We start from the raw sequence: 72,089 nt of genomic DNA, 5'->3' as shown, positions 1-72,089 counted from the left end.
ATCTCTCTCAAAGATCAATTGTAGAGCTCTTAACTTGCTTTCCGGTCTTTCTGGAGTTGCACCTTCGCAGGGGAGATGAAGCAACTCACTCAAACTTTCTTCCGAGACCCTAACCCTTACTCCTCGGACTTCAGACACAAGCCCTCCCGGTCCAACCTTTAGGAAGGCGTAGAACTCACGAACCAAGCCCGGGTAGGTCACCAAATCTAGGGAGCAAAGATACTCCCATCCTTGCCTTCGGATCCAATCCCCCAAACGGAACCCTTCTTAATCCAAAAATTCGAAGTGGATCCTTCTCCCCATGATAACCGATCTCCCCGCATATTTTGCAAGTTGAACTGAAGGGGAGGGAGAAGGAGGAGGCTCTACACGTGTCTCACCTTGTGGAGGCACTGTAGAAGACTCTCTAGCATGTCTATCTACAAGGATTGTCCGTGAAACTCTCCCGAAACTCTTAGCAACAGCTCGCTTGGGTCCCATTTTCACCAAATGCCTACTTAGGTCTTCATCCAACGGTTTGGGAAAGCAATCTTCTACTGTTTGGAGATGATTGGAAGAGATTGGAAAGTGGAAAATAGGATTTTAGAAAGAGGACAAGATGAAATAGTGCCCTAACAATAGCTCACATGTTCCTTTTAAAAACAGGATCCCGCCATTGGGTCGACCCCAGTTTCTGCTAGGGTCGACTCAACGTGGGGTCGACCCCATTATGGCTCGGGTCGACCCCAGTTCAGCCCAAACAAATTTTTTTTTTTTAAATTCTTCCTTTCTTCCGATCCTTGCCAAATTTTTGTGGGACATTGATATGTGAGTAAGGAATCTAGAAATGAATAATTTTACTCATGGTTCATGGGATTTTCAAAATAAGACAGGAGTATCATGAGGCAACTCATTCCTTCCATTTTCTCTCAATCAAAGAGATCACATATGCCTAATTCCCTCTAAACATGCAAAATCTATCTTCACTTAAAGATTTTGTGAATATGTTAGCTAATTGTTTCTCAGTACATACATGCTCAATACATATGTTTCCATTTTGCACATGATCTCTAATGAAATGATACCTTATTTCAATGTGCTTGGCTTTAGAGTGCTGAACTGGATTTTTGGTAAGGTTAATGGCACTAGTGTTATCACACTTTATAGGAATGCTGTCTAATTTAATTCTATAGTCCTCTAGTTGTTGCTTGAGCCATAGTACTTGAGCAAAGCAACTTCCGGCAGCTATATACTCGGCCTCAGCCGTTGACAAACCTACTGAATTCTGTTTTTTGCTGAACCATGATATTAAGTTATTCCCTAAAAATTGACATGTTCCACTGGTGCTCTTCCTATCTAATATGCATCCAGCAAAATCAGCATCAGAATATGCAAGCAAATCAATACAAGAATCTCTAGAGTACCATAATCCTATGCTTGTGGTTCCTCTCAAATATCTAAGGATTCTTTTGACAGCACTTAAATGTGATTTTTTAGGATTTGATTGGTATCTAGCACATATTCCTACACTAAATACTATGTCTGGCCTACTGGCAGTTAGATAAAGCAATGATCCAATTAATCCTCTATAGAGCTTCATATCAATACTTTTTCCTTGTTCATCTTTGTCTAGTTTACTAATGGGGTTCATAGGAGTGCCCATCCTCTTGTGATTTTCATTTCCAAACTTCTTTAATATTTCCTTTGTATACTTAGTTTGATGAATAAAGATAACTTCCTTAGTTTGCTTGATTTGTAATCCAAGAAAGAAATTTAGTTCTCCCATCATACTCATCTCGAATTCTCCTTGCATTAATTTATCAAACTCTTTGCAAAGATTATCATTAGTGGCACCAAAGATTATGTCATCTACATATATTTGTACTACTAGCAAATTTTTGTCTTTTCTTTTGAGAAAAAATGTTTTATCTACATTTTCTCTACTGAAATCATTATTTAGTAGAAATTTGCTTAATCGATCATACCAAGCCCTAGGTGCTTGTTTCAATCCATATAATGCCTTATGTAATCTAAACACATGATTTGGCAATTCATGATTCTCAAAACCAGGAGGTTGCTCTACATATACTTCTTCCTCTATATACCCATTTAAGAAGACACTTTTTATATCCATTTGATACAATTTGAAATCCATGAAGCATGCAAAAGCTAGAAGTAATCTAATAGCTTCTAATCTGGCTACGGGAGCAAATATTTTCTCAAAATCTATCCCTTCTTGATTGTATCCCTTAGCTACAAGTCTAGCTTTATTTCTTATAACTGCCCCATTTTCATCTAATTTATTTTTAAAGACCCATTTTGTTCCAATTATAGAATTATGCTTTGGTCTCTCAGTTAATGTCCATACATTGCTTCTTTTGAATTGATTTAATTCTTCTTGCATTGTATTTATCCAATTGACGTCTTTTTTAGCTTCTTCATAATTCTTAGGTTCTATTTGTGAAACAAAAGCAAAATAGTCATTTATATTTCTAAGAGAGGATCGAGTTCTTACCCCTTGAGATGGATCATCAATGATTAAATCTTTAAGATGCCCATGTGCGTACCTCCATCCCTTTTGCAAGTCTTGAGAGTGTTGTGGTACATGATCGTCCTCTTTATCTTGATTTGGTACGTCATTAAGATTCAATTTTTTCAAATCAAGAATTTCTGCATCATCATCAGAAGTATTTTCTCTCCTAGGAGACTCGCTATCAGACTCATCAAAAATGATATGAATTGACTCTTCAACTACAAGTGTTCTTTTGTTGAATACTCTGTATGTCCTGCTAGATGTAGAGTATCCTAAAAAGATACCTTCATCTGACTTGGCATCAAATTTACTTAGATCTTCCTTGCCATTTTAAAATGAAACATTTACATCCAAATACTCTAAGATATTTAGCAGTTGGCTTCCTATTCTTCCAAAGTTCATAAGGAGTTTTTTTGGTTATAAGTCTTATTAAAACATGATTTAAAATATGGCAAGCAGGACTTACAGCTTCAGCCTAAAAGTACTTTGGAAGATTTTGACTCACACAACATCGTACGTGCCATTTCTACCAAGGTCCTATTTTTTCTTTCAACAACCCCATTTTGTTGAGGCGTTCTAGGTGCTGAAAATTGATGGGAGATACCATTTTCATTACAAAATTCTTCAAAGTGTTGATTTTCAAATTCAGTTCCATGATCACTTCGAATTGCAATTAAGGTGAGCTTCTTTTCAGTTATGATATTTTTATAATATTTTAAGAATGCTGAAAATGCTTCACTCTTATGTGCAAGAAATGAAACCCATGTGCATCTTGAGAAATCATCTACTATGACTAGTCCATACTTTTTTCCTCCTAGACTTGCAGTTCTAGTAGGCCCAAATACATCCATGTGTATGAGTTCAAAGGGCCTAGTGGTTGATACTATATTCTTTGATTTGAAAGATGATTTTGTTTGATTTTCCAATGAGCATGGTCCACAGATTTTGTCTTTTTCAAAGATTAATTTCGGCACATCTTTTATCAGATCCTTCTTGACTAGTTTTGATATTAAGTCCATACTAGCATGTCCTAGTCTATGGTGCCAAAGCCAACTTGTTTCACTTTTCCTTTCTTCATTAGTAATTAAGCATAATCCATTTTTCTTGCCTAAATTATGAAGATCTACCATATAAATATTTCCATGCCTATGTCCCATAAGTACAATGCTATTATCTTTTGGATTTATAATTATGCATACTGAAACTTCAAATGTGACTTTAAGACCTTTATCACAAAATTGACTTATGCTAAGCAAGTTATGTTTCAGACCATCAACTAATAAAACATTTTCTATAAATGTGGATGGAGTAATATAGATTTTACCCTTTCCAATAATAAGTCCTTTTTCATTGTCTCCATAGGTTACCACTTCACCCTCCTTAGATTCTAATTTGACAAATTGTTCTATGTCACCTGTCATGTGTCTTGAACAGCCGCTATCTAGATACCATCGTTTATCCCTCTTATTAGCTGTAAGACACTCCTACAATCAAAGTCAAGAATGTGCTTTAGGTACCCAAACCATGTTGGGTCCTTTAAGGTTAGTACTTGATGTTCCTTTTGGAACCCAAATTTTTTTGGACTTTAGCTTACTTTTATCACTCAATTTGTTATAGCTAGGCTTTCTAAAATTGCATTCATATGCTTTGTGTCCTACTTTATTGCAGCAATGACAAGTTATATTTTTAGTTTTGGTTTTCACAAATATGTTCTTTAAGTATTTTTGTTTTCTATTAGTTTTATATCCCAAACCAGCCTTATCATATACCGCTTTTTGACTATCAAGAATCATATTTAATTTAGTTAAACTAAGTGTAAACTTGTCCACTAAGGATTTGTATTTTTCTGCATCTTCTTTTAGTTTGATATTTTCAACAATTAGATTCTTGATTTCATTTGTGAACCTCCTACTTAATGTTTCATAGTTATGAGATAGTTTCAGCTTATCTTTGATAAGAGATTGGTTTTCATCTTTTAGAACTTTATTTTTATGAATTAGCTTCTTGTGTTCTTCCATTAGTTCTAAAAATGCATCATGTAACTCTTCTACCGAAAAATCACATTCAAGTTCAGAATCTACCTCATCGTTATTGGCCATGTAGCAGATTTGAGCCGTCTCTTGTTGATCTTCCTTTTCCGAACTTGACTCTTCGCTTTCACTCCATTCAGCCATGAGGTTCCTCTTTTTAAGTTTTTTTGCCATCCATTTCAATTCCGGACAATCTATCTTGAAGTGCCCGGGCTTGTTACACTCATAGCATATTGGCACTTCTTTTTCTTTTTCTTTTTCTTTTTCTTTTTTCCGGCTTGAGCTACCTCTTACGAAAGGTTTTCTTTTATGGAATTTCTTTTTACCTTTCATGAATTTTCTGAATTTTCTTGCAAGCATTGCCATTCCTTCTTCATCATATTCCTCCTCATCGGACTCCTCTGATGCAGTTTCCTGCTTGGAGCTGTAGATTTCAAGGCAATGGTCTTCCTTTTCTTAATATCCTCTTCTGAGTTTGGTTTCATAGTCAGCTCATAGGTCATGAGTGATCCTAAAAGTTCTTCGAATTGTAGTGTATTGAGATCCTTTGCTTCTTGTATTGCAGTTACTTTGGCCTCTCAAACTCTTGGTAGAGACCTGAGAATTTTTCGCACTAGTTCAGAGTTAGCATAAGACTTTTCCAAACTCTTTAGTCCATTTATGATTTCAGTGAATCGAGTGAACATTTCAGTAGACTCAGTGGATTCCATTTTAAACAATTCATACTTATGTACTAATATATTTATTTTTGACTCTTTGACTTGATTAGTTCCTTCATGTGTGACCTCTAGTTTATCTCAAATTTCTTTAGTGGAGATGCATGTGGATATTCTATTAAATTCACTTATATCTAGTGAGCAGTAAAGTACATTAATTGCTTCAGCATTTAATTGTGCAAGTCTTCTATCATTCTCATTCCAATCCATTTCAGGCTTAGGAATGATTGTGCCCTCTATACTAACTGTGGGTGTGTGGCTCCCTAGTTACGATGTTCCACATGTCATAGTCTAGTGCTTGAATGAATATCCTCATCCTAGCTTTCCAATAAGTATAATTAGTGCCATTAAACAAGGGTGGTCTATTTGTGGATTGTCCCTCGCTAATAGAACATCCTACTTGTGTTGTCATGATCTTTGATCGTAAGATCAACAAATACTATGAGAGCACCTCGCTCTGATACCACTTGTTGTCCAAGGTGACAAGCCAAGAGGGGGGGTGAATTAGTTTTTCTTGATTTTCGATTCCTTAATCTTGCTAATTGATGAGTGAGTGATTTGGTTAATATAGATTAACTACAAATAGTGAACTTAGAACAATACACAATACAAACAACAAGAAGTATAGTGGCTCGGTGCTCTCCTATGCACCTACGTCCACTCCCCAAGCGACCCCTTGGGAATGCACTATAATCCCGTGGATTACAGTTGGATTGTTTTCCGGGCTCACAATGCAAAAATCTTTACACTTGATTTTTCGGGATCACCAAAAACCTATGTTGGTTTTACGGGCTCACCAACTAACCTTCACCGTTAGTTTTACGGGTTCACCAACAAACCTACACCGTTGGTTTTACGGGCTCACCAACAAACCTTACAAGATTGTTAAAAAGAGAAAAAAGAAGGTTTAAACTCCTATATGAGCAGATATAACAAATATAAGCTACAAAGAAGAGTTAGAATATAGTTATCGCTTTGATATGGCTCTTCTCTTCTTTGTCAAGAAATGCTTCACGCTTCAAGGGTTGGTGGAGCTCTTAATGCCTCTTTTTGATCTGCTCAACCACTTCCTTTTGACTCTTGAATGAAGCACCTCGATGAAGAAAATTAGGGCTTTTGTCTTTCTTGGGTAAGCTTTGATATTTTGCAAAATGATACTTTGCTCTGATGAATAGTGTCATTATAAATACTTTCCCACATGTTTAGGTTACTTCCCATTGGTTAGATTTGAAAAACTATCCGTTACTAGCCGTTGGGAGGTCAAAAAGTACTTCTGCAGAACTAGCCGTTATGCTTCTGCCTGTGCTGGGGTCGACCCAAACTTTCCTGGGGTCGACTCAAACCACTGTTCATCAAACTTGGGGTTGACTCAACTTCCAGTAGGGTCGACCCAACTTTCACTGGGGTCAACTGAACATGAGTCGACCCCACTGTAGCTTGAGTCGACCCTAGTGAAAGTTGGGTCGACCCCTACTACAGTGGGGTCGACCCTCTCAGGGATCACAGAACCTTGTATTTCAGCTGTTTTTCACTGGAGTCGACTCAACTCTTTTTGGGGTTGACTCAAGCTACAGTGGGGTCGACTCAAGTTCCATTGGGGTCGACCCTCTCAGGGATTCCAAAGACAGTTTTGAACGACATAGCCTTGGGGTCGACTCATGTTCAGTTGTGGTCGACTCAAGTATTCCTGGGGTCGGCTCCATCTGGGGTCGGCTCAAGGAAGGTTGCGGTCGACCCTCTCAGTAAATTCCAGAGACTTGTTTTTTTGAGGCTTGAAGCTGGGGTCGACTCAACCATACTTGGGTCGACTCCACTACTGTTCATCCGTGCCATTTTCGCAGAGGTGTGCTTGATGTGCCAGGGTTGACTCCACCTTTGTTGAGGTCGACTCATTCCACGCTTTGCTGCATCTTAAGGTTAGACTTATCCATACAATCAATGAAATATACTTCAAACAATTTTGAATGTATGCCATGGTAGTGCTACATACTCTTAACAATGAAAATTACTATTGTGCCCTTAAGAGGCGTTTCACTTGAAACTTTGCTGAATTAGAATTTAGAATTCACTATCCCTTTTCTATCGCAAATTTTATCTCATTATTAATCATTGAAAGATATCTTGATCTCATTCTTCTAATGTATCGAGAGTGTCGAATTCAGTAAGATGTGTCATATTAACTTGTAGTATTTGATTAGATATTTCCTCAATGGTTGTGTTAATCATCAAAATAATACTATCATCCTCACTTAGTACTTCTTACCGCTACGGGTTGGCATGCAATGACGACACTATGGATGATGATGTGAGATGCAATGTCAATAATAAAATCCTAGATATGCAGGACAACCTACCTATGCAACCTAATATGACTTTCGAGTTCAGCAAGCTTTCACAGAAGTAACTTAAAATCTAGATGTTGCTGATTTTTACTTCAGTTATTTGGAGTTAAGGTATGAAATCAATCAAGATAAGAAAATAGACTGCAAACAAGTTTTACAGTTGTTCTAATCCTAAAATAAATTGTTAGTTGAACGTTGAGAAAGTCCTGTTGCTAGGGTGTGCGAGTTTAATAAACAAAAGATTTAATGGTTGATAGGACAGGTTCGAAAGTGAGAGGTTCTATGTTTTGAATTTTGACAGTAACGCAAGTTTGCAAGAATATGGCTATAATGCAAGAGAGCTAGAACATAATTAAATGAACAAGCCAAGAGAAGTAGAAATCTTATTGCCTATCATGAAGCAGACGACCAGAATTGCTTGTTTGTGGGCTGGGGCGACGATCAGGGGCACGGTTGCAGCAAGTAGGCTCGGCAAGGGTCCCGAACTCGGGCTCGATCACTGCAATTCGGCGGGCCCGGTCAAGTTGGATCAGATCACAGCAATTTGTGGTCTGATTGGCCTGTGAGCTAAAGAGGAGGGGTGTTGTATGGGTCGGTGTAAAAGGGCCTGCTAGGCTTGAAGAGGGAGAAGGAAGCTGTGGGAAAGGGGGGCCTAATGGGCCAAAGTAGAGGTGGGCCCTGAGAGGGCTGATGGGGGGTCAAGGCACGTGGGCCTGGGCTTGTGGGCCGGCTGGATGGAGTGGGGGGAGGCAGGCCTGAGAAACAAATCAGGCCTATGAGAAAGGTGGGGGGAAAGGGCTGCGAGTCGTGGAGGAAAGAGGAGGGGGGTAAGGGCGAAGAGGCATTGAGAGGTGGAGCTGCGAGGGGGGCGGCCGGCAAGGGTGTGAAGAGGTCTGTGGGGGGGTGGGGTTGCGGCAAGCGCTGTGGTGGTGCGGGAGGGAGGAGCAAAGAGGTGGGGCAGCGGCTTTGGTGAGATGGCCAGAGGTTAAAGGGGTTCGAGGTGAGACGGCGCGAAGGCGGCGATTGGTGGGGACAAAGTGCGATAGAAGGGGTGGACAATGAGAGGTGGCGGCGGCGGAAGATGGTGAGGCGGAAAGCGGCAACGGTGATGCGGCGCGGGCGGGGGCAGATCTGCACGGGAGAAGGCGGTGGTCTTCCGATGGTGGCTCGGCTGGTGAAGCTCCGGCGGCGACGAGGCACCGAGGCGAAAGCAAGGAGGCCTCGATAGCGCGGTGAAGACGGTAGCGGCAGGGCAGTCGCAGAGAGGAAGATGAACAGGTAGGGTTTTCTTTTTCTTTTAACTCAGATCTGTTAGGATTCGGATTATCGGGTTTGACCAGCTCCGATACCCATTACGGTCCGTCATATGCAAGTCACGTGCGTCTCCTTTTTTTTTCTTTTTTTAACTCGAATCCGTTAGGATTTGGGTTATCGAGTTTGACCCGCTCCGACACCCATTACGATCTGTCAAGTCACGTGCGTCTCCTTTTTTTTTCAACCCGACTAGATTCAGATTCCTTCTAGGGCTTTTGTGGGGGGAAGGATCACCTGCTGGCGGCCGGAGTTTGCGGCGACGAAGAGGGGCGTGCTCAGAGAGGGACGTGGTGGAGCTTCTTGGTAGCAGGGAAGGTTTTTTTTTTTGCTGTTTCCCTGAGATGCTTGATCCCCGGAGATGGCTACGGGCTCAACTGCTGGGAGAGGGATTCCAAGGAGAGGCAGGATGTGGAAGAGCCGCCGGTGGCCTGGCAGCGGGTGGTAGTGGTGGCCGCGGGTGCGACGACGGGTGGGACGAACTGATGAAGGGGATTTCCGCCCCTTTTTTTTGGTGAAGACAGAGAGAGAAAAGGGAAATCATATTTTCCTTTCTCTTTGTAGTGCGCGTTGCGTGACGGCCCTTTACACGATCCAAAGTCCGCAATGTGATGGTTCTAGCAAGAATCTCGTGCGGCAGACAGGGAAAAGGGATTGGGGGTGGTCCGTCCATACACTGGATCCCAGGACTTTAGCAAAAGAGGCAAAGCCAGGCATGCTCTGATACCAAGCTAATGGAGGACCACTGCAGGGAAGAGAGGGAAGGAAGAGGAAGAAGAAAAGAGGAGGAAGAAGAAAGAGGAGGAAGAAGAAGAAGAAAGGGAGGCTAATTTTATTCAATTCTTCAATGCCCTAATTCTTGAGAGGGATGGCCTTTATATAGGCCTTACATCAAATCAATTACTCAATTACATATCAAATTAAACCTTACTAACATTGAACCATTAAACCAATTGTTCACACCCAAAATTGAACTTTTATAATTAGGTCTTACATTGATCAATTGATCCAATCACTTGACTCAATAACTAACCAAATTGACTCAAGCAACTAATAATGCAATAAAGTAGAAATAATGCAAACTCGATTAGACCCAATCCGGGGCCCGACTCAGGCCGGTGGCTCAAGATCATCCCCCAGCCACAATGATGTCAATCCCTGGTGCGACGCGAGCGAGTGGTTTTGATGGCGCGATCATCTGAATGAATGGCTCTGATGTCCCCATCAAAAGTCATCATAAAAGATTCTAGATTCTGGCAGTATCATGGCCACCTATTAAGAAATCATGTCTTAAATAGTTATATACATTGTGAACATGCAGTTGATGTAACTACTAGTGAGCATAAAGAGTCCAAGCACTCCATATGGAATGAGTGCACCCTGGTAGATGCATTACTTGCTTGAGGATGATAGTGTTATTTTGATGATTAACAAGCAATTATCTAGAGTATGTTATAAGTTAAATCGATACTACATTCTTAAGTTTGTTACTCTCAGTATATTTGTTTAAATTAATATAGATACATTTCATTGTTCATTTGAATGAATCTAACCTTGAGATGCAGCAAAGTGTGGATTGAGTCGACCCAAAGGATGATTGGGTCGACCCCGGCACATCAAGAAAACATTTGGCACACTTCTGCAAAAATGGCAAAGATGAACAGTGAGTTGGGTCGACCCAAGGATCAAGATCCTCAAAACAAGACAGAAAAATGGTTCTCTGGATTTACTGAGAGGGTCGACCCAAGAAGTAGTTGAGTCGACCCAAGCTTGAGTCGACCCAAACCCTGAGAGGGTCGACCCAAAGGCAAGACAGAAAAGAAGACAGAAAAGGTTCTCTGGAAACCCTGTTAGGGTCGACCCAAGAAGAAGTTGAGTCGACCCAAGTGAACTTTGAGTCGACCCAAAAGGGTCGACCCAAGAAGAAGTTGAGTCGACCCAAGTGAACTTTGAGTCGACCCAAAGAAAGGTTGGGTCGACCCAAGTGAAGGAAGGCTGAATTATAAAGTTTCTGTATTTCTGAGAGGGTCGACCCAAGGAATGTTTGAGTCGACCCAAGTGAAAGTTGGGTCGACCCAAGGACAGGTTGAGCCGACCCAAGCACGGGCAGAAGCATAACGGCTAGTTGTGCAGAAGTGCTTTTTGGACTCCCAACGGCTATAAACGGCTAGTTTCTTCAATCCAACGGTCAGGAAGGACTATTTGGAGGTTGGAGAAGTATTTAAGAGGGAGTATTCATCAGAGGAAGTAAGCTTTGGAAAATACATCAAGTGCATTCAAGAGAGAACCCTAGCAAGGCAAGCTTCATCCAAGAGCTTCATTCAAGAATCAAAAAAAAGTGGTTGAGCAGATTCAAAGAGTCATCAAGAGCTCCATCCACCCTTGAAGAGTGAAGCATCCTTGACAAAGAAGAGAGAAGTCACATCAAGCGATAAATATTCTCTAAACTCTTCTTTGTAGATTATATTGTTATATTTGCTTATCTAGGAGTTTAAATCTTCTTCCTTTGTTTATTAAACTACTTGTAAAGGTTGGTTGGTTAGCCCGCAAAACCAACGGAATAAGTTGATTGGTGAACCCGGAAAACCAATTGTAAAGGTTCGTTGGTGAGCCCGTAAAACCAACATAGGTTGTTGGTAAGCCCGTAAAACCAACATAGATTGTTGGTAAGCCCGTAAAACCAACGTAGGTTGTTGGTGAACCCGTAAAACCAACATAGGTTTTTGGTGAACCCGGAAAACCAAAGTGTAAAGATTTTTGGATTGTGAGCCCGGAAAACAATCCAACTGTAATCCGCGGGATTATAGTGAATTCCCAAGGGGTTGCTTGGGGAGTGGACGTAGGTGCTAAGGAGAGCACCGAACCACTATACTTTTTGTTGTTTGTATTGTGATTTGTTTAAGTTCACTAACTCATCATTTAACACAAGTAAGATAGTTAAAATTAAAAGAAACCAATTCACCCCCCCTCTTGGCTTGTCACCTTGGGCAACAAGTGGTATCAGAGCGAGGTGCTCCAATAGTACTCATTGATCTCACAATCAAGAGTTAAAGATCATGACAACCCAAGTTGGATGTTCTATGAGTGAGGGACAATTCACAGATAGACCTCCACTATTTAATGGTATAAACTACACATATTGGAAAGCACGCATGCGCATTTTCATTCAAGCACATGACTACGATTTATGGAGTATCATAGTCAATGGGCTACATACAAATGCTAATCATGATAAGAAAATGGCTCAGCAAAATGCAAAAGCCATGAATATTCTATATTGTGCATTGGATGATAGTGAACTTAATAACATATCTTTTTGCATGACTGCTAAGGAAATATGGAGTATGCTTGAAGTTAAATATGAATGCACTAACATTTCTAGTGAATTTGAAACTAGCTCCGAAGAAGAAGAGCAGCAAACTGAAATTGAAAATCTATGCTTTGTGGCACATGAAGATGAGGTATGTACTCGAATACAAAGTGATTTCTCATTCAAAAATCAAGTACATACTGAAGCTCAATCTGATTTTACATTTGATGAACTTCATGATGCATTTTCTGATTTATACTTAGAATACAAGAAGCTTAATTTAAAGAATAAGAAGCTTAGTTTAAAGAATAAAAGGCTACATCTGAAAATGTCAGAGGAAAGAAATTCTACTGCTGAAATGAAAGACAAATTAAATTCTGAGAATGAACGCTTAAGATTAAATTCAGAAGAATTGATTGAGAAAAATCAGAATTTAATTAAAGAAAATCAAAACTTAAGTGAAGAAGTTAACCAATTGAAATCTTTTATTAACAAATTCACTGTAAGTTCAGAAAGATTAAAAACGATGTTTGAAAGTCAACATGCTGTTTTTGATAAATCAAGACTTGGCTGGATTTCTTTGCTCAACAATAAACCCCTAAAGAAAAATGTTATCAATTCGCCAAGCAAACCATTAAATAAGATAACTTATTTCAAACATAAAAAGATTGGGCATAAAAACTTTACCTATGGTTCCAATACGAATAAATCAAATGGTAAAGTTATTACGTTTAAACAGATTTGGGTTCCAAAAGGATCCATATGCACTAACCCTCAAGGACCCAAGTAAGCTTGGGTACCCAAAATGAAAATATGAGGGTGTAGATATAAGTGTGCCAAGCTACCCATGGAACAAATGAAACCTTCATACAAATGGGTGCATTGACACATAATTAAAAATAAGTCTCAATTTATTCATTAAATCTAGTATAAGGTTTAACATTCTACATCGTGTATCAAAATTATCTTTTTATGAAATTACGATACTCTCTGCATCAAAGTTCTTAAATGCCTCATATGTTGAATTTTTATCTCAACGATCTTAGCATAAAATTTTTCTAGTGCTTGCATGATAATAAGAAAACAATGAATGAATATGTATAACCTTCTCCTTTAAGTTTTTCAAAATCTAAATTTCTTCTCTAATATAAATGGTTGATGCTGATTTCATGCTAAAACTTTATTGAGCATAATACTTATGAAATCTTAGGTTATCCTTCGTGAAGGTATGAATGTAATTCATCATGTTATTATACCATTCATTCCTTATATGATTATCTAAAATGTATTATGATTTGCTTTATAAGTCTCATATATGCATCATAAGTTAAATCATAATCATTTCAAATTGGTTCAATCATAAATGATTAATGTGTTATGATCATAATAAGAAACTTACTTAAAAGTTTCTATAATAACAAATCGTCTTCCCTCTTACAAGTAATGCTCAAGACTATTCTAAAATTCAAAATCAATAAATCTGATCATTAAAAAAAAAATATTTCATTGAGCATAATCATTGTATCCATGATTAATATCTTTTCCTAAAAAGATCTCAAATTTCACTGATTAATTTTAACTCATCATGTTTAATCTGAGCATAAAAATCTGTTAAAGCATGAATATTAATTTTCTTGAGCTATCTCTCATAAGTCAAAAATATTTCTTTTTTTTTTCTAAAAGAAGATTGCTTGTCTTCCTGAAACAAGAGTATCTGTGTTGAAAGCTAAATCATAATCATAATTTTGATGGAAACAACTACTTAAGATAATCTGATTAAAATTCAACTTGTATACTTTATTGATAATTATCTTATGCAAATAGAATCTAAGTTAAATTGATTCTGAAAACAAAAAAAAAAAAAATTGATTTAACTTTAATGAATCTTTCTATTGCCTCACATGCTTGTCCTTGAACCATTTTACTTAATGAAGTTATCTCTTTAGTTCAAGTGACTTGTGCTTGCTTATACTTAGGCAATCTCTTGAGTAAAGTGACTCAAATTCAATTATTGTCATGTCTCATGTTGAGTCATCTAGTTAAGAAATATGTTGTATGAATGTTTTTGTATCCTAGAGAACCTAATGAATTGCCTTCAAGAAAAGAAAAAGATTTTGCTAATGATACAGAATTTATGAGCAAGAAATTTCAACTTGAAGGACACATCGATGAAAGATACAATAAACATTTCCTTGCAAACAAAAAAAAAAAGGAGAGATTTTCTTCAGCCAAGGATGTAAAGAATCTAAAAGGTATTTGGCTTGAAGAATGCTAAATGCACTGGTAATCTAAACTCTTCTCTTGTGAGTTAGTTGAGCAAAATCAATAGTCTGAAATTATATGGTAGCATGATTAAACCTTTAATTGCTGATCATCTTGATATCATGCTTCATTCTCATGCTAGTGATGATTGTTTCATGGTGTGATTAAATTGAAGTTTACTTTTTCCTATATAATGCATAACCATGAAATACACAAGTTTATGCCTCAAATCTCTAATTCAAAATAACTTGTGATAAGCTATGAATCATTGGGCATAATGAAAATGCTGTTTGCATGATATACATTTATATGCAGCATATTAGATTAATTCTTTATTCTGTTCTTTCATGTAAATTACTTGAGAATAACAAAAAGAGGGAGAGATAAAGAAAAGAAAATGAACAATTATTCAAGGGAAGTAAAATCTAAGTAAAGGCAAATACTCCAATCTTTAGGAAAAGCAAAACAAGCATAATATATTTGGCACATTTGTGAGACTAATATGAACATTCCTTTGGAAGAGATAAAATCCGTAATTAATTACAGAAAAAGTTTGAAATGAACATTTTAACCCTTCTATATTGCTCATCATAGGGATGGTGTCAATGGAGAGGCTAGTGGTAGTACCCGACACTATTTGACCCAACTATTCGGTGTAGGGCAGATTAGGGACGGCACAAGAGGGAGGCTAGTGGTAGTACCTCGTGCCCCTTCCAACTCCACCGGATAGAGAGCAAATAGAGTATAGAGCATAGAAAAGTAAAACCAAAAGAAATGAAGATTAGAATGTTCACTAAGTGGTTAAAGGAAGAAATTCAAAAATGAGGAAATGAATGACAAGATAAATGAAAGTATATAAAAAGCTTGTGAAAAGCCAAATGAAGTTTCGATCACTTGAAAACACACCTTAAGGATAAAATCAGTGTAGAATTATATATAAATAGGGAGAGTTTATTTGAAAAGAATAAATTTTGATCCTTGACATGCTTGCTCTTAATGTTTTAATACATGATGTTATGACTTAATGCATATTATGTTTTGCATGTGACATGATATTTTGAATTATGTATTTTCAATATTCAAATAACAAAGATCTTTCCTAAATATAACTTGTAATGCTTCATGCCTATAAAATTTGATTGAAACATGTTATTACCAACAACAACATCATTCTGTTTTAATGAATATATTTTGAAAAATAAAAGAAAAGCATAATTTGAATTTGCAAATTAGGCAAAATGAATTGATTCTGATTTATCTCTTATCTTGCCTAACATTGGTACATAATATCCTGATACTTGTTAAATTGCTCCAATTTGTGCCCAAATTAAATGTTAATTACAAAGATTCTGAATGTGTTCTAATACTTTTGAAATATGTGTTTTCAATCTTAATAACTTAAGATGAGCTACAATGTAGAAGATGCATATCTCAAATTATAATTCTGAAAGCTTCCTTGAAAATTTTTATGAAATTCAGAATCTGATTTTGTATAAAAGCTTAAACTTAATTTAAAAATGCTTCTATCATTGCATTTTTGTAACTTTCATTATATGCTTCAATGATTGCATCATTTTGGGAAATAACTCAATATGATTTCTAGATAAAAACTACGGTTTAAGAAAAATAGAATTAATTTTGATGCCTTAATTGTTTGCTCCGATACGCATCTGAAACATATCATTTTCTATCTTATAAGTTTATTAAAATTGGTCTAAATGATGTATTTTTCAATAATCTTGATTGCGAACTAATGTTTCTAAACATATGATTTTATTTTGATACTAAAAAGATTTATTGTGCTTCATGTATACATTGCTGAGAAACTATGACTAAGAAATTGAAATTCATAAATATACACCTTGAATGTTTTATATTTGATTCATGATCATTCTTGTTAATTTCTGAATTTAACTGTTTTACTTACAAAGGATGAATTGATATCAAGAGCCTTGCATACAAGAAAGAGACATAACTTAAAGCTAAATCATTAAAGATTACTCTATGTAAATTTGGCAAAGGACTTTTAGCATGCTTTTAATGTCAAATTGGTTTCAAACTGATATCAATTTAAGCATATTTTGGTATTAGACTTTGTGCTTCATTAAATATCTTTTGAAAGTTGGATTTTCATGTGTACTTAATTGGTAAATCACTTGTTTTGAAAACTAAGTGAAAAGGATTCCATTTGTCTTAGTATTGAAAATTTACTTTGGAATCCACTAATGAGCTCTTATTGGCTTGCACTTTCGTGTTTCAATCCTGAGCCAATTCATTTTAATTGATTTTGATGCTATGATCTTTAAAGGAGTAAAAGAAAGTCTTTAAGAGAGCTTTAAAAGAACTTTCAAAGCCCTGAATTTTATGTATCCTACATTGCATAAATTCATATTTTGGTATATATGCTCCAATACTTTTATATCATGAAAGAACTTTGAAGTCATTAAGAATTAAGGATTCAACATAATCTTATGTTTTTCGAGTATATAAGTTTTGATCTTTATCTGCTCTTATACTATACTCTAAAAATTAATTAGATTGCTCTCATGTTGCTATATACTTAATATATTAAAAAAAAGGGTATTGGATTTTCATTCGTGCTTTCTTTGAATATTATTCTTGATACTCTTTGAAATAACTTGAAAAAGATTCCATCTACACTTGATTTCAAACTATCTTTGGAATCTACATTTAGAGATCACTTCTGGCTTACATCCTTAATATCTCATTCCTAAAGCCAAACACATAGAAATAAGATATCATTTTATTAGGGATCGTGTGCAAAATGGAAACATATGTATTGAGCATATATGCACTGAAAAACAATTAGCCGACATATTCACAAAATCCTTGAGTGAAGATAGATTCTGCACGCTAAGGAGGGAATTAGGCATATGTGATCCTTTTTATTGAAGAGATATAAAAGGGAGCAAGCAGTCTCATGATACATTCCTCCCATTTCTAAAAACCTATGAAACATGAGTCAAACTTGTAATCTATAGATTCCTTACTCATGTATCATTGTCCCAGAAAGAATTTGTAAGGATTGGAAGCAAGAAAAATTTTTAAAAGCGAAAAGGAAGAGAAAGGAAAAATTTCTGAACTTGGGTCGACCCAACCCAGAATAGGGTCGACCCAACGTTGAGTCGACGCAAGAAAATTCTTGAGTCGACCCAACGTCGGGACCCCACTGTTAAAAGGGGGACCCGTGAGCTATCTAGGGCACTGTTTACCCTTTGTCCTCTTCTGAAAACCCTATTCCCCACTCTCAAATCTTCTCCAATCATCTCCAAACAGTAGATTACTTCAAGATCTTGGAGAAATGGAACCCAAGAGAGCCGTAGCCAAGCGATCCGGGAGAGTCTCACGATCTTGTTTAGAGCCTAGGATATGTATCTAGTTCTCATATGTATTTTGTGTTGATCATGTATTTTGAACCTTGATTGAGGAACATTGTATTTGCTTTTGTTTTTGGCATGATTGTACTAAAATGTTCCTATTTTGATCAATGAAGTTTCAATGGTTGTTATTGCGTCTTTTCCCATGTACCTATTTGATGATAACAAAAAGGGGGAGAAGTAAAGAAAGAGTAATAGGGGAGAAGTAAAGATAGAGTAAATAGAGTAACAAAAAGGGGGAGAAGTTAAGAAAGAGTAATAGGGGAGAAGTAAAGATAGAGTAATAAGAGGAGAAGTAAAGAAAGAAAGAGAAATAATTTGTAAAACAAATTGAAAATCATATAGGAAAGTATATACATCCAAGGGGGAGCAATTTGCAACAATGAAAATGATCAAGTCAAAAATTTATATCAAATTTCAGAATTTGGCACATATAATTTCAGAATTTGGCACGCACCTTTCACACCTCGATACATAACCTGAAACTCATATTTTATCTCAAATTTTTGGAGTTTCATTTTTAATGAATTATAAATGAAAGGGGGAGTAATTCAAAAAGTCAAATTGGCAACATTTGAATGATATAGGGGGAGACTTCACTCTTATATATGAAAAGCTGAAATTCAGCAAGTTAAGCCCTTTCAAAAAACTGATTTTAAAATAAGTATCAAAAGGTTCATACTCTTTATTTTGTAATCATCAAAAAGGGGGAGATTGAGGATGATAGTGTTATTTTGATGATTAACAAACAATTATTTAGAGTATGTTATAAGTTAAATCGATACTACATTCTTAAGTCTGTTACTCTCAGTATATTTGTTTAAATTGATATAGATACATTTCATTGTTCATTTGAATGAATCTAACCTTGAGATGCAGCAAAGTGTGGATTGAGTCGACCCAAAGGATGATTGGGTCGACCCCGGCACATCAAGAAAATATTTGGCACACTTCTGCAAAAATGGCAAAGATGAACAGTGAGTTGGGTCGACCCAAGGAAAGCATGAGTCGACCCAAGGATCAAGATCCTCAAAACAAGACAGAAAAATGGTTCTCTGGATTTACTGAGAGGGTCGACCCAAGAAGTAGTTGAGTCGACCCAAGCTTGAGTCGACCCAAACCCTGAGAGGGTCGACCCAAAGGCAAGACAGAAAAGAAGACAGAAAAGGTTCTCTGGAAACCCTGTTAGGGTCGACCCAAGAAGAAGTTGAGTCGACCCAAGTGAACTTTGAGTCGACCCAAAGAAAGGTTGGGTCGACCCAAGTGAAGGAAGGCTGAATTATAAAGTTTCTGTGTTTCTGAGAGGGTCGACCCAAGGAATGTTTGAGTCGACCCAAGTGAAAGTTGGGTCGACCCAAGGACAGGTTGAGCCGACCCAAGCACGGGCAGAAGCATAACGGCTAGTTGTGCAGAAGTGCTTTTTGGACTCCCAACGGCTATAAACGGCTAGTTTCTTCAATCCAACGGTCAGGAAGGACTATTTGGAGGTTGGAGAAGTATTTAAGAGGGAGTATTCATCAGAGGAAGTAAGCTTTGGAAAATACATCAAGTGCATTCAAGAGAGAACCCTAGCAAGGCAAGCTTCATCCAAGAGCTTCATTCAAGAATCAAAAGAAAGTGGTTGAGCAGATTCAAAGAGTCATCAAGAGCTCCATCCACCCTTGAAGAGTGAAGCATCCTTGACAAAGAAGAGAGAAGTCACATCAAGCGATAAATATTCTCTAAACTCTTCTTTGTAGATTATATTGTTATATTTGCTCATCTAGGAGTTTAAATCTTCTTCCTTTGTTTATTAAACTACTTGTAAAGGTTGGTTGGTTAGCCCGCAAAACTAACGGAATAGGTTGATTGGTGAACCCGGAAAACCAATTGTAAAGGTTCGTTGGTGAGCCCGTAAAACCAACATAGGTTGTTGGTAAGCCCGTAAAACCAACATAGGTTGTTGGTAAGCCCGTCAAACCAACGTAGGTTGTTGGTGAACCCGTAAAACCAACATAGGTTTTTGGTGAACCCGAAAAACCAAAGTGTAAAGGTTTTTGGATTGTGAGCCCGGAAAACAATCCAACTGTAATCCGCGGGATTATAGTGAATTCCCAAGGGGTCGCTTGGGGAGTGAACGTAGGTGCTAAGGAGAGCACCGAACCACTATACTTCTTGTTGTTTGTATTGTGATTTGTTTAAGTTCACTAACTCATCATTTAACACAAGTAAGATAGTTAAAATTAAAAGAAACCAATTCACCCCCCCCTCTTGGCTTGTCACCTTGGGCAACATTGCTCACATGTTTGGGGCCAAGATATGTTAATTGTGGAGCACCATCAATTATTCCCTAGACATTTGCCTCCACATCTACCTCTCTGCAACAGATATCCAACAAACTTAAACCAAAGAATAAGATATCCAACACACAGTCAGGGTTCCGTGCAGAGGATGCTGAATGCATCCACTAACAAATCGATCGTGATAGTAATGTAGTATATGCAACATCCTGTATAATATAATCACCATATCTGTTATTTGTCCTAATAACATGTCGACAGCTTAGTTGTCCTCAAAAGGTGCACGAAAACTGTTATATAAATGAATAATGCATTATTGGCTTAATGATGCAGTTGTAATGCTCAAATCAGAATATTTTCCAATGTTTGTTCTTGAAAAGAAAAACCTTATATATCATGATTATTTCATCTAAAGATAGGAAAAACACACGTGTAAAAACAGACAAATAAATAGATAAGCACCAAGGCAAAAATGATAGTTAGAGGAGCCTGTTCGGTATTCTTATTGTTTCGTGTTTTTGTTTCTCAACCAAGTAGCAATATACCATATGGAGATTAATGTTGAAGATAGCATTTGCACAAATTTCTACACTTCCTTGGTTTTATTTCACTCTTTTTAGAAACAATAAATTGTTGCTACCAAAAGCTCAAAAGATTTTGCAAACAATTTGGGAGAAAAAGGGGGTCTCATCATACATTTTGTGCAACCTAATTCATTTTTTTCTTGGGTTTTTTAAAACAAAAATAATACCAGTCGAGCCCCAAATTCATAATAGAAAACACTTGCACTTGCTCCTTGTAGTGCAGTCTCTTATGTATCAGTTACAGGTTAGAGTTGTCTGTACCTACTTCAAATGTTGGGTCAAGCTTGCACTAGAGATTCTCCAGCTAAATTCTATCTAAGAGTGAATAATAGCTCATCACAGCTAACATATCCCATAAGCACCTGAATTTTTTTAAAAGAATACAATAAGCTGAAGTAATTATGCAACATATTGAAATAATTGCAGGTACTAACATCTTTTTTGTCAATCTTCATGAGAGAAGTGACTTCTTACACATAGTTATTTTTCCTATCAGATAAAAAACATACTGACTACTACATCTTTTAATATTTTATATTGATCACCACTTTTGGATTCTCTTGACAGGAAATCCAGTTAAGGGCAACCAAAGGCACACAATCTAAAGCAAAATATTTGTTTAGAAGTTTGCTTACTGGCACCATCTCAACAAATGACCCTCCTATTTATTTAAAACAGAAAGTCTTAGCATGCCTTCTCAAGTTATTGCTATATTTAAGATCTTTTGTCGCAGGATGACCCTCCTTGACCATCATTGGCAAGCCCTCTGATGTAATAATGCAGGATAGACTAGTGTACTTCCATATAGGAAGCATCCTAGACCCCAAGGATCGGATTTTCATGAAATATCAAAATTGGTACTTACGAAAAAATCTCTCTCTTTATCAGCTTTCCTGCGAGTGTTAGAAAGATCCCAATGCATCTTTAGTAGCTTCATTTTGATAAAATTTTATTCCAATGCACCAACTATATATGGATTACAACATAATGAAAATTCTATTTTGAAAAGATAGACGAGTATCAAACTTTTTACTGAGATAATAAATTTTATAAAAAAAATTACAGCAACATCTCTTTATTTTTTTGTGAAAAATGCTTACACTCGAAAACTTTTAATTTTTTCAATTAGAGCCTAAAATTTAATTTTTAGTTGAAATATGGCCCAGCCATCTTCATTGGTGCGTCATAATGAGATCTAGTTACAGTTAAAAATTAAATTTTGAGATCTAATTGGAAAAATTAAAAGTTTTGGGATGTAAGCACTTTTTGTGAAAAGTTGAAAAGATATCGTTATAATTTTCTCATTTTATAATGGTGTCATTGATGCATAGCGAGGCAAATTGTGAAACATATTGATTAAGGGGGAAGCAATTGATTTTTCTTTTTTCTTTTTCTTTCCTTTTTGAAGTACCTAAGTTCGGTTAGATCTGTGTGAAGTTCCAAATTATCTTATGAGCCTATCTTTGGATCCATGTCCATCTATGGATCAATGAGTCCAGATAAATCCAAAACCTGAAGATCTCAGAGCCGACATCTTTACTTGGAATAACTACTGAAAGAAATCAGGTCTGGTCGAAAAAATGAACTCATTAGTCATATCACTACTGTAGGCAAGCTTATCGGATCTGACGGGCCCTAGATTTTGCCGGCCAAAATAGCCCTTCGAGGAAATTCCGAGCAAGCCATGAACAATGTTATACGTATATGCCATGATGCCATAAACTCGTATGCAGAATGACCCTCCTTGACCATCATTGGCAAGCCCTCCTCTGTAATAACACAGGATAGACTAGTGTACTATATAGAAAGCATCCTAGACCCCAAGGATCGGATTTTCATGAAATATCAAACTTAGTACTCACAAAAAAATCTATCTCTTTATCAGCTTTCCTGCGAGTGTTAGAAAGATCCCAATGCATCTCTAGTAGCTTCATTTTGATAAAATTTTATTCCAATGCACCAACTATATATGGATTACAACATAAACGAAAAATAAATGAATTGTCTCACCCTATGCAATTAATGGCCGGTATATGGAGTCTAATTCTAAAGCTCTGACTGCCAAAATAAGAAGTCCCTTCTAATTGTAGATTGACACCATATTTCCAAAACCTTCATCTATCATTGAATTCCTCTTGTTCAATCCATCAACTTATAATATTTGAGACCAAAGTACGTTGTACCGGCTCGAACCGAGTAGTACGGAGCATACCGTACCAGTTCGGTACTGGTACCCGGTACGGATGGTGTACAGACACTTAGTATGCTAAAAATATCCCATACCGTTTCGATACTATGCTAGTGTGGCACCAGTACGGAGTCCGGTACCGAGACGACGAACCTTGTTTGAGACCTTAGTTTGGGGGGGCACTAGAGGTAAGAGCATGGGGTAGCCCTCTAATTACATATTGAACAATAATTCTAGAAGCATCAGCTTTTAAAAGATGCAGTTAGTTACTGATGAAGTTAGAATTCCATACACATGGAGTGGTAAAGGAGGTGGCTTATTAGCAAGGTCGGGCCAGCCAGTTTCCCTCTCTCAAAATATAAAACAAGCCTGGAATGGACCTGTATGTGGTTTACAATGCAAATGGGTAAGCTTATAGTAGCATTCCCCTCCCTAATATTCTATATAACCTCAAACATGATACTTTCTCTTCTTACCTTTTCCATAATAAGAAACATATTCTGGAAAGAGGGATGAAAATGTATTTAATTTGCCATGATTATATCTACTCAAAAGACATTAGAAGACTTGGGAGAAATACCTTGTTATCTCCCTTGGCAATCCCTTCCACTGCAATGCCACTTAAAGGCGGGAGCTTTCTTCTCAAAAACCTTATGAAGTGCCAAATTTGAAGGTCATTATTAAATGAAATACCTGAATAGACTCAAGTAGAGAATTGAAGCGGGTATATACAAAAAAAAATTGGTGTTGGAATTATAAATGCCACTTAAACTAGGCCATGACGGGGTTTACTTGCAGTAATGTTGAGAACGTAGTGGCACATTACCATCTATAATTTGGACCCAACCAACTCCAGTGAATTTGTTGCCCACCCCACCCCTGCAAAAATCACTTACTTGAACATATTTCAATTGAACAGAAATGATGTGGTTAGAAACAAATTATATAAGCATGTGATAAATCATAAATGCATGCAGTGGTGGACCTCAATATATGAAGAAAATTATATACTAAAAAGAGATGCTACTCATATACTAAATATATGAGTAGTGAGCTGCTACTTGGATCAGTGTTTATTACCAAAGGACCTTGCGCATAACTTGGAAGAAGAACAATTGCAATTAGGAAAATGGAAAAATGCTAGTAGATCAAAGATTACAGTACCTGAGAGTCGCCCATCAAGGCTGATATATGGCTAACAGTACATGAGTATAACATACAGGTGAAACTTCTCGCCTATTTTTGATGTACAAACCAACCATATAACTACTTTCTACTTCTCACCGTTACTGAAAGCCTAAAATACTAGCTAGATGCAAGCACTAGCTAGATGCAAGCAAAAGGCATCACTTTACCAAACATTGTTATATCTAGTAAGAGATACATTTGAAGACTAGGAGCGGGAAAACATTACCTCCTTTCATCCTTTCGCAGTCCCCCTTAATACATCATCCCTGAAAGACTAGATCTATATTGAGCAATATTGCATGTACATTGATATATAGCATTCTTCTGCATGAAACCACTTGATGTGACATATTGAAGTTCATCAGTAAGAGGGATATCAAAATAGAACGCATTCATGCCTTGGCAGAAGATAGAACCTAGAACTTGTGCAAGTCCTCATCTCAAGTAGATGAGACTTCAAGGAGGATTGTGAAGAATTGAAGCAAGTCTGTAGTGCCAGGTATTTAAAGTGCCGGTTTAAACTAGGGCATGTCAGGTTTATTTACAGTATGTCAGTATCATATGCCAACACTGTAGTTGCATATGCGCTCCTATAATTTGGCCGAAGTGGGTCTCACTGAGTTTGTTGGCCATTTAACCCCCTGCAAAGCATACTTCTTTAAGAATATTTCAAATGGCAAGAAATCGCATGGTTGGAAACAAATTTAAAGACAATGTAACAGACGCTGATTGTAGTTCTTATTACTTCGGAAAAATTGTATACTGTGCAAGGACGATATAATATTCAGTGTGGGAACCAGCTTGAATTAGCCAAGCACCTATTTAACTTGACCAAGTAATAGAATTATAGATGTTGAGAAAGTCATTATAGTCATTTACCAGCATTAGAGGTGCCAACTTAGGTATTAGATATCATGGGTTATATTATTCCGGACTTTGGTCTGGTATTGGGCTGGGCTTAGTCCCCGGATGGCTATATTTAATGATGTTGCTTTTTGTAAGGTGCTCTCTGGCTCTCCTCCACCACCTGCCTGGCCCAGCGGGCTGAGGCACAGAAGAAGGCCTAATGCTGTACCTTGTGGCCAAAATCATAAAGGCATATTGATTTTGCAGAACAGCATACCATGTCATGTCCAAAGATAATAAAGCTATTAAACCTTAAAAGGAAGAATTCTTAAACAAGCTCCAAGTTAATGATTTCTAATCCAGCTGCTTAATCGATTCACCAACAATTTATGCTTAATTACTATCACTAAGTACAAAAAAAAGGGTACATATTGAAATGCCAAAAGCACAGCAGATTGTGTTTTAAAATTATTATTCATTAAATATAAATTCATTAAAGTGCTTCATCATCTTTGGAGAACGATTTCAAAAATACATTTTATGAAATATGTTACCATCAGGAAGTGAGTAGTAGTTATGTAAATGAGTTCTATGTGCAAGTTGCTCCAAAATGCTTGAAAGTGGATGAAGCACAGGCTATATAAGTTTGTGCATCCACTTACATGCAGCCAACATAACCCCAGCCTCACTATACAGTTATGGTGTAACCAATCAGAGGTAGATTTGCATTTACACTGTATAAACAATATTTATTTGCATTATCAAGCATAAGTCTCTCCTCATGAAATTCTAAATTTGAGGCATCAGTCATGATATTCTAAAGGTTAGAAGAGTTATAAATTATAACTCCATGAAACTCTGAACCAGGGTCTGCTGAACCGACCTGTACCGGTCGGTTCAGCCCGAACCGGACCGGTACCGACTGGCACCGGTCCGGTTCCGAGGTATAAAACGGTTCCGACCCATATTGGGTCGGAACCGTTCGGTTTGATGGTTAAACCGGTGCGAACCGAGCCGGTTCGCACCGGTATATACTCGAACCGGTGCGAACCGCTTGGTTCGCACCGGTATGAGATTGAACCGGTGCGAACCGAGCCGGTTCGCACCGGTTCGGGTCGGGTCGAGTATTTTTGGTGGGCCAGAGGCCTCTGGCTGGCCAGAGGCACTTTCAAAGTGCCACACTGGGGCACTTTCAAAAGTGCCGCTTTGTGCGGCACTTCAATCGAAAGTGCCGCTTTGTGCGGCACTTCAATCGAAAGTGCCGCGCTGTGGCTCACAGTGGCACTTTTTCAAGTGCCACAGTGCCTCAAGCCCTCAACGGTTGGCTATAAAAGCCGACCGAATGCTGAAGCGAAATCCATCAGCTTAGGTGAAGTATTTTGCAGAGAGAAAGGAGGAGGAAAAGAAGAGAAAGGCAAAGACAGGCATGAAAAAAAATTAGAAAGGTCGGAGAGCGTCATTTTTCTTAAAAATCCAGCAAAAACTAAATAAGGTAAAATTTCTTTTCCCTACATTGTTTTTTTAATATTTCATTTAAATTGCTTAAAAAAATAAGTCAAAAATTGCCAAAAAATAGGAAATGATTCAATGATTCCATTTCGTCTTGAATTTTTTATATGTTGTCGATATATGGACGATGTTAATGGTGACATTAACTTTTGTTTTTACAGAATTTATATAATTTAAAATTTAATTAAAAAATTTAAACATTAATTTTTAATTGCAAAAAAATAGAAATTGAAGAAATTTAATGTGGTCGTAGGAATGGAGCCGTCAAGGAGAGGGCAACCCCAAGAGCATAATATTGGCTGGGAGCATGGGAAGATGCTCGGTGAACAGCACCAGTTTCAGTGCAATTATTGTCACAAGTGCTTCAAAGGAGGAGTAACCAGATTAAAGCAGCACTTAGCCGGTAATTCTCGTGAGATATCTGCATGCTCGGAGTGCCCACCGAGCACCCGTCAGCTGATGAGGAAAAACCTCGCTGAGATCAAAGCAGCCAAGGAGAAAGCTGCCAAGCAGAAAGCGGAGGTGGAACGCCAAGCTGCAGAAGCACCTTCCTATCACTTGATGGAGTCACAGGAGGTCGAGGGTCCAGATGAGGAGGCACAGATCCAGGCTGCCATGCGGGCGAGTCTAGATGATCGGTGGCAGCAGGAGGAGGTGGCGAGGCATCGGGCTCGATTTGGGCCCTCGTTTTTCGAGTCGGGCGCCAGTTCTGGTGGAAGCAGACAAGATCCAGAGTTACAAAGGACAACCTCAGTCAGGGAGGGCGATGGCAGAGGACGTAGCCGGATTGCATCTATCCTGGGTGGTTTTGGTGGCCGAAAGAAGTCTTCCGGAGGGATTCCACCAGGTGCGTCAATCCATGATGTAGATCCGCATGCCTTCCCCAGGAGAGATTCGAAGCAGCAAAGGATAGACACAATATGGAAGAAGGAGAAGAAAAAGGATATGTGGCGAGCTATTGGATCCTGGTTCCACTTCAGCCACATTCCAGCGAATGCTGCAGACAATACATACTACAAGTCTGCCATTTCTGCCATACAGTCTGCCGGTCCCGGTGTCGATCCTCCAGGCCCGAGGGACATCTACGGTGAGCTTCTTGACAACAATAAGGAGGAGCTAGAGAATTGGATTGGCTCATATAAGAGCAAGTGGCCCACATATGGGCTCACTCTGATGCGTGATGGTTGGACCGGTCCGACAAAGCGGGCCATCATCAACTTTCTGACATACTGTGATACGAAGACCTTCTTCCACAAGTCAGTTGATGCTTCAGATAAGGCGCACAACGCCTCATACATCCTCAGACTTATGGAGGAGGTGATTGATCAGATTGGAGAGGAGAATATCGTGCAGGTCGTCACTGATAACGGGCCGCAATATAAGTTGGCCGGGCAGGTCTTGATGGAGCGGCGACCACAAATTTTCTGGACCCCATGTGCTGCACATTACATCGACCTCATCCTGATGGACATTGGAAAGATCCGTAGGGTGCAACATACTGTGGAGATAGCCCAACGCATCATCAGGTATATTTATAGCCATACTTGGGTTCTTTCATTAATGAGAAAGTATGTAGGGGAAGAAATTCTTAGACCAGGAGTCACACGGTTTGCTACGAATTACATTGCACTTGATAGCCTTATCGAGAAGAAAGAAGCCCTACGTCAGATGTTTGTCAGTCCCGAGTGGCAGGAAAGTAGATATGCCCAGGCCGGCACTGAAGGAAGCAGAATGGAAGACTTGGTAAACAGGCAGTCATTCTGGCAGCGGGCCAATGCGATAGTCAAGGCTATCAAACCATTATATCAAGTGCTGCGGGCCGTGGATAGCGAGAGGTACCCCCAGATGGGCTTTTTGTATCACATGATGGAGAAGGCAAAGGCTCAGATCATGAAGGCAGATGTAGCCCATGCCCAGGAGTACATCGACATCATTAAGCAGCGGTGGGGAGCCCAAATGGATAGGAAATTGCATCTAGCAGGTAAGCGATAATATTGATAATTATACTGATTGATATATTTGTATAATTATACTAAGATGGTGTCATCTATGTGCAGCATACTATCTGAATCCCCGGTTTCAGTACGAGAGTGGAATTGGTATGGATGATGAACTTCTTCATGCTCTGCGTAATGTTATTTATAAGATGGAGCCTGATCCAGAAGTCGCCGCGTCATGTATAGAAGAGGTAACTATGATTTAGTAACATATGTAAATATATCGGATCTTATATTATTGACATACTACAACAAACTTCTTTCCACAGACCAAATTATTTAGAGAGGGCAGCCATAGCTTTGGACAGCGACCAGCTGTCGTGAGCAAGACAACTATGAATCCGGGTACAATACAAATTTGCAAGACACCTCTGCATCTGAATTATCTTCAACTATGAGGCCATCATATATATAAAATGTAATTATCTTCCATATTTTTGCAGCTGAATGGTGGATTCATTTTGGCGGATCCGCAAAAAATCTTAAGCGGATAGCTATCCGGATCCTCTCCCAAACGGTCTCCTCGAGTGGCTGTGTGCGCAACTGGTCCACCTTCGGCCTCATCCACAGCAAACAGAGGAACCGTTTGACACAAAAGCGCCTCAACGACCTAGTTTATGTGCACTACAATCTGCGGTTGAGGCTAAAATGCATTCAGGAGGAAGTGGAGCTCAAATATGCAGATCCCATCTATAGGACTTTTACAGATAATGATGATAATCCTATGCTCGACTGGCTTGCGGCCCAGCAGCACGAGCCCGAGCTTGATGAGCCAGGATCGCCTCGACGACTAGCTAGCATCATAGCCACTGAGGCTATGGTCGATCCACAGCAATGGGCTGAGCGCAACATTCCACGCACTCCTACAGCTGATATGACGTGGCTAGAGGGGAGCCAGTCACCGCATGACTGGTACGATGCTCCCGTTCAGAGAGATGATCCTCTCATGCGAGGACGAGGACGCTCTAGTACCCAGTCGACTCGATCAGGAGGGCGTCAATCCCAGCAAAGAAGAAAAGGAAAGTAAAGGGCCCCAATGGAGAGTGTCGAAGAGGAGACTTGGACCAGCAGCGATGAAGGTTCTGGTGGTGATGGATTTACTAGCCATGGAGAAAATGGAGGACAGTATAGTACTACTTATGAGACACAGCCGGATGAAGGTTTTCGATACACCGGTGAGTCTCAGTTTACGCATGTTACACAAGATACGGACCACGGTAGGCCGTCTGATATAGGCCGGTCGGATACCATTGCATATCGAAGAAGAGCTCCTCGAGGTCGTTCAAGAGGCCAGGATGCTGCTGCAGATGACCTCCCATGTGGAGTCGGATCCATTGATGTATCAAGTTTCGAGTCTTCCTATTATCCGCGGCCTCAGCCAGCCTATGGATATGGTGCATCGGAGTCATCTTCCGGTGGCTACTATCCTGCGCAGCTCGGAGGGCCTTACGGGTCGAATTTTGGTGCCGGCATATTCGGATGGGCCCCTTATCAAGACATCTCTCAGAGCCAGAGCTTCAGCGAGAGATCCGAGAGTTCTTATGACCCGACGCGCATTCCTCGAGGATTGAGCATACAAGACTACAATGCCGCTTGGTTAGAGGGATGGGTTGATCTGCCTCCATATTATGCTGATGATCCAGATATTGACGAGAAGCATCGCCACTCAACCCGATTTTAGATATCCGAGAGTGCTTTAAATGTATGTAATTGATTGTATCTTAATTTGAAAATATTTTATGTTCTTCATCTCATTATTTGAATCATTTGGAAGTAATAAGTTGCATCATCTAGTTTTAACCTTAAACCTAAACATAAAAACATCAAAAAAAATCCAAAAGTGAAAGAACTCCAAAAAAAAAATGACGATGGGGTCGAAACCAGGCCGAATGTGCCTTATCGGTACGGTACCGGTTCGGCTCGGTTCGGCACCGGTACCGTACCGTTACCGGAGCCGACCGGTACGTCGGTACCATCGGTACCGCGAACCTTGCTCTGAACTAAAATAGTTGAGTCACTCTTAAATTAAAAAATTTTAACCTCATTTAACTTTAGACTCAGAATATTGAACTTTTATAGAATTTCAAATTTGTGAAACTCTGAAATAAAAGAACATCAACATGACAATCTTAAGTTGAAAAGTTCTCATTTTGTAAAATTTTAAAATTTATCATGTTATCGATAAACTTCAGCTTTATGAAAATTGGACTGGAAAAGAGAGTAACTATGATACTTCAAAAATAATAATATTAAAAGGAACTTTAATTTTATAGCATCAAAAAATGATGCTTTTCAGTTTTGAGCAACTTAAAACTAAAGACCAACAATTATGATATTCATGAATCTAAAAAGCCTCTCAACTTATATAATCAAAAATGCATCATGTTATTTTGAAAAAATGGTAAATCTTCAGCTTTATGAAAGTTGAATGGGAAAGAGGATCTAACTACAATACCCTTAATATAATAATATTTTTAAGAAATTTCAATTTGAGATTACTCTCATGATGCTTATAAAATACTAATATTTCAGCTTTGATAATCTTTTAACTCTTGAATATAAATTATGAAACTCACGAATCTAATAAGCTTATTTTAGAAAACCATGAGCTAACTCAATTAGCCTTGAAAGTTGCCAGACTATAAGAAACCTCAATATAACGTAGTAAGTTTCAATCTTTAAGAAACTTTAATCTAAAGGTATTGATCATGATGATAGCATCGAACATGATACTCCTGCATAAGAAGTTTCAGCACATGAAACTCATTTTAAGAATCAGTCACGGGATTATTCAATCAATAAAATTTAAACTAAGACGCTCTTGGATTAAAATTTCAGCTTATGATGTCATGTGAAACGGAAAAAAAGAAACAGTAAACATGATATTCCTTTAATTGATGGAACTTCAACTTTATACAATTCTAACAAATGACTGTTGATTATGATATTAAGTTAAAACAATCTAATATATCAAACCAACTATTGAGAAAATAAATGCATCACTTTGTCATACCACCCGCTATCACTATCTCACAATCACAAACATGCTAAAAGGTAGTAGTTGTGTATATTAAGCATATGTATGCATAAGTGGGTGCCCATACAGGCGTGAAAAATAGGAGTGATACCCTAAGGAGGATAAAGATACTAAGGTTACACCCCCATAGAAGTTTCTCTCAGATACTCAAACTTTTACAAGACTTCAGTTTAGAAAAAGTGCCTTGACATGAAAGCGATACATGAAACATTGATAAAAACACCACTACCTCCTAAGAAATATTTAAGCAAATCATATTGACCAACTTGTGACATAGGGAGAATGTTTTAGAACATGTAAAGCCGCATATACAAAATATTGGTCGCTTAGAGACTATGGCATTTAAAGAAATTCCCTTTCAGAGGATGTTTAGAGTTCTTGGAAATAGGGTCAAAGTACTGCAAAATTCTTAGAATTCTCATCTTAAGAAACTAACGTCCGTGTTAATTTTCACAAGTAGCAGTCATTAGGAATCAAACATATGAAAAGCCACCAAACTGTTCAATGGTGCATCCCTATAAACGTCACCAACTTAACAAGCTGACATATTACCCAACCCTTTAAGATGCATGTGGTCCAAAGTCCAAATGTAGCTTAGCTAAGAATAATATAAAATATTATGAAAATATATCATAAAAAAATATGTGACTGGTCACTATTAAACAAGTATGCATACACACACATCATTTGATGAGAGAACATTTGGACAAAAGAACCTTATCTATTACCCAATGAGTTGCCAAGAAGTTGCTTTTCCAGACATACAACAAAGTAGCCTCTGTTAATTAATTAGAAGTCCAACTTAAAATACAACAAAGGAGCCACCATAAATACACCAAATCTTAGCAGCTATAGCACCTTTAGTCTTAAGGTTTAGATAGTTGGTCCCTTCGTACTAAGAAAAACAACTCTTAAGAACTATGAATAAGTCTTGCTTGACCAAAAACACACATAAACCAAAGAAAACCATTGACGTCCAAGAAGCAATCAGTACTTCGTTACTACTATGCAATATATAAAAGAATAGAATGGAAGGGCATCATAGCCAACTCTATTAGAAGGAAAACTACAAAGATGGCATATATTTTTATAACAAATGCCATATATGTATATTAGGAGCCTGATATTAGCACATATACATAGTGACAATATATTATCAAATATATAATTGAATTTTTCATAATAAATCTGTATCTGAACTTCAACTCTGATAATCTTTAAATATTTAAAGTGCAGATCAGAAGCTCCAGTCAAAGTGATACATACAGATGATAATTTTACGGGGTAAAATCACTCTCTATATCAAAGAATCTATGGATCTTCCAAAATTTCAAAACTAATTATGTATCTGAACTTAAATTAGGCATATCACTACTTATAAATCTGAAACTACCTTTAAAATCCCATGAGATTGTTGTATGCATTGAAATCAAGTCTTACATTAGAATCACGAAAACTGGATATAAACATGAATGTAGTTTCACAAGTATTACATGAAGTTAAACAACAACCTGCAAATCATGAGAGCTGATAAGCATTCCAGCTATGATAGGAGGTAAAAGGGGATAAGCACCATATAAAAGAAGCTTGGGTCAATGCAACAGATAGTGAATGAAAAGTTTGTAAGCAGAATGTACTCATTTACCACCTAGACTTAGTTAACAAAAATGATTCACCAATCAAACATAAAGCTGACATGGTATGGTTCATACTGTAGCATCTCAGAATTCGTCAGTAAGTATACTTTTTTCCTCACAAAGCTCATAGTGATTCTGAAATCAACGACATATGGCAACATTAGAACATTGCATGTATCGGAACCCATAGTCCAGTAATACAATCTCTTTGATCATGCATCTATATCGAAGATCATGAAGCAATAAACAATGTAACATCCAATAAAGTGAAAATGCAGGTGTTGAGGGGTAAAGTTATAAGATTTTATCAATATAAAATTGTAAAAGAATGCTTGATAAAAGAATCATCTTATCACAGACTCACTGAACTTAACTATTAGAACTCTTACAGCAAATTTCAACTTATCAGCAAGTAGCAACTGATGATCAAGCACTTAGTCATGATCCCATACATATGCGATAATTGATAATAAGAATTTGTAGATGCCGGTAATTTCCGATTAAAAAGGATAAGTTGAAATGAATGAACTTGTGATATGCCAACATGTCAACCATTCAAGCACAAAGATGGAAAACAGGCAGACAGAGAATGTGAGTTACAAACATTAAAAAAGTTCTTTTAGATCATTCGCATCATGAGTTTCATAGAAATTTCAAGAAAACCTAAAAGAAATCATCAAACAGATACTAGCTTTAATATGGCAACATCAATGACTGATAGGACTCAATTCCAAACTTATGGGTCAGAGTTAGGAAATCATATAAATTTCAAAAAAAAACAAAGAAATCATCAGAAAGATACTACCTGTAAGATGGAAACATCGATGACTTATAGGACTTAAGGTAACTGCAGGCATCTGTGTCAATGGCAGGAAATTGTATAAATTTCAAGAAAACATAAAAGAAGCCATCATAAAGATACTAGCTTCAAGAAAACGACAACAATGACCTATAGGACTCACGTAATTGCAAACATCCGTATCAAAGTCAGTAGAAATTTCAAGAAACTCCAATGGGAATCATCAGAAAGATATGCAACATCAATGGCTCATAGGACTCAAGTAATTGCAAGCATCTGTATCGATGTTAGGAGAACGTAGAGAACACAAAAGAAATCATCAGAAAGACACTGGATTTAAGATGACAACAACATTGACTTGTAGGACTGAATTAATAAAAAATATTTGGGTTCTTGAAATCATAGAAATTTCAAGAACCCAAAGAAATTATCAGAAAGAAAAATACGTTCTTTAAGATGAAGCATCCACGACTTATAGTACAATCCTAAGTATTTCGACATACCAAAACGTCAGTAGAAATTCCTTGACCTCAATTGTACGATCAAGAAACCATCAAACGAAAAAGTATCCAATTCAACGATCAAGAAGTCGTCAAACGAATAAGACCGGGGAAAAGAAAATAAAAGAAAGCCAACTGTAGCGCAAGAGGAACACAACGAAAGGGAATGAGACAAAGATAGAGACACGAGGAGAAGGCAAAGTAAATTAAATTTTAATGGATAATTACAGGTTCGTCCGGAAGAATAAACCAAAACCCGCTGAAATTCTTGGGAGAAAGAAACTTCTTGAAAGAAAAAAAAATCTAGAATGTAGAGTAAAACCCTAGATATCTTACCACATTGGGGGAAGAGGGACCGAGGGAGTACCAAAAGATGGAGACGAGAGGATGGGCTAGCCAAGAACGGAGCTCTCGCCACCGATCAAAGGCACCGGACAAGAGACGGCACCTTCGTCGTAATGCCGCCGAAAGACGCCGGAGAGGAGACGACGCTTTCGTCGATCAAAGACGCCGGAGAGGATAGACGCCGCCTTCGCCGCGGTAAGTCCGAGAAGGGAGAGTGTAGAGTCGGCGATCATGGGGATCACGGGCTGTATTTATAGGGAAGCTACGGCGGTTGGAGTTTTAAGGTGCGAAGCGGGTTTAATAAATTATCCGAAATGGACCAACTTGTGAGCGGGTCGGTTCGAGTCGCTGCATGAGCCGGTTCAATTTACAATATATAATATTCACCGATTCTCTTCATATTAAAAATCCATTAATATATATAAAAGTTAAAAACAACTTCTCTTTTAGGCCCTATTTGGCAAGCAGTGAAGCGGCGAACTTTTGAAAATAGGACTTTCTGAAATAGAATTTTTATAAAAAGTTATTTACTATTTGGTAACTATATTTCTAAAATATTGTGACATTTTAACATGTATTTGGCAAACAAACTGAGAAAGTACTTAGCAGTAGAACTTTTAGAAATAGAGCTATCTGAAGTAAAAATTTTATAAAAAGTTATTTGATGTTTGATAACTATATTTTTAAAGTGCTATTGCACTTTAACATGTGTTTGGTAAACAAACTGAGAAAGTACTTTTGGTATGACAAAATAACTATAAAAAATATTGAATAGTATTATACAACAGAGTATAATAAAATATAATATATATTAATACATAAATATATAATATAATATAATATTACTATAATGTAGTATAATATTATTATAATATAGTAATATAAAATTTTATATTATAGCATAATAATTTAATATAATATTAAATTATTTAACATAACATATCAATATAATATGATATAATGTAATATAATATTATAATTATAGTATAATATAATAATAAAGGTATAAAATATTATAATTATTAGCGTAAGTTAATTTTTCATAATATAATATAATATTAAATTATTTAATATAATATATTAATGTATTATGATATAATATAATATAATATTATATTTATAATATAATACAATAATAAAGGTATAAAATATTATAATTATTAGTGTAAATTAATTTTTCACCCTCCTGATGACCATTTATCTCTCTAATAAATTTTCTAATTAGATGATAAAATTGGTTAAAAAATTACTAAATTTTAAGATGAAAATCACACAGATGAGAAACTGTTTAGCATGTTCTATGTACATAGTTTAATAAGGCTTGGAATACACTTCATATAGCCTGGTACACAGTTAAGTCTTTCTGGCATATAGTTAAGTAAGTTTGGAACATGGTTAATATAGCCTAGCACATAGTTAAGTATTTCTCGCACACAGTTAAATTTTCTTCCCACACAGTTAAATAAGTTTGACATACGGTTAAATAAGGATTGAACACACTTAATCTAGCCTGGTACACACATAAGATATCTTGGCACATAGTTGATCAAGGCTTGCACACAGTTAATATCCTTCCTAAATAAATTTTATAAAAAAAATTACAGCAACATCTCTTTATTTTTTTTGTGAAAAATGCTTACACTCGGAAACATTTAATTTTTTCAATTAAAGCCTAAAATTTAATTTTTAGTTGAAATATGGCCCAACCATCTTCATTGGTGCATCATAATGAGATCTAATTACAGTTAAAAATTAAATTTTGAGATCTAATTGGAAAATATAAAAGCTTTGGGATGTAAGCACTTTTTGTGAAAAGTTGAAAAGATATGGTTATAATTTTCTCATTTTATAATGTGTCATTGATGCATAGCGAGGCAAATTGTGAAACATATTGATTAAGGGGGAAGTAATTGATTTTTCTTTTCTTTTTGAAGTTCCTAAATTCGGTTAGATCTGTGTAAGGTTTCAAATTATCTTATGAGCCTATCTTTGGATCTATGTCCATCATATGGATCAACGAGTTCAGATAAATCCAAAACCTGAGGATCTCAAAGCCTGACATCTTTACTTGGAATAACTACAAAAAAAAATTATGTCTGGTAAAAAAAATAAACTCATTAGTCATATCACTACTGTAGGCAAGCTTATCGGATCTGACGGCCCTAGATTTTGCCGGCCAAAATAACCCTTCAAGGAAATTCCGAGCAAGCCATGAATAACGTTATACGTATATACCATGATGCCATAAACGGGTATGCAGGATGGCTTGAGAGGATAAGGTATCAGGATAAGATAGGCCTGTTCCAATGAAATTAACGATGCTCAATTATTCCTCACATGTAAATTTCTTTATTGGGGGCAGTTTCTCCCTTATGAACCCTTAGGAAGGAAGAGCGGAAAGTGACGACTTTATTTTGATTTATACAACGGCGAATAGGCTTTGTCCAGGGGAGCTGAAAAGAAACTTGGGGACATCACATCAAACGTGCTAACTAAAGCTGCTGGCTTTTCTTCTTTACTCCATATGCTGATGCTCATAAGCATCTAGCTTTTCGTTTTTTTTTTTGTTCAACTAGGATGTTGCTAACTTTTAGATGCTCCCCCAGAAATTTCCATGCAGGAGCTGATTCAAACTATTATTGCTCAGGAGAGATATTGTTTTTTTTTTTTTTTGAGGGGGGGGGGGGGGGGGGGGGGGGGTTGCACCGAATTTAGTCCTACATCAGCTAGTAGCGGAAAGGTTCTAGGGCAAAACCGTGAGGACATTCCTCCGTCAGTGCTGGATGCGCGGGCCGGAAAACGCCCAAAACGGACAATACTTCGGGAGGAACGCAGTCCTCTTTCTCTCCTAGCTTAATGTGGGCTAACTGTTGCCTGAGGCTCCGGCCAAAGCGTCCGTCCCCGCAACAGATTGGCACTAGAGGAAGGGTCGCGCCCCTTGCCGCAGGCTACCCCCTAGGACTGGAAGGTGCATTGAACCTTCCCGCTAGGGAGGCTATGTTGTGGGGGGTGCACCCGAATTTAGTCCTACATCAGTTAGTAGCGGAAAAATTTTGTGCCTTAATTGGGGGCAAAGTTCCTTTCCTCTTGAGGCGTCTTTTGAAGGGCAAAACCGTGAGGGTATCCTTCCGTCAGCGCTGGACGCGTGAGGCTCCAGCCAAAGCGTCCGTTCCCGCAACAAATATTATCAACAGATTTGGAACTTGGTGTAGGAGTTTAATATATCGGGTTACATGCCAAATTTTGGTTAATTGAGAGTGGCGGTAGATTTTGATTAAAAAAAATAACAAAAGTGCTCATAGACCAGTTTAAAAACTGCCACATGTAAAAGTAGCATTTCATAAATATTATTGACTCTATTGTAAATAGTAAAAAAAACATTGTCCAGAGGTATCCACCTTTGATTTGGCTTGGAATCAGTTGTTAATTAGTTTGTTTTAAAACCTAAACTACTGAACAATTCATCGCTTGGCCTATGAATGATTACGAAGCTTATCCCAAGATAGCAAATTCCAAAAATCGATGTGACATGTCGATCTGGATGGTCTATAGCTTAACCCATCTTAATTGATCGAGCTTAAATCTCCGTGAGTTAACCACGTCAAAAGTATTGAAAATAACAAATAGAAAATCAATATTCTAGTACTTTTATATTTTACTATCACACGTACTTATGGTAAAATTTTTGCCATCCTAAGTCCCGAATTTCCTCATTGTCATCGCCATCCTAAGTATTGTATTAAAAGAAATATTGATGTATCTCTTCTTTTCTAAAAGATAAATTATAAGGTTTAATCATTTTTGTGGTACCTATGTTACATATATAATATAAATATCATTATATTTTATAGTTATTTATCCTTTTTGATTTTTAAAATATTTATTTTTTATATTTGTTTATAACGTAATAGATCAGTAAATTGATTCATGATCAACAAAAACAGCTGACCAGTATCTTGGACTATAAATTGGTTCTTTTATCTTGATCAGATCTTGGAGAATTGGTGGAAACGGGTTGATTCCTTGATCGCTTCTTGAGGCACTAATAACCAACTACTTTCATATGATGTTTGAAGCATGATTTCAAACTCATGGCACAACCAATACACCAGCAAGGGAGCATTTGGTAACCCCAACAGGATCACCACGGTGATCTAAGATCTCCGGTGATTCGAATGCTAGGGTGATTTGATCTCCGGTGATCTAAGATCAATATGTTTGGTAAACCATAGTTCAGTGATTAAAAATCCTCGGATATCCATGAGTAACTTATTTGGTACGGTATGGGATCCAAGATCACTGACCACATAATACCATAAATACCCTTGATATATCTTAGATAGATTTTTTTATGTATTTTTAATTCTCATAAATTAAAAATATAAGTCAATATGTTAATTCTTATAATAACTCCATAATTTTGTCACATATTCTACTTTTAGTTGCCCTTATCATATATTTATTAATCATATAAAATATATTATAATAAAATATTAATATATTTATCAATATATTAATTATTAATATATCCTATAAAAATATATTTATTACTCCTATAAATTATTAATCTTATAAAAATATGTTATTTTTCATTATAGAATTAATATTTTTATTTATACTTATAACAGATTTTTTTAATACTAATAATTATTTTAATTAGAAAATAAGGTAAATAGAAGTAATATAGTAATATATTAAATATTTTCATTACATAAATATAAAAAATAATAATATATTTCTACTAGAATTTAAAATTATCCTTCAATAATAATGGGATAATAATATGATTAGTAATATATTATAATATAATATATATCATTAATATAATTTATAATATCAATATAATATATATATTGACATAATATATCGATGGTATATTGATATATCAATTTTTGCTAACTTGAGGGGTATTTTTGTCTTTAACTTTCAACCCAGGATCACCGTCCTGGGGTGATCTTAGATTTCCGACCTTAAGAACGGGTATCCCATCACCGAGTTAGGGATAATTTGAGGAGTGGAGGTGATTTAATATCACTGCCACGTAGGATTACCATGGTGCAATCAAACATGGTGATCTCATCACCTCTATCCACATTACCCTTGATCCTAGGACGATCACCCCATACCAAACGCCCCCCAAAGGTAAGCCCGGTAAATAACTGACTGCCATTTAATGATCAGTGCTGATTACTTAACTACTTTTGATCTAGTCCTCTACATAAAATTAATTTTGTTTTAAACGTAGGCTGAAAAATAAATATATAACGACCATCAAATTAAAAGTCAAAAATAAAGTACTTAATGATCAACAAGAAGTAAACATAAAATGGGTAACCACTTCATCCACAATTTTCAAAAATTTCGGCGATGCGGTGGCTTATTAAACAAGTCATCAATCCAATCTTTTTGTATTGTTAGCATCGGTTCACTGGTTAACTAAAAAGGAAAACTTAGATTAGACTCAACGAAGCCTATCATCCACTACAGTGTCACGGCCCGGCAGAGTAAACCAAACTCCATTTGCTAGAAATGCCAGGTAGGCGGAAATTGGGACAATGTGGATTTGATATAGCTCGGATCAAATATTGGCCGGATCAGAAACCTATGAATCTAATCCTGACTTATTTATTAAATGGATCAAAAATTTAGATCTAAATCTGGTCATTTTATTGAACAAGTAACTCAATTCGAGTTGCATAACCTTGTTAATTAATGAATTGCATCAGATTAACTGGGTTAAATCAATTAAGCAAATCTTAAACGAATTGTGCAAATTTTAAATGGATTCAGTAGATCTTAAACTGGTTCAATGGGTCAAATAATGGTACCGATCAAATTATTAGACAGATTAAAATGGTTTATCTTAAATGGATTAATCAGGTCATATTATAACTTAGTAAATTGATCAAAATGGATTAAGCGGGCCAAGCTTCAAACATGAGTAAGCAAATCTTAAACGAATTATGCAAACTTTAAATGGATTCAGCAGATCTTAAACTGGTTTAATGGGTCAAACTGTCACGCCTCCGCCTGCGCGGGGTATGTGAGGCACCCAGTGCCCACATGGGGACCACATGAGAGAGGAACACGGGGCTCCCCTGCCAGATATTGTCCAGTTCCGGAGCCCACATGCGCCGCTTAGACCTCTCTCCGATTTTGTTTTCCACCCAAAATGCATCTGCAGGATTTGGAGACACCCTCCTCATATGCCCAAGCTCTGAAACGAGTCTAGCCAATGTGGGATCTTTCATTCACCCACTCTCGGATGATACCAAATATCACGCCTCCGCCTGCGTGAGGCACCTAGTGCCTATGTGGGGGCCACATGAGGGGGGAACACGAGGCTCCCCTGCCAGATATTGTCCGATTCTGAAGTCCACACGCGCGCACATACACCGCTTAAACCTCTCTCCAGTTTTGTCTTCCATCCAAAACGTGTCTGCAGGATTTGGAGACACCCGCTTCATATGCCCAGGCTCTGAGACGAGTCTAGCTGATGTGTGATCTTTCATTCACACACCCTCGGACTAGAGCCATCATCGGCTCTGATACCAAATATCACGCCTCCGCTTGTGCGGGGCACGTGAGGCACTTAGTGCTCACATGGGGGCCACATGAAGGGGAAACACGGGGCTCCTCTACCAGATATTTTTCGGTTCCGGAGCCTGCATGCGCACGCACGCGCCGCTCATATCTTTTCCAATTTTGTTTTCCACCTAAAATACGTCTGCAGGATTTGGAGACATTCTTCTCATATGCCCAGGCTCTGAAACGAGTTTAGCCGAAGTAGGATCTTTCACAAATGATGGTACCGATCAAATTATTAAACATATCAAAATGGTTTAAGCATCTTAAATGGATTAATCATGTCATATTATGACCTAATCTAACTAGTAAATGGGTCAAAATGGATTAAGCGGGTCAAGCTTCAAACCTGAACCAACATATCTTAAACGAATTATGCAAACTTTAAATGGATTCAGCAGAGCTTAAACTGCTTCAATGGGTCAAACGATGATACCGATCAAATTATTAAACATCTCAAAATGGTTTAAGCATCTTAAATGGATTAATCAGGTCATATTATGATATAATCTAACTAGTAAATGGGTCAAAATGGATTAAGCTTCAAACCTGAATCCGACTCATCTAAGAAACGAGTTATGCCAGATTGCCGGGTTGATCCATTTATGATAGGGGATCCCTTCATGGGCCAATCAAATATGTTTAAAGCATGTTGATTATGGAACGTTTTAAAGCAGGAGCGATGGATCTTAGTGGGATTCGGAGGGCGGCGGGGGCGGCATCTGGCCTTTATTTTAAACTAGGATAATGTTATTTTTCAGACGCTTCCAATGAAAGTTACCTACCGGCATTAAAGTGGCTCTAAATTGATTATCAAAATCATCTCCCTTGCTTTTGTACAGCGGACTCCCGTGCTTTTTATTGTGCGCCAAGTGCCCACATACGCCAAATTGGATATAGATGCCCGAATAGATAATGGAGTCTGTTTGGAAAATTTCGACGCAAACATTTAAACCAAAATGCTTTTGGATCTTACTAGTTAAATGTCTCTTTATTTAAAAATTTAAACATTTTAATTTATTTTTAAAAAATTTTTAATTTTTTTATTCTTTTAGTGATGATTGATAATAATAATAATAATGATAATAATAATATAATAAAAAATATAATCATAATAATAACAACAACGATATCGACAAAATAAAATTTAAAAGCAGCATTCTATACAAACAGACTTCCCTTGATCCTAGAATTAGTTATTAACTAGGCAACTCAGGTTTTTGCTCGTTGAAATGAGTATAATAGGTACATAGCGTTCTTAAAGCTGGCAACAGAGAAAGTCGGGAAATTCAAATTCCAGAGCTTTGTTTACCTTTACTTTAATGTCTGCTACTTGCACAATTAACCATACTGTCCAGTTCTCTGCAAGCAGTTGTACTTGTCTTGCACAGAGGCCTGAAAATAAACGACCCTCAAAACTCAAGTTCCGAAACAAAAAGGCCCCGAGAAAAGATTACAAACATAAAAATAGCAGGAAAAGTTTCGACAACGTATTGGCCACAAGTCTCTTGCTTGTTTTTATATTCTTTTGGCTGCGCCACTGCCGACCTAAAAAATTATAAAGAAGTGTGTTCAACAGAGTCAACAGTGAACCATATTTTTTTTTCCTTTCCTTATAAAAGCCAGGCACCCTATCAATCAATCAAGAGAGAGAGAGAGAGAGAGGGGGAGAGGGAGGGAGATAATTCAATTGCAGCATGAGTTCAGTGGCTGAGAAGTTATGGACGGTGGGCTGGGGAGTGATGGGTGTTATAGTTCTGGCATGGGCTGCAAAGGTGGTGGAGTGGGTGTGGTGGAGGCCGCGGCGGCTGGAGCGCGCGCTCCGGGCCCGGGGGCTGAGGGGCACCCGCTACCGCTTCCTCCACGGGGACATCACGGACAGCGCCCGTCTCAGCAAGGACGCCCGCTCCAAACCCATCCCCCTCTCTCACCAAATCATCCCTCGCGTCCTTCCCCACCTCCACCAGGCCTTGAAACAATACGGTAATAACTCTCTCTTTGCACACTTAGCAGCAGCAGCAGCAGCAGCAGCAAGCAGTAACATGCGCAAAGCCTTGAGGAGCTTGGGTGTTGCTTGGTGGTCTTTATTTATTTTTCTTTGATGGACGAGTTGTTTCTGCTTGGAAAATCTGAGTTTCCCTTTTGGTTTATCCTATGGCACGCCACCACCACCTGATAAAAATGTTTTTTTTTCATTAATTATTTTATAGAGCTAGAATTGTTCAAGTACGGGTTGAGCCAGGTTACAGTTTTGTCTGAACCTAAATCACATGTGCAGGTTTTGAAATTGAGCTTAATTTATGAGTAATGCTATGACACCCAACCATGGTGCTGAAAAGAAGCTTCATCATTAATTGGTGAGATGAATGGGATAAGTGTGATACCTGGTGAAGTTGTGGTATAAAAGTATCAACCTCTAGATCCAAATTCTTTTGTGATTGGTAAAGAAGAAAATATCTTCCTTGACTAGTTTTCTTATCGATTCTTCCATTCAACATCGATTTAGTCACGCAAAAATATGTTGTATGAAGATCACTATTTCTCCTCTCTCTTTTTTTTGATTTGGCATAGTTAGAGATTAACCTATAGCTAAATTACAATTGTTTGTAAGTAAATTTACGTTTTCTTTACTGTATTGAGCAAAATCTTTCATGAAGCATTCTCGCGGTAACTTATATTGGTGCATCCTCCAAAGTCTGTAATGCCTCTTTTGACGAGAAGAAATTGAATCAAGGGGTGTGAATTATTATCTTGCAAAGTGGATAACGCGTTGTTAATTCGAAGGAACATGTATTACTTGGATCACCATATTTTGCTTTCAGATTGCGACTGTTTCTTATCTCTTTTGTCATCCTTGGGCTCCCGAGTATCCTAACCTAGATTTTTTAGGTGCTCTGAACCTTATATTCGTGTGCCTGTCGCTGACAGATTTAAACGTTATGCCTCGAAGAAAAAGGACATTTTGTTGTTTATATCTTGTATGCACACGCTATGACATTTAGTGATAGCGGAATGCTTTCTTACTTGCAGGCTGAGATTGGAACTTAACAAGTACTTATTTCCAATTGAAAAGCTGGATTAGTATGGATGACTGCTTTATTTCATTAACGATGCACAAGCAAATATTCTCCAATTCTTTAATAATCTACGTCGTTAGTTAATCACAGGTAAGATGTCATTCACATGGGCTGGACCTGAACCGAAAGTGAGCATTGTGGATCCAGATATGATAAGGGAAGTTCTGTCAAACAAATCTGGCCACCTTGACAAGCCAAAGCAGAGCCCGCTGCATGAACTACTGTTTAGAGGCCTCGCATACTATTCAGGTGAAAAATGGGCCAGGCACAGGAGGATTATCAACCCTGCTTTTCATCTAGAGAAACTGAAGGTAATTCATCATTCGCGATCTCGAGGAGTAAAATCATCTGCGAAGGCTCTTAATTTTATATCAGATGTCTTATTTTACTTGGGAAGGAGCCTGCTTGTTCATGCTGAATTACTGCATAAATTTGAGAAGTAGGGAAACTTGCATCAAAGGTACTTTTGATGGCAACCTTTGTTTTGGTTTGCAGCTCATGCTTCCGGCATTCTGTACTTGTTGTGATGAATTGATCGAGAAATGGGATGGTCTTGTGGATTCTGATGGATCATGTGAATTGGATGTTTGGCATGAATTTATAAGATTCACTGGAGATGTCATATCCCGCACAGCATTTAGTAGCAACTTCAGAGAAGGGCAACGCATATTCGAACTCCAAGCTAAGCAAGCTAAACTTTTCGTACAAGCAGCTCAACATCTCTACATCCCTGGCTATAGGTGCAGAGTTTCTATCCTTTGCATAGTTAGGGGAATCATCTCTAAAATACAAAAGAAAAAATAATTGTAGGAATAAGCAAGGGCTCACTTATTCTATTCGCATATGCAAGTGGCTGTCAACATTTCTGCAATGATTTAATATTTTTAGCACCTGAACTTCTCCATTTTATGTTAGTCACATTTGTAACTTTTAAATCAAGTACATAGAAACTATATGAACAAAAAAATGTCACTTTACACACAGGTTGCTACCAACAAAGCAAAACAAACAAATGAAGGAGATCGATCGGGAGGTTCGAGTGCTTCTGAGGAGCATAATCGAGAAGAGATTGAAGGCCATTGACATGGGAGAATCTACCAATAATGACCTGCTGGGCTTACTACTGGAATCAAACATAAGGTATTTTCAAGAAGGAGGCTCCAAGGTCCCTGGGATGACTACTGAAGATGTGATCGAGGAATGCAAGTTGTTCTACTTTGGTGGGCATGAGACATCAGCTGTTCTGCTCACATGGACGATGGTTGTTCTAAGCATGAATTCTACCTGGCAGGCACGTGCGAGAGAAGAGGTTCTGCAAGTCTTCGGCCAACATAAGCCTGACTTCGATGGGCTAAGCCGATTAAAGATTGTGAGTAACAGCTTCATAATCCCCTGAACGTGTTATACTAATCAGTTTAGTAAATCGCATTTGGTTATATGTGACAGGTGAATATGATACTACATGAGGTTCTTAGATTATATCCACCAGGGACTGTGATCATAAGAAAAACTTACCAGGAAGTGGAGCTGGGGGGGATCGTCTTCCCACCGGGAGTGCAACTTTTGCTGCCCGTACTCCTTGTACACCATGATCCTGAACTCTGGGGCGAAGATGCTGCTGAATTCAACCCAGAGAGGTTTGCAGAAGGTGTCTCGAAGGCATCGAGGAATCAAGGTGCCTTCTTTCCATTTGGTTGGGGTCCTCGGATCTGCATCGGCCAAAGCTTTGCCATGATCGAAGCGAAGATGGCGCTGGCCAGAATTCTTCAGCATTTCTCGTTTGAGCTTTCACCGTCCTATGCCCATGCTCCTCACGTTGTTATAACTTTGCATCCCCAGCATGGAGCGCAAATAATTTTACGCAGGCTCTAGCATTACGGTGGAATCTACATCACACCTAGTTCTTGTTACTTCTCCACATACTCGGGCCTGCCTTCATGCATCAATTTAGCATGGTACAACCGATCATGGTTATCAGCATTCTATGGCCTTTGTATTGTTGGAAGTCATTGTATCTGCTTTAGATTGATAACAATTAGATAAAACTCTATGTGACTGTTGCTTCCATACGGTAGACGTATTATTGTACTCCCTTCTGCTTGGTAATTGCTGGCAGAAAATTCCCGTGGCGACCGCCACTTTCTTTTCTTTTATTTTATTTCCTTTGATATTGAGTAAGAAAATTGTGAAAAGGAAGAGCATAGCTCCACGTGGCTTTAGAAGCATGTTCAGGATATTTCTATAGAATTGAGTTGAAAATCTTATATATATATTTTTTCTTTCTACAATACGGAAGGTTGGATCTGAGTTGAGTTTGGATAGACTCTTATAAAATGCAAGATATAGATAGGCCAACAAGTCTGATTTCTATAAGAAACATCAAGCTGTCTGATTTGATTTGAGGAAGTTATAAATCATTCAATCTTTGCATGGGATTGTAGAATTAGTCGAAGGCATTTGAAGGGAACAGAATCCTCCAAGAGCAGAACAAGCACGCTGCCAGCTTTATTTCATTGGGTTGGCTTCCTTGATTCCAAAAGGGCAAAAAAAAATGTTGATCCTTTATACCCAGATGCACCAAAATACTGCAATTACCGAGCAGTCCCCGGCCTTGCAGTATTGTTCAAGATGGAGCTTCAATCTCCGGTCGGTCCATAGCAATCTGAGTGTTTCTTTTTTTTTTTTCTTCCATTTGGGTTGAAGGAACTGAGTGATAGAATATGCAATGGTGGTGGAAACACAAGAACATGAAAAGAAAATACTTTATATAAGATAATGGAGTAGTACAACTTTCTTTAAAGAGGAATACAATTTTTCTCTCTCAAGCCCTCTCTATCTACCACTCCTTTCTTTTTTCTTCCATGCATTCTTCTTCATGATAGCCACATATTTATAGGCACTAGAAGTGACCTTTTAACTCCCCTAATAAGTACATCATAATGAGACCTTTTAGATTATCCATATGACCCTTTGGATACTTCATATGACCCTTTGAATACTTCAGCATAATTAAGTTTATTAACTTCCAACACCCCCCCTTAAACTTAATTGTTCTTTCTTTATCATACCAAGAGAACTTTTAAACTTGATGAAGAGGTCTACTTTCAAGGGTTTAGTGAATATATCAGCCACTTGATCTTGAGTCTTCACATATTGTAGCACTACCTCTTTATTCTTCACATGTTCCCGGATTGAATGAAAACGAATATCAATATGTTTACTTCTTTGATGATACACCGAATTCTTTCCTAGTGTAATGGTTGATTTGCTATCAATGTTTATCTTAGTGGGCTTCTTTTGCTCAGAGCCAACTTCCTTCTTCGTTGAACTTCACATCTCGGCTTACAATAGTCTTCTTTGTCTTTGGATCAAAGAGTCTATATGCCTTGGACCTCTGGTCATATCCTATAAAAATGCAAGGATAACTCTTATCATCAAGCTTGCTTCTTCTTTGATCTGGGATGTGTGCATAGGCAATACAACCAAATACTCTTAGATGAGATACATTTGGCTTATAGCCATTCCATGCTTCTTGAGGGGTTCTTCCATCAAGATTCTTTGTTGGGCAGTGGTTGAGGATGTACACCGCACAATTTACGGCTTCTGCCCAAAACTCTTTTGGCATTTTCTTTGTGTTCAGCGTTGTTGCCCAGATAGACAACCTAAGAGGGGGGGTGAATTGGGTTTTTAAAATAATTTGCAACTAAAATATTTGTGGAAGACTAATTAAGACTTTAGCAAGATGATTAGTAATTAGTTGCTATGTGCTGTGAGTGAGATGAGAGTAAGAGAAAGGAACAAACAATCACAAACACAAGGTTTTTATAGTGGTTCGGAGCTAACCCTTGCTCCTACGTCCACTCCCCAAGTCTCACTTGGGAATTCACTATAATCCCCTGGATTACAGTCGGTTGTTTTACAAGCTCACAACCAAACTTGTTGTTTTACGAGCTCACAACGAACTCGGTCGGTTTTCCCTGGCTCACCGACTAGAACCACCCCGATTGTTTTCCCGGGATCACAATCGAACCCTTACACGTTGGTTTTAACCTAGGCTCACCAACCAACCTCTACACCCTTGATTCAATCCCCCGATTGAACCAAGCTAAGACAATATGCTAATAATGAGGACAAACAGAAAAACAGAGCTTCTCAAAAGCAAATATACAGCAATATTAATAAAAGCAAAGTTAAGAGCCCTCAAACGCGTTTAAGTTGGAGAAGAGAAAGGGCTTCTTGAACTTCGGGTCTCCTCTTGAAATTCTGGACGACTTGAAGGCAGGAGGAGATCTCTTTCAATGTTGGGAAGATGTGGTTGGAAGGAGTTAATGGCGCTCTTCCCTCTTTTCGTTGAAAAACCACTTGCAGAGAATGAATGCTTGATCTTTTTGAATGGAATGGTAGTTCTCTGCCTTGCTACAGTCCTCTGTGGCTATTTAACCCATCCCCCACGGAAACTAGCCGTTAGACACCTTTTTCTGCCCGTTCTGCACACTTTGCACAACCTGACAATATGTCCGTTGGGGGTCGGAGTCGACTCGCGCGATCTGGAGTCGACTCGGCTGTAGCGGGAGTCGACTCATGCTTTTCTGGAGTCGGCTCGGCAACTGTTCCGGATTTGAATTAAAGTGACCTCCTCGACTGGGAGTCGACTCGACTTAACCTGGAGTCGACTCGCCAACTTCTGGAGCTGACTTGGCATTCTCGGAGTCGGCTCATCCCATGAAGTCCATGTAGCTAATTTTCAACTTGGCCCACTCGAGTCGACTCGACAGTCCTGGGAGTCGACTCGGCGCTCAGAGCCCGAACTCCCGATCTTCTGTCATTCGCCTCGTCCAGTCTTGGAGTCGACTCGGACTGTTCCGGAGTCGACTCGGCTCTCAGTTTTCGAAACATACCCTTCTGCCTTGGAGTCGACTCGAGCTGTCTGGGAGTTGACTCGGCTCTCAGAGACAATAATTTGGTCTTCTGTCTTTTTGGGATCGCGCTGTCTCGGAGTCGACTCGCGCATTGTGGGAGTCGACTCGAATCTCAGAGTCTGAAAACTGCTCTCTGACTTTTGCCTTGTGAACCACTGAGAGTCGACTCTCGCTTTCTTTGGAGTCGACCTGCCAACCATCGGAGTCGACTCGCGTTCCACAGGAGTCGACTCGAATCTCAGGGTCGAAAATCGCTCTCTGACTTTTCTGTCTGTAACTCCTTGGAGTCGACTCATATTACTCCGGAGTCGACTCGGTAAGCATCGGAGTCGACTTGCGCACTTCAGGAGTCGACTCGCCGACAGGTTTTGAGTTGATGCTTTCTGTTCGTCTGTCTGTTCTCAGTCGGAGTCGACTCGTAATGATCCGGAGTCGACTCGAGCCCGTGCCAGTGATTCTGATACGCTTGGAGTCGACTCGTAATATTCTGGAGTCGACTCGAGTCTCAGACTTTGGTTCAAATTGACTTCTTAACTTATCCAAACTATCTTGAACCAAATCTAGAGACACTTAGACAAGATTTTCACTGAAACACTCAATTGAATTCATTAGTAAACAAAAGATATACTCAAATGCTTTGAGCTCATCAAAATCAAATAGGGTTTTAATCAATCACTCCACAAGCGTGCTTCTCACCATGTCAAGAATGGTTCGATTCTTCCTTTCTGCTACACCGTTCTGCTGGGGTGAGTATGCGGCAGTTAAGGTCCTCCAAATGCCTTGAGATTTGCAGAATTCTTCGAACTCCTTCGAGGTATACTCTCCTCCTCGATCTGATTTCAAAGCTTTGATTTTGCACCCAGTTTGGTTCTCCACAAGAGCTTTGAATTTTTTGAATATCTCCAGGGCCTCCCGTTTCTCCTTCAAGAGATACACCCAAGTTTTCCTACTAAAGTCATCAATAAATGTTAGAAAATAACGATGATCTCCAAATGAGGCCGGTGTGATGGGACCACAAATATCCGTATGGATGAGTTGCAAAGGTTTTTTGGTTCGATGAAGTGACTCCTTTGGGAAACTTGTTCTTGACTGTTTTCCAATAATACATGCTTCACATATTTCTTCACAAGTATTCTCCATGAGAGGTAACCCCTTCACCATCGCCTTTGAGGAGAGGAGCTTCAAAGAGCTAAAGTTCAAATGCCCGAACCTCAAATGCCATAGCCACATGTTATTCTTCATGCATGCACTTAAGCACTTTGTATTGATATACTTAATGTTCAATACGAACATTCGGTTCTTGGTCATAGGTACTTTTGCAATCAACTGATCATGTTTATTCAAGTACAGGCATCCTCCTTTCATGCAAACATTAAAGCCTTTTTCTAATAATTGACCAAGACTTAAGATATTTGTTTTCATATTAGGCACGTAGTAAACATTGGAAATGAACTGTTGAGAACCATCCTTGAGTTGGATTACGATCTTACCTATCCCCTTCACTTGAATTTTTGAGGCATCTCCAAAAGAAACGTTGCCTTCCACTGTCTCATCTAACTCTTTAAAGATATGTTTGTGCCCACACATATGATTGCTTGCACTGGTATCCAAGTACCATTTATTCTCATTGGAGGCTTCTTCTCCCTTCTCTGCTAGTAGTAGCACACCATTTTCTCCTTCCTCTTTTCTTGCATAGTTGGCCTTCTCATGCACTTGATTATTCTTATTATGGTAACATTCTAAGGAAAAATGACCATATTTGCCACAAATAAAGCATTTAACATTTCTTTTATCATACCTTCGTCCTCTTCTTGAGAAACCTCCTTGCTTTTTTCCATCTTGAGTGCTTTCTTCATTTGATGGAAATCCTAGGCCTCCTCTTCCTCTGCCACGTCCAAAGGAACCTCGTCCTTGTCCACGGCCTCGTCCATGATGATATCCACGGCTGTAACCATGACCATGGTTTTTATGTTTGTCTTCGTCAGTTGGGCATTCCTTCTTCTCACTGATAGTGAGCTTGCTTTTTAGGGCTTGCTCCAAAGGTTCTTCTTTTCGTAACAAGATCCTCTGCTCATGGGCTTGTAGAGAACCCATGAGCTCATCAATTGTCATAGTATCCACATCTTTGGACTCTTCAATTGCTGTCACAACATAGTCAAACTTTTGATCCAAGGATCTTAGGATCTTCTCCATCACATGCTTGTCCTCTATATTCTCACCATTTCTCCTCATTTGGTTTACAATAGATAGAGATGGATTCTCCTTCCTTCATCTTCAAAGTCTCGAACTCGCCTCTCAATATTTGGAGGCACACCTTCTTCACTTTCTCAACACCCTTATGGGCTTTCTCGAGGATCTCCCATGCCTGCTTTGAGTTGGTAGCACCAGCAATCTTCTCAAAAGCGGCTTCATCTAAGCCTTGATAAATGAAGTAGAGAGCCTTCTTATCTTTCTTCAAAGTCTCTCGTTGTTGCGCTCTATCTCCGTCTTCTTCATAGCCCTTTTCGACTATGTCCCAAATATCTTGAGATCCAAGTAATGCCTTCATTTGGATACTCCAATTCTCATAGTTGGTATTGGTGAGACGAGGAATAGGAAGCATCCTGGTAGCCATGACCAAGCTCTGTTACCACTTTGATAGAATATGCAATGGTGGTGGAAACACAAGAACATGAAAAGAAAATACTTTATATAAGATAATGGAGTAGTACAACTTTTCTTCTAAGAGGAATACAATTTTTCTCTCTCAAGCCCTCTCTATCTACCACTCCTTTCTTTTTTCTTCTATGCATTCTTCTTCATGATAGCCACATATTTATAGGCACTAGAAGTGACCTTTTAACTCCCCTAATAAGTACATCATAATGAGATCTTTTAGATTATCCATATGACCCTTTGGATACTTCATATGACCCTTTGAATACTTCAGCATAATTAAGTTTATTAACTTGAGAGGGACCTCCTCCTTCCCCTGGCTTTTTTTTTTATTAACATTAAATGCGATTCAAAAAGAGTAGCCTAACTTATAGGATGAAGATCAGGGTGTTAGATGTATGCCCTAGAAGCCAATCTGGCTGACACATTGTTAATTCTAGGAATATAATTTTGTACTTGACTATTTATTATTGAATAAATAAAAGGCATCTTTTCATTCATATTATTTATGTGTCTATGAATCGTCCAAGAAATTAATAAGATGATGATACATATTCTCAAGAGTTGAGAATTTGAGCCATGTATCATTGGTGATTAATTTCTAAATGCTCCTGATCAATGGATCATCACGAGGACGGTGATCGATCCGATCAGTGCACAGATCACTTTCCTTCTGGATGGACGAGACTTGAGTCCACAGTGTAGGGACACTGAAGTGATAGTGCAGGTGCTTGTTAGAGAACAAGAGTACTGAGCGTGACCAAGACAAGAAGTCACTTGGATGTCTATCCACTCGTCAGTGACTTGCTTGATGCTGCAGTAGTGTGACTGGTCCTTTGACCTGCGGTGCTTCGGCTACTCACAGTGAGGTTATTGTAGTTTGACTGCACACATACATGGTCTCTAGCCATATGGGTCCATGCAGTATAGATTGGCTGCAGTAGGTTCACTGTAGGAGTAGGGTATGCACCTACAAGGAATCTATCGACCTTGATAGAAGAGGAGTGATCCTATGTGATTTGTTAGACTGAGTTCTAAGACCTTGGCCAGGGCAGTAATATAAAGTGGAGAAAGAGTTTTCCACTATCGAACTCGAGTCGAATAAATCTTGACATATGACAGACGATGGGGTTTGACGAGTTGTCCATGACCTCCGTCCTGTAGGGATCCACGATAGTAGGACTGTATCACATGGTAACTGCACCTAGAGGTTCATCTTTCTATTCTACTGGGTAGCCACTACATGCTGCTAGGTGTCACTGGTGGATGGTGGGACTCACAAGGATTATCTCGATGATCGATAAACCCTAATGAGTTGAGTTGGAATCGTTCCAACCCATTGAAAGGAGTTTTCAATGATATAGTGATAGAGATCACAATATATCTCACTACCAGTCAGAATAGAACCTATGGGGTCACACACACTAGAAGTATTGACCGATCCGATGGTTGAAAAGTGATTATGAATCACAAGTAATCAATTCGATTGATATTCAGTTGAAGAAGGAACAAAGGGAATTAATTAATTGGACTTGAAACAAGAGTCCTACTTCGAGTAGGATTCCTAGAGTCCTAATTGGATTAGGACTGGGAATCCTAGTTGGAGTAGGACTGGGATTCCTACTTGGAATAGGATTCCTGTAATCCTAATGAGATTAGGAGTTTTGAATCAAAATTGGATTCCTACTTGGAGTAGTATTCCTAGAGTCCTAATCGGATTAGGACTTCGGATTCAAATAGAGTCCTAATTGAATTAGGACTAAAATTATATATGTCCTAATTTGGATTAGGATTTCTTAAGTCACAATTAATTATTAATCTAATGAATCAATAAGACTCCTAATTAGATTAGGATTGAAGAGTTCAATTGAGTCAAAATTGATTTAAGTTCTAATTGGATTAGGACTTACCTAGATTGGATCCAAATTGGTTCACCCTTGGGCTAAGCCTAATTGGATTAGGGCTTGACCACATTAGGGCATTCCAATCCCTACCTAATATGGATTAGGGTTTACCGTGAGGAGGGGGATAAGCCCCTCCACTTTCCACGTGGAGAAGGGAGAAGAGACGGCGCCCCCTCTTAGGAAAGACATCAAGAACTCCTAAATGTTAGGAGCTCCACATGTCTATAAAAAGGGACTTGTGAGCGGCACCTAGGGTATAGAAGAAGTCCTCTTCCTCCTTGCCGTACGCCTCCCTCTCCTCTCCTCTTGGTTCAGCCGCAAGCAAGGAAGATAAAAGCCAAAGGTGTTGGCGGCATCCTCTTCCTCCCTTCTTTCTTCCAACGCAGGGAAAAGAAAGAAGGCTGCGTGGGGATTCTTCTTCTTCCTCTTCTTCATCCTTCTTCTTCCTCCTCTCAAGCACAATCAAGGGTTGATTGAAAGAGAGGAAATCAGCCATCAAAAGAAGTCTTTGCAAGGGAGCTAGCACCCCGGGAAGACAAGAGAGCTTTGATCGGATCACTGCTTCGTGTGGATACCCGTAGAGGCCGGACACTTGAACGGCTTCAAGCAAACCTTCATCCTAGACCACGAACTTCAGTTTGCGGTGATCATCTACCCGCACAAGGTAAAGATCTGATCTTATAATGTTATTTAAAAGTTTTTAATCCTTATCTATCTACGAACGGTTTTTAAACAACGTTCATGCGATGAACGGTCGATCCCACTTATGCCGATTCCGCTGCCATCTGAATTTTTTGAAATATCAGCGGCATGGGCGGGTTCCCAACAGTGGTATCAGAGCCTAGGCTTCGTAGATTAAGGTAAGAATTAATTATCTAAAGGCATATTAGATCTGAAAATTGAATGATCATGCATGCTGAAAATTTCTGCATGCAGATTTTTCAGGGGTGCTGATTTTTGCATGCTGATTTTTATGTGATAAAAAGATGATTCTAATAGCATTGTTAATGGGATTACAAAGATTAGAATCATGATTAGCATGATCAGCAACCTATGTCATGATATAATCAGTTAGTTTTCAGATCTGAAATTATAATTGTTGCATATGGTGATGATCATAGGATTCAAATCCTTTTGGTATCAAATGTAATGACCTGCGATATGATCTGCGATGTCATGTAATTTTTCAGATGCTTGCATGCATCTTATTTGATGTTTTGAGAGGCCTGCATGCCTCCTAAAAGGAGATGTAATTTATTTTATTTTATTTTATATCTGGTTGTATTTCTGTGATGTGATGTACGTCAACGATCAAGTCAAAGATGATGCATGAGATGAGCAGGGGTCTAAGCGGTTGATGGCGATTGGATCAAGAGTTGGTCAAGGATCGGATCAAGGAGGCTTGGAACCAATTCAAGAGTTGAAGACCAGTTGATCGATTGACGTGCATGTGCTTGTAATACGACCTAATTGGAATCCATGATCATCACCTATTTAAAGTTTAGCTTTATTTGATGCTGCGATTATAACTGCCTGTGATGTGCCGTTTGCATGTGATGTGAATGCGAGTCGGGTAGATAGGTTTACATGTGATGTAGCAAACCCAATTGAGACCTAAATCAAAACCTCCTCAATCAAGTCGAGGGTGAACCGACATGAGCAAGTCATATTAGATTAATTGATCTAATTGGTGTCTAGGAAAGCATGAAAGGTGGTTACTTAATTAGGACCTTATTCTCTGAGTAAGGGGAGCCTCCCACCTGCTTACCTGGCCAATTGTTCGATTACCTCTTATGAAGGGCTCAAGTTGCAAACACTAAAACCTGATTAACCAATATTAAGTCAATAGGTCTTCCACTGTAGTAGAGCTGCTAAGGCCTTTCTGATGTTGATTTGTCTCGGCTGGACACAGTGGTCAAGTTGCATCGGGGGGCTGGTCCTCTCTATAGACATGAGATGTTGTAGGGTAAAGGTGGGGTTGGGCACCAATAACTGTTAGGTGAGGACCCAATGACGACTTTATTCCTACGATTATACGGTGGGTCTGACTTAACTAAGAAATGGGACCAATAACTGTTAGGTGAGATCTTCATGGCTTAGAGACTAAGTTGCACTGCAACATGCTTGAGAAGCATTGTACAAGAGTTGTACACTCATCCATCTATGTGTCACCAATAACTGTTAGGTGAGGTGGCATGTAGATTGGTGAGACCGCAGTACCTACTAGAAATCCTAGTCGCGTAGGATTTCCGTTTTCCTACCAGGGGAGTGTGAGGAATTCGAGAAAATAGTGGGAGTTACATTTGTTCTAAAAGACCTTAGAACAGATTAGGATCAAGTACAAAAGTCTAACTAGAATCTTTACTCTCTGCAGATACAATGTCAGCTTCAAACCCTTTGACCCGTATTAATGAGACCAACCGACTGACCGGAACCAATTACAAAAACTGGCTTAGAAACCTCAAAATTATTTTGGACTGTGAGAAAATAGGCTACATACTCGATTCAGATATCCCCACTGATGACCCAAAGATTGATTCATAGATTGATTTTGATGATCACAACACCTTGAAGTATAGATACTAATGTTTATGTTGCAAGGAGAAAGATATTTATTTTGCAAGGAACATAGCAAGTTGGAAGAACACAAGAAGGCCTCCAAAAGCACTCAAGAAAAGTTAGAAGAAAGCTACAATTCATTGGCCCAACTTTAAAGTTCAAAAGATTCAAATTGGAGGAGCAAATTCAAAGGAAAATTCAAAAGAATAGTCTTCGAGTCGACTCCTGAGGAATTCGAGTCGACTCCAATGGTTGCCGGGTCGACTCCAAAGAAAGCGAGAGTCGACTCTCAGTGGTACACAAGGGAAAACTCAGAGAAGCAGTTTTTGGACACTGAGATTCGAGTCGACTCTCACAAAGTCCGAGTCGACTCCAAAGACAGCGCAACCCCAAGACAGAAGACGGTATTTTCGTCTCTGAGAGGCGAGTCGACTCCAAGACAAGTCGAGTCGACTCCAAGGCAGCGCGGCTCCAAAATACAGAGGATCAGTTTTTCCGACTCTGAGATTCGAGTCGACTCCCAGACAGCTCGAGTCGACTCCAAGGCAGCGCTACACTAAGATGGCAGAAGACCAACTTTCGGAAACTGAGAGCCGAGTCGACTCCAAGGAAGTTCGAGTCGACTCCAAGACTGGATGAGCCAAAAGACAGAGAATCGGGAGTTCGGGCTTTGAGATTCGAGTCGACTCCCAGGACAGTCGAGTCGACTCGAGTGGACAAAATTCAAATTTGGATCCACGGACTACAGAGGATGAGCCGACTCCAAAATTGCCAGGTCAGCGCCAGAAGTTGGCGAGTCGACTCCGGGTTAAGTCGAGTCGACTCCCAGTCAAGACGGCAACTTTAATTCAAACTTGGAACAGTTGCCGAGTCGACTCCGGAAAAGCTCGAGTCGACTCCTGCTACAGCCGAGCCGACTCCTGATCGCGCGAGTCGACTCCAAACCCAACGGTCATATTGTCAGGAGCTGCAGACTGGTTCCAACGGCTCTATTTTTGTCTCTAACGGCTATATTCTTGTTTCCACTCCATCTAAAGCTATAAAAACAAGAAGAGAGCTAGGGGAGAATGCATGGAAGTGGGAGAGATCATCTAGGAAAGAGATCTCAAAGAGATTACAAAGGAAATCTCCCATAAGCACAAAAGGGCCATCCAAAACGAAATAGAGAGAAGAAGAGCATCCAAGTGAATCCGAAAGCTTCCTCTCCATCCGTGTGCTGCCTCGGGGATCCTCTACTTCATGCCAAATCAGAGGAGGATCAAGTAAAGAAGAAGCCGAGCTCCTCCATCTTCAAAACTCGTTTGAGGGCTTCTCTTTACTCTATTTGTTTATATTGTCATATCTGCTTGTTTAAGAAGCTTTGATTTGTTTTTATTCTTTGTTTTAATATCTTGTAACTTGATTCAATCAAGGGATTGAATCAAGGGGTTAAAGGTTTGTTGGTGAGCCAAAGGGAAAACCAACGGTGTAAGGTTTGTTGGTGAGCCAAAGGGAAAACCAACGGGATTAAGGTTTGTTGGTGAGCCGAGGGTAAAACCAACGTGTAAGGGTTTGATTGTGAGCCCGGGAAAACAATCGGAGTGGTTCTAGTCGGTGAGCCTGGGAAAACCGACCGAGTTCGTTGTGCGCTCGTAAAACAACAAGTTGGGTTGTGAGCTTGTAAAACAACCGGCTGTAATCGGTAGGATTATAGTGAAATTCCCAAGAGGTCTTGGGGAGTGGATGTAGGTGCTGGGGTGCACCGAACCACTATATGTCCTTTGTGTTTGTAATGCCTCTAGTTATTGTCTAACTAACACACTTACTTACTTAGATAAATTGCTTGCTTAATTCTTATCCGCACATCCTTTAGTTGCAAGCATATTTAATCAAGTCGAAGTCTATACATCAAACCCTTGCTAAGTTTAACTTTCACTGTGCATCTAGACAACTTAGCATAGTTAATCAAAAAGTTTTAGAAGTAGTTTAAAAGTTTTAAAAGACCCAATTCACCCCCCCTCTTGGGTTGTCACCTTGGGCAACAAGTGGTATCAGAGCAGGTGCTCAAATATTATTTGTAGTCTTAACCGACTAGAGCCAAAGATCATGACAACTCAAATAGATAGTTTTCTAGGAGAAGGACAATCAATTGATACACCACCACTATTTAATGGCATAAACTATACACATTGGAAAATACGCATGCGCATCTTTATTCAATCACAAAACTATTATTTATGGAAAATCATAATAAATGATCTTCACACACTCTCTCAAACTTTTAATGAAAAGGATTTAGCACAATTGAATGCTGATGCCATGAACCTTTTATATTGTGCATTAGATAGGAATGAGTTTAATTGCATATCTTCTTGCATGACTGCTAAAGGAATATGGAATATGCTTGAAGACAAATATGAATGCACTAACAAATCTGAAACATCATGTGTAGAAGGAGAGCAGTATCATATTGAAAATCCATGCTTGGTGGCACATGAGGTACATGCTGGAACTGAAAGCAATTTTACATTTGATGAACTCCACGATGCCTTTTCTGATTTGTATTTAGAATATAAGAAACTTGTTTGTAAGAACAAGAACTTGAAGAATGAAAATCAAATTCTAATAGATGAAAAACTGAAACTAACTAGTAAAACTGAAATCTTAATTAAAGAAAATCAAGAACTAAATCAGAAAAACCAACTTCTCACTGAAAGCCATGATAAACTTAAGAAAAATAATGAATTGCTTTCAGAAGATAACAAAAGATTAACTAAAGAAGTTGACAAATTAAAACCTGTTGTTGAAAGATTTACTTTGAGCTCTGAAAAGTTGAATCTAATGATAAATAATCAAAGAGCTGAATTTGATAATATTGGATTGGGATGTCAACCTTGGTACACCCAAAAATCTTTCAAGAATATGTTTGTTAAAACAGTTTCTAATCATTTTAAAATAGATTCTTATAATGCTGATAAACAGGAACAAAGGTTATGCAAAATCTCTTCTGTTCCTAAATCTGTACATTACAAATTTGATAAACCTAAAAGGCAAAAACAGAAAACTGAAGGATTATCTACCACTCATGTTAAATCCATGTTTGTTAAATTTAATAAGAAGATGCAGAAATACACTTCTTGTAGTCCAAAAATCTGCAAGCCTATGGACAAAATAGCTATTAAGAAAATATGGGTTCCAAAAGGAACAATAATAGCTAACCTGCAAGGACCCAAAAGAGCTTGGGTTCCTAAGTTGAAAATCTAAATATTTTCTGCAGGTGTGTCTAGCACTCAAGGCTCCAACAAAAGATGTTAAATTGGACATTGGGTGCTCTAGACATATATTAAAGAATAAAACTTAAATGTAATCAAGAAAAATAATTAAAATAGAAGAAATAACTTCAAATTTCTCCATCTTTCTATATTATACTTTACTTATTGTTGGATAAGTTGCTAGATGATTAATCAATTTATTAAGATTAACTCTATGAATTCTCTATATGCTTGATTGAGAGCTTTTATCCATGGCATTATTGTTTATTGATCATAGATATGAAAATGTGTACTTGGTATGCCTTTGAATATTGCACTATAAATACCAAGATTAAAGAAACCATCTTTGGCATATAATATCAACTCATGCGAGTATGGATTTAATTTCAAAAGACTTTGGCATTGGCTTACTTAGAGTATCTTCTGAAAGGTCAAAGTTTGCTATGCATGTTAACTAAGGAAACAAACAAGAATCAATTTCTAAATCTAAAGATGTTGTTTCTATCACTGAGTTTTCAAAAGCTTACATTGGATTTGTTCTTGGCAAATAAAACTGAAGTATTTTCTGTATTTGCTAAATCCTGTAAAAGTGTTTCAAATGAAAAAGGTTTCCAAACTGTGAAGAATCATGACACAGTGTTGAAAACCAAAATCCTGATAAAAGTTATACAGAAAATAATATTAAATCCAATGATTTCAGCACCAAGGACACCATAAGTAAAATAGAATTAATAGAATTCTTGAAGAAATGAAAAAGACAATTATGTATGATAGTCATCTACTCAAACAATTTTTAAAAGACTATCATCACTGCTTGTCATACATATGACTTCTATTAAATCTATTTTTGATGAAAATTTTGATCTTCTGAAAAATGGAAAATGAACCATTGCATATCCTTTTCAGTCGTACATGTTATGCTTGATATGCTCTTATGAAAATAATGCCAAATCTGATAAAGATATTTCTATTCTTGGATATCATTCATCAAGCAATGCATATAGAGCATTCATGAAAAGATTCTAGTTGTAGAAGTATCAATTCATTTTGATTCTTTATGAGACTAGTGATTTATTATCAAGATACTAAAATTATATGGTTAATCTTTTACATATAACAATCTGAAAAACTTGTTAATAATTAGAACCAAATTGGATTTTTCAGATATGCTCTTAATAAAAAAAAATTTTTGACTATTAAAAGACTAAATTAAGAAAAGATAAAATAGATCTTGATAAGATTCTTGCATAATTAGAAGTAAAAATCACCTTTATCATTTATTTGCTTTACGAGCGTTATTTTCTATCAAATGAATGTGTAGAACACACTCTTGTGTGGTTATTTCATTAAAAAGGAGATCTATGTAAAATAACCACCATACTTAAAAATACACATTACATATATGATAAAGCAATATGAGATTTGATACAAGCATCAAAAACTTAATATATAAAAGCTTAAGTAAACTTTTTGATAGAAAGCAATAGTGATAAATCTATGGATCAAAAAGAAGAATTTGTAATATTTTATTTGCTCAAAGAATGCATTGATGACATCAGTTTTGGTTCTACTAATGAAGAGTTATATGAAGATTTTACTTAGCTCATGTAAGGTGAGTTTGAAATATGTGTGATGAATGAATTAACATCTTCTCTCAAACTCCAAATTAAGACAAACAAGAAAGGGGATCTTCATTGACCAATGTTAGTCCACAAGAACACTCTTATAGAAGATTGGCATGAAGAAGGTACATCTAAGACCCCATCTTGTAGAATTTGAATAGGATGAGCAAAGTAGATCTATTGTTTAAAGTTGTATTGAAGATTGATAGAATAATTATTTCATCATACAGCTAATAGACCAGAATGTATGCTCATTATGTGCACTTGGGCAAGACTTCAATCTAACTTTAATGAATCTTATTTTATTGATAACAAATAAATCATAATCTGAATTTCTGATAGAAACAACTGTTTAAGATAAAATTGATTAAAACTTAGCTAAAATATCTTATTGATAATTATCTTAAACAAATAGAATCTAAACTAAATTATTTTTGAAAATAAGAAATTGAATTGACCTTGATAAATCTTCTATTGCCTCACATGCTTGTCCTTGAACTATCTTGGTTAATGAAACTATCTCTTTAGTTCAAGTGAAATGTGCTTGCTTATATTTAGGCAATCTCTTGAGTAAAGTGATTCAACATTTGATTATTGTCATATCTTATGATTGAGTCATCTAGTTTAAATAAAAATATGTTGGTTGAATGTTTTGTATCTTGAAGAAACTAATGACCTTCTTTCAAGAAAGAAAAGGAGTTTGTTAATAATGCAGGATCCTTGAGCAAGAAAATGAGAGATCTCAACTTGAAGGATATCTCCATGTAAGATACAATAAACATTCACATGCAAACAAGAGAGAGGACCTTCTTCAGCCAAAAGTTCATACATAAGAAATCTAGTAGGTATTTGACTGAAGAATGCAGAATGAAATGGTAATTCTAGATACTTCTCTCATAAATTAATTGAGCAAAGTCAATAACTTAAGTCTTATTACGACATGATTAAAGTCTTTAATTATTAATTTTTGATATCATGTCTATAATTGATTGAATTGTACTTTTAGAGAGTGTTTCATGGTTTGCCAAAACTAGAATATATCTTTGCATATGTCATAACCATGAAATACACAAGTATATGCTTAAAATTTTGATGTAAAATAACTTATGAGAAGTTATGAATCCATGAGCATAATGAAAATGTTGTTTGCATGATACACATATAAATGATACACAAGATAAATTCTTTATTCTGCTCTTTCGTGTAAATTACTTGAGAATAACAAAAAGAGAGAGAGATAAAGAAAAGAAAATGGATATTATTCAAGAGAAGTAAAATCCAAGTAGAGGCAAATACCCCAATCTTAAGGAAAAGCAAAACAAGCATAATATATTCGGCACATTTGGAAGGGATAAAATTCGTAATTAATTACACTTAAACAGGAATAGTTTGAAGTGAACTTTATAAATTTTCTATATTGCTCATCATAGGGATGGTGCCAATGGGGAGGCTAGTGGTAGTACCCGGCACTATTTGACCCAACTATTCGGTGTAGGGCATATTAGGGACGGCACAAGAGGGAGGCTAGTGGTAGTACCTCGTGCCCCTTCCAACTCCACCGGATAGGGAGCAAATAGAGTATAGAGCATAAGAAAGTTATAAATGAAAGACAAAGTTAATGAAAGTAGAATTAAGTCAATTTTTTTTAATCACTTGAAAACACACTTTAAGGATAAAATCATTGCAAGATTATATTTAAATAGGGGGAGTTTATTTGAAAAATATTGATTTGGATCCTTGACATGCTTGTTCTTAATATTTTAATGCATGATTTAACACATGATTTATTTTGCATATGGTATGATGTCTTGATTTATTGGTTCTCAATGTTTTGTAATGCTTCATCCTTGGACAATTTGTTTGAATGTTTGAATTGCTACATAACATCTTTTGTTTGGTTCTATTGAAAAGAAATTTGTAAAAAGGAGAAGAGAAAGATATCTCTATTTAGGCAGAATGAATTAATCTTGATCTATCCTTCAACTTGCCTAAATTTGGTATATAATGTTCAAATTCGTACCAAAACTCAACATTTAATACAAAGATTCTGAATATGCTCTTATATGTTTGAAATATGTATTTTCAATCGTAATGATTTAAGATGAGCTATAATGTGGAAGATACATATCTCAAATTATGATTTTGAAAGCCTCAATTGAAAATCCTATGTAATTCAGAATCTGATTTTGTATACAAGCTTAAACTCAATATGATTTCTAAATAAAATCTTAATGTAAGAAAAACAGAATTAATTCTGATGCCTTTGGTTGATTGCTCCGATACGCATCCGAAACATATCATTTCTTATCTTCAAAGTGTACTAATATTGGTCCAAATGATGTGTTTTTCGATGATCTTGATTGCAAACAAAAATTTCTAAATATATGATTTTATTTTGATATTAAAAAGATTTATTGTGTTTCATGAATACATTGGTGAAAAACTATGATTAAGAAATTGAGTTCTAAAAATATATATATTTCAATAATCATCTATATGTTTTTCTCCCCTACATTATTAAACACTTCTATCAATAGAGTGAATGATCTTAAAGCTAGAAATATTTCAGCTCACTCAAATGATTCTAAAAGAAAGAAAATGTAAATGCGGTTGAAAGAAACTAAGCTTCAAATGAATCATTTTCTGATTAATATTTCTACACATTTTCTCTAAGATTATGAGAAAGCATAACTTGTTCGTAAAGGATTAGAAAGAGTAATTACTACAAATTTTGAAATAATACTAGATTACTCTACATTCTTGATATTACAGAATTTTAGTGTTATTCACGTTTATCACTAAAGTCTGAAATTCAACAATTAAGAATGATTAAAGAAGTACGCATCTTTTGAGGGGGAGCTTTAGATATTCAGTATCTTATCCTAAAGTTACTTCAATTTGATGTATACCTTAAATCTTATGGATTGATTTTTATGAACTTCCTTATATTGCAAGACATGCTTTAAATTACCTTGAGATGAGTTCTATAAAGGTTGTCTTATCTCAAACCTTGAGTCTTATGAAAATAAGCTGAAACTTATAGAAAATATATTTTTGAGATTGACAATTTTATTGAACATTATCTTAGGATTCTAAACTCTTAAATGGAATGATCAATTGAGGGGGAGAAAGAAAATTTCAGAAGGAGAGGTCTTATGGAACTTAATCACATAAATCTATAACTAAAGGAGAGAGAAAGAATACTAAATGAAAAGTGATTCTAATACTCTCCAATATGTATCATCTGAAATTTAAATCTGAAAATCTTTATGATACACCTTGAGGCGTGTTATTTGGTTAGTATATCTCATGCATCACTCTTGAACCAAATTGCAAATCTTAAGAGCCTCTAATTTAATGAAAAAGGAGGAGAACAATGTATTAAATTTTCTTGAGTATCTCTTAGAAAATCTATTTTGAACCTCACTAATGAGTTTTAATTGGCTTACTCTTTAGAACTTCTATTTTGTGCCAATTCATTATTTTATGTATCAAATTGTGCTTATTTTCTAAAGGAATAAAAGAAAGTCTTTAAAAGAGCTCTAAGATGTATCACAAATTGCATGATTTCATAATTTGGTATTTGTGCTCAAATGCACTTATTATTATAAAGAACCTTTGAAGTCATTAAGAATTAATGACCCAACATGATGATATGTCTTTCACATATATAAGTTTTGATCTTTTACTCTGAAAATTAATCAAAATTGCTCTCATGTTTGATAAAATACTTAATAGATTGGGCAAAAGGTCTTAATTGAACAAGCTTTCATACTTATTATTGAAGAGAGGTTAGATTTCCACTCGTGTTTTCATTGAATATCATTTGTGGTACTTCTTGAATTAACCTAAGAGAGATTCCACCCACACTTGATTAGAAAACTATCTGTGGTATCAAATTAGAAAACTTCTTGAAATCACATTCAATGTGTTCTGCTCTGAAATTATCTTAATTGGCTCTGATCTGTGCTCACTAATCTGATTCCAATATTATTGCCTTGAGTTAAATGATTCATATCCTGGCAATAATATAACATTCAAACCAGAGTACAGTAAGGGAAAGAAATATTTGAGTGTTCTGATCTTTGTGCTTAATGTTTCACTATCTTTTTGATGCTGTCAAAAAGGGGGAGAAATATCTAAGTATATGCTTATAATGCTTTGTGATAATCAGCTTGAACTGAAATATATTGGTTGTGTTAAGCTGATTAAATCTAAAGCATTATCATGAAGTATGTTTTGTTTTAAATATACATGTTGTCTACTTCATGCAACTTTGCTATGTAGTGATAATCAGCTTGAACTGAAATATATTGATTGTGTTAAGCTGATTAAATCTAAAGCATTATCATGAAGTATGTTTTGTTTTAAATATACATGTTGTCTACTTCATGCAACTTTGCTATGTATTACTTCTAGAAAACAATATCTTTTATATTGCATATACTCCAAGTTTTGTCATCATCAAAAAGGGGGAGATTGATGACCCAAAGATTGATTCATAGATTGATTTTGATGATCACAACACCTTGAAGTATAGATACTAATGTTTATGTTGCAAGGAGAAAGATATTTATTTTGCAAGGAACATAGCAAGTTGGAAGAACACAAGAAGGCCTCCAAAAGCACTCAAGAAAAGTTAGAAGAAAGCTACAATTCATTGGCCCAACTTTAAAGTTCAAAAGATTCAAATTGGAGGAGCAAATTCAAAGGAAAATTCAAAAGAATAGTCTTCGAGTCGACTCCTGAGGAATTCGAGTCGACTCCAATGGTTGCCGGGTCGACTCCAAAGAAAGCGAGAGTCGACTCTCAGTGGTACACAAGGGAAAACTCAGAGAAGCAGTTTTTGGACACTGAGATTCGAGTCGACTCTCACAAAGTCCGAGTCGACTCCAAAGACAGCGCAACCCCAAGACAGAAGACGGTATTTTCGTCTCTGAGAGGCGAGTCGACTCCAAGACAAGTCGAGTCGACTCCAAGGCAGCGCGGCTCCAAAATACAGAGGATCAGTTTTTCCGACTCTGAGATTCGAGTCGACTCCCAGACAGCTCGAGTCGACTCCAAGGCAGCGCTACACTAAGATGGCAGAAGACCAACTTTCGGAAACTGAGAGCCGAGTCGACTCCAAGGAAGTTCGAGTCGACTCCAAGACTGGATGAGCCAAAAGACAGAGAATCGGGAGTTCGGGCTTTGAGATTCGAGTCGACTCCCAGGACAGTCGAGTCGACTCGAGTGGACAAAATTCAAATTTGGATCCACGGACTACAGAGGATGAGCCGACTCCAAAATTGCCAGGTCAGCGCCAGAAGTTGGCGAGTCGACTCCGGGTTAAGTCGAGTCGACTCCCAGTCAAGACGGCAACTTTAATTCAAACTTGGAACAGTTGCCGAGTCGACTCCGGAAAAGCTCGAGTCGACTCCTGCTACAGCCGAGCCGACTCCTGATCGCGCGAGTCGACTCCAAACCCAACGGTCATATTGTCAGGAGCTGCAGACTGGTTCCAACGGCTCTATTTTTGTCTCTAACGGCTATATTCTTGTTTCCACTCCATCTAAAGCTATAAAAACAAGAAGAGAGCTAGGGGAGAATGCATGGAAGTGGGAGAGATCATCTAGGAAAGAGATCTCAAAGAGATTACAAAGGAAATCTCCCATAAGCACAAAAGGGCCATCCAAAACGAAATAGAGAGAAGAAGAGCATCCAAGTGAATCCGAAAGCTTCCTCTCCATCCGTGTGCTGCCTCGGGGATCCTCTACTTCATGCCAAATCAGAGGAGGATCAAGTAAAGAAGAAGCCGAGCTCCTCCATCTTCAAAACTCGTTTGAGGGCTTCTCTTTACTCTATTTGTTTATATTGTCATATCTGCTTGTTTAAGAAGCTTTGATTTGTTTTTATTCTTTGTTTTAATATCTTGTAACTTGATTCAATCAAGGGATTGAATCAAGGGGTTAAAGGTTTGTTGGTGAGCCAAAGGGAAAACCAACGGTGTAAGGTTTGTTGGTGAGCCAAAGGGAAAACCAACGGGATTAAGGTTTGTTGGTGAGCCGAGGGTAAAACCAACGTGTAAGGGTTTGATTGTGAGCCCGGGAAAACAATCGGAGTGGTTCTAGTCGGTGAGCCTGGGAAAACCGACCGAGTTCGTTGTGCGCTCGTAAAACAACAAGTTGGGTTGTGAGCTTGTAAAACAACCGGCTGTAATCGGTAGGATTATAGTGAAATTCCCAAGAGGTCTTGGGGAGTGGATGTAGGTGCTGGGGTGCACCGAACCACTATATGTCCTTTGTGTTTGTAATGCCTCTAGTTATTGTCTAACTAACACACTTACTTACTTAGATAAATTGCTTGCTTAATTCTTATCCGCACATCCTTTAGTTGCAAGCATATTTAATCAAGTCGAAGTCTATACATCAAACCCTTGCTAAGTTTAACTTTCACTGTGCATCTAGACAACTTAGCATAGTTAATCAAAAAGTTTTAGAAGTAGTTTAAAAGTTTTAAAAGACCCAATTCACCCCCCCTCTTGGGTTGTCACCTTGGGCAACACCCACACTACCAACACGTTCTACTGATGTTCAGCGTGAGATGCATAAAAAGTAGTTGGATGATGACATTAGAGTAAAATGCTATATGATGGCATCCATGTCAAATGAACTCCAATGCCAGCATGAAAATATGAAGACTGCTAGGGACATACTGGCACACCTGCAAGAGTTGTATAGTGAGCAGAGTCGCACAGCTCATTTTGAAGTGTCCAAGAGGCTTTTCAAAGCGAAGATGCGCGAGGGGCAGTCTGTCCATGATCACGGTCTGACCATGATCAAGGACCTAGAGGAGCTTGAGAAGCTCGGTATGGACTAAAAGTGAATCCTAGGTTCTTCGGTGTTTAGCATGCTGAATTTTTTTTTTTTTGAAAACCATGGCTGAACCTGATCGGGTTGCCTACGTACCCCTTCATAAGGGGGATCAAGCCATACGTAGTTCTTTTTAAGTTTTAAAACACAGCGGAAAAACCGAATCAAACAATTTAATTCATGCATGCTTACAAGATCAAATCTAGAAATCAGCACCTTAAGAACACATAGGATTATGCCGGAATCGTTTAAACACTTATGCTAAAACTTTTATGCATGATTAACTATCAGATCTGAAACTTAAGAACTCTATTCCAATTAATCTTCGAATATCCATCGAATGGATTCTGGAGATATCTCCGTGAGAAGCCCCAAAAGAGGGTAAAACCTCGGGAAATTGGACCTAGACCTTGACACCATAATAAATGATTAATGCTAGATTAATACCTTTTATGATGGATGAAAGTTGTGAATCTGATTCTTGACTTCGCAGCCACGCACATAAATGGCCTCTACGAGAAGTACACGCGAAGTCCTGAAGGATCTTCTTCCGCAACAGTGCTAGCAGCTGCAGAACACTTGAAAGCTGAAATCTGCCCGCCGGAATTCAATCAACTCTTGATCAATCGTCTTGAAGCAGATAGAGATGAGGTTTGTAAGGGAAGTAGAGGACTCAGATCTGATCTTGAATCTTCTAGATATTCACCTTGAAAACCCTATCTAAAATGGAGAAGAAGAGGAGGAGGAGGCGGGTGAGGAAGAAGGCTGCAATGGATGTGTTTTTGGTGCCCATGTTTGACCCCTTTTAATGGCCTCCGAATTTTCATTCAAAATTCAAAATTTATTTTCAGAAAACCTCTTTTAGTTGGCACATGCAAAGGAATAGGAACAACCCAAATCAGATCTCAACCAAATCTGATTTAAATTCAAATTTTAAACACATGTGCAAGAGGGAAGGAATTTGAAATCCATGCGGCAAGGTAAAACACTTCATAATTTCGAAATCACGTCTTGAAATTCGAATTTAATCCATTCAAAAACTCAGACGCCACCTTGGCTGATGGTTTGAGTGATTAAAATCATTTAACACATTGCTTAATGTTTGAATTTAAATTCAAATAACAAACAATGTCGCCATGTGTCAAGCAATGGGTCCATGTGCCATGCAATAATTTTGGTTTATTTAAAATTCATGAAATCCAATTCCATGTCACCAATAATTGCCACATCATCTGAGCCTAATCCCCTTGGGTTGCACCTAATCAAATTTGGTCAAACCCGAATTAAAACAAAGCAATTTGGTTGAACCCAATCTAATCAGGTCAGACCCTGATTGAGCTCAAATTGAATCCAATTCAATTTTGGCTCATGCAAACTCAATCAAATTGAATTATTACTTTGTGTTGGACCTAATTCAATTAGGTCAATCCCCAATTAAGAACAAATTAATTTAAAATTAATTTGATCAGCTTAAGTCCTTTTTGGTTTTGACCTAATCCAATCAGGTTAAAACCCTGATTGAGCCCAAACTTGAATCCAATTCAATTTGGCTCATCCTTAGCACAATTACTCAATCAAATTGAGTTTATTAGTAATTTAATTACTAATTAATCCTTCAATAATTACTTTAATTATTTTATAAGATAATTTGCCAATCAAATTGACCAAATTATCCCTGAATGATTCTTAATCATTCATCAGCTTTCTTGATCAATCAGGAATCTTCTATGCGTGTGACCTCATAGGTTCGAACCTAAGCCGGTAGTATAGAAACAATTTTCTACACTAATCGATGTGACCATCTAGCAATGGTACCCGACGTCCGGATAGGTCGAATATATGCGAAGCAAATATTCTGAAACCCTGAACTATGGTTACTGTATAATTCAATCCCTTTGACTCCTAATGCCAGGATGACTTAGAGCTCACTGTCAACCCTATAATTAGTACATCCATTATGTGATTAACTTTAGATATCCCGTGACTCCTCACTGGGATTACCCTGGCCAAGGTTTTGCTAAATTAATCACAAGACATTATCTCCTGTTTTCAGGAGGGGTCAATTCCATCTTGACTCACAACTGACTACGCAAGTACTTGACTGCACCCAGTGACCTTCCGTCACTGAATTAGAAATTCAGGTAGTCCGGTACCAAAGTACAGTGAGTTGCTTGCTAGTCACAGGTTGCGGCCTCAGGTCAGAGGGCCAAACTTATACCCATATCCACTCGGAACATCTCTCGACAGTAGAGCGTTCCGGAATTGGTCACGTTTAGTGAAATGTACTTCTACACTTCACTTGTGTGGCATACCAGTGTCTCCACACTCCTTGGTTAAGAGGACAACCAACGTATATGTCACACAACGACCTAATCTCGATAATGTTGTCGTCCTAGTAACAACATATCATTTCGTCGCAAACAAGTTTAAGGACTCAAAGATAAATCCTCCTTTATCATAACATAAGTCCTAAGGACTTCATCATATAAGAGTTCATTTGAAGATGAAATGATGAATAATGCCAAATAACACTTTATTAATTTGTCAATTCATTTACAAAATTCAATCATCAATATGCTGACGATTGACATTTAGGATACAAATTCTAATTATGGATATGCACAAGGAATTGCAAGTAGATCCGATCCTTCAATCCCTTCCTGATTCATTTGGTCAGTTTATAGTAAACTACCACATGAATAAGATTGAATGCACTAAGACTGAACTGATAAACATGTTGGTAACTGCTGAGGGAGCCTTGAAAGGTTTAAAGAGGCAATGTCCTTGCTGCTGAATTGACTTCTGGTTCCAAGAGAAAGTCTACTTGGAAGAAAAAGAAGCCTGCTAAGAAGCAGAAAAAGGACAAGAAGCCAAAGAAGGAAGTTCAAAAGAAAAGGGCTAACGACAAAGAAAAATGTTTCCACTGCAATGTCGACGGCCACTGGAAGAGAAACTATCCTTCATACCTCGAGAGCCTGAAGAACAAGAAAGGTGACATACCTTCAGAAGGTATAGACTTGCTCATTATTGAAACTAATCTAACGGTTTCTTCTACTTCTAGTTGGGTTATAGATTCTGGTTCTAGTGCTCATTTGTGCACTACCATGCAGGGTCTAAAGAAAAGTAGAAGACTGGCGGAAGGTGCGGTAGCCCTTCGGGTTGGCAACGGGGCAAAAGTTGCTGCTGTGGCTGTGGGCACCTACCATCTACGACTACCGTCTGGATTTAGTTTATTACTTAGAGACTACTATTATGTACCTGCTGCTAGCAGAAATTTGATTTCTGTTTCATGTCTAGCACAGGAAGGTCATGTTTTTACTTTTGACAAAGACTGCTGTTCTATTTATTTCAGAAATAAAATAGTTGCACGTGGTTTCATGATCGACAGTCTCTATCATTTACATATGAATGTATCTGTGAATGTTACCGAGCAAGAAGTGAGTGCCAAAGGATCCAAAAGATCTAGAGATGAGATAAACCAAAGATATTTGTGGCACCTCAGGCTTGGCCATATTGGAGAAGACAGAATGAACAAAATGGATAAAGATGGGCCTTTAGGCTCATTGACTTCCGAGTCATATCCAGTTTGCGAGTCCTGTCTTCAAGAAAAAATGGCTAGACTGCCCTTTGTAGGACATGGGGAGAGGACCACTGAAATACTTACCCTAGTACATACAGATGTATGTGGCCCATTCGATGTGCTAGCCAGGGGACGTTATTCTTACTTCATTACCTTTACCGATGATTATTCACGGTATGGTTATGTGTATCTTATGAGACACAAGTCTGAATCTTTTGAAAAGTTCAAAGAGTTTAAGAATGAAGTAGAAAAACAAACTGGAAAACCTCTTAAGGCTCTTCGATCAGATCGAGGAG

The 72,089-nt window shown here is 37.8% G+C and overlaps 2 protein-coding genes across 4 annotated transcripts; both read left to right on the top strand.

Moving 5' to 3' along the window:
• Positions 1-26,730: 26,730 nt before the first annotated feature.
• LOC149768729 (uncharacterized) lies at positions 26,731-30,226 on the top strand. The gene is made up of 2 exons (XM_089926281.1): positions 26,731-27,137; positions 27,363-30,226. The coding sequence occupies exons 1-2, from the start codon at positions 26,731-26,733 to the stop codon at positions 28,465-28,467; spliced, it is 1,512 nt and encodes a 503-aa protein (XP_089782407.1). The 3' UTR covers positions 28,468-30,226.
• Positions 30,227-42,964: 12,738 nt separating this feature from the next.
• Positions 42,965-46,737, top strand: LOC103696920 (cytochrome P450 CYP72A616-like). 3 transcript variants are annotated; one of them, XM_008778641.6, is made up of 5 exons: positions 42,965-43,358; positions 44,543-44,763; positions 44,948-45,192; positions 45,437-45,821; positions 45,899-46,737. In XM_008778641.6, the coding sequence occupies exons 1-5, from the start codon at positions 43,073-43,075 to the stop codon at positions 46,322-46,324; spliced, it is 1,563 nt and encodes a 520-aa protein (XP_008776863.4). In that variant the 5' UTR covers positions 42,965-43,072; the 3' UTR covers positions 46,325-46,737. The 3 variants fall into 3 exon arrangements, with proteins under 3 accessions (XP_008776863.4, XP_017696032.4, XP_088561663.2); XM_017840543.5 differs by having other exon boundaries at positions 43,654-44,763; XM_088705537.2 differs by having other exon boundaries at positions 43,156-43,358; positions 44,533-44,763.
• The last annotated feature ends 25,352 nt before the right edge of the window (positions 46,738-72,089 follow it).

Source organism: Phoenix dactylifera, chromosome 1, assembly GCF_051530095.1.
Source record: "Phoenix dactylifera cultivar Ajwa chromosome 1, Ajwa_hap1_PhDact_Kaust_v1.1, whole genome shotgun sequence".
NCBI classification, from domain to species: Eukaryota; Viridiplantae; Streptophyta; class Magnoliopsida; order Arecales; family Arecaceae; genus Phoenix; species Phoenix dactylifera.
The sequence above is the reverse complement of the archived record's forward strand: the minus strand, read 5'-3'. Positions and strand labels throughout refer to the sequence as shown.

Coding starts and splice junctions, on each gene's coding strand:
- LOC149768729 (XM_089926281.1), top strand. CDS start 26,731: ATGGAGCCGTCAAGGAGAGGGCAACCCCAAGAGCATAATATTGGCTGG. Junction 27,138..27,362: donor CAGCAGGAGGAGGTGGCGAG/GCATCGGGCTCG, acceptor TGCCTTCCCCAG/GAGAGATTCGAAGCAGCAAA.
- LOC103696920 (XM_008778641.6), top strand. CDS start 43,073: ATGAGTTCAGTGGCTGAGAAGTTATGGACGGTGGGCTGGGGAGTGATG. Junction 44,764..44,947: donor TTCATCTAGAGAAACTGAAG/GTAATTCATCAT, acceptor TTTGGTTTGCAG/CTCATGCTTCCGGCATTCTG. Junction 45,193..45,436: donor CTCTACATCCCTGGCTATAG/GTGCAGAGTTTC, acceptor CTTTACACACAG/GTTGCTACCAACAAAGCAAA.